This window comes from Haliotis rubra, unplaced genomic scaffold (genome assembly GCF_003918875.1).
Source record: "Haliotis rubra isolate DU_JTF1 unplaced genomic scaffold, ASM391887v1 Scf272, whole genome shotgun sequence".
NCBI classification, from domain to species: domain Eukaryota; kingdom Metazoa; phylum Mollusca; class Gastropoda; order Lepetellida; family Haliotidae; genus Haliotis; species Haliotis rubra.
This window is the reverse complement of record NW_025766803.1, coordinates 28,493-93,107: the sequence shown is the minus strand read 5'-3', so window position 1 is coordinate 93,107 and position 64,615 is coordinate 28,493. Positions and strand designations below refer to the sequence as shown.

Below are 64,615 nucleotides of genomic sequence, written 5' to 3'. Positions count from 1 at the left end.
GCCACTACTTTATACCTAAACCAATAATATGAGAGCATGTTCATGGAATCTTGCATCAAGAAATGCACATGTCTATGAACTAAAGGAACACCAGTAATTTTAGTACAACGTGTTGGAGCATGTCACATTCACGCGTCGATCAGATAAGAGCATGCCAACATGCAGTTGTACCGAGAGCAAAATGACAACTCTGAAGTGGGAGTGAGATTGCGGGAGACATGTTCAGAGGTCACGCAAGTTGTCCTGTGAGTTGATATCATCAACGAAGATTCCCAGCGGATCAATTATCGCCATTAGTCTTTGGAATCGTAACATCAAGTCATAGACGAATGCACATGTGTCATTCCACTGGCAAATGTCCAGATATCTTTATCTCGTTACAGGCAAGATTTGACATGACTACATCATGAAACTTAACCAATCTGCTAATGCATAGGTTAGTTGGGAATCCGAAGAAAATGATCTTGCCATTGAAACATTTATACGCGGTTTCCTTTTCAAATATTAAGTGCATAGTCATGATGCATTCATCGGTTCCCCAAGTACCTGATGAGTTGTACATTTGGTGTTATTATTTCAAAATTGTTTGGGGGGAATCTCGACACGGCGAACCACACCCGAAAGGTTCGCAAAACGAGTAAGAAGACCCTGCTAACGTAAGCATGTACAGATAGTTAAGCATGCCTATGACGTTTTGATGAATGAAACATATCCCGACTCCAGGCTCGGCAGTTGCATGTATCCAAATTAAGCCAGTGAAATTGCAGAAGGCTCGTTTGAGATAGGATGCTTACATATGTGTTTTCACCCTGTGATTTAAATATAAGACTGCGCATATTTCTGATTTACAAGTACGTGATATACATTTTCAAAAGCTGAAATCACGTCGGTACAACTTATAAAAGTCTTTGAATATAATGCTGAAATTGTGAACACATCTTTTAAAATAATAAAACGGTATTTGGTTATGAATTAAATTTATATTTATATTTATTCCAGTCTCCCCATACACAATGATTCAAGCACATTTTTGTTTTGCACTAACAGGATTCCAAATATAACTCAGCTTGCAACAATGAACACGAGAAACCACCTCTAACCAGGTGGGATCCAATATATGTATCAATAACACCCCTCCGATGCTCATGCATTCTCTCCAATATCGTTTTGTTTTTCTCACAATAGATACAGATTGCTAGATAAATTAAGAACACAATAAAGAACAATTCCATTTATCACGCAATTCTACACACCTCCTCCTTCCACCGCCCATTAAACGCGTTTGTTTTGCTTGAAAGAAGCCGTGATAAAAGAAGCAGTTTTTAAAAGTTTAAAGATTGGACTCGGCGAGGGCCAACTCTGAATGACCTGTCTCACAAAGATCTGCTTCTGCTTGTAATTCTGCTTGTAGATCAACGATTGCAAATGTATATTCCTTTTGTAACATTTGCTATATTTGGAATGGCATATGCACATTTTACCCACGAGTGTATTTTGCACACCTGAGTACAAATATACACGTGAGTAAATGTGTGCATATGCACAGGGCCTTAGTAATGACATTGTGTATTGATATATTTCCTTCCTGCACACATAAGCACAGTCTGTGGAGCGTTTGGGTAATTTGACTTCATGGAATACATAACAACTATGATGATGACGATGGTGATGATAGGATATTTATATAGCGCACATATCCACGCGACTAGTACATGCTCAAGGCGCTTGCGTGTTCCTTTGATCAACGGGTGTCTTTTTCTGGCATTGTTTCAACCAACTCCATTCCCTGGGGAGTATTCAACTCATGCAGCCTCTTAGGCGCAGCGAGTTATCACACAGCCTCATCCCTACAAGGTACTTGGACACATAGTCACCGTATTTTGTCCAATGATACTGCACGTTACTGTACCCGCAACTAGGTGCCTGCACGTGTTGGTGTGTCCACCATCTGGTCACCTACCATCGGTTGAGTGGGTTCTTTTAAGTGCACATGGTTGTGTACTGTACACTAGGGGTAGTGACAACACTGAAAGAGCCTTTAGGTGGTGTTAGCTCCAAGGTTTTTACAACCGGTCACAAGTGGGGATCGATCCAGGCACCTTTCCCTTTCCACTTTGTACCCAATTATGATACTTTCATACCTTAATCAGATAGTACCTGACTCTGGACAGCCTGTACGAACTGCTCATAGCATCGGCATGCAGTTGTTACCTATAAAGATTACTGAATTCTGGTTAATGTCATCCACTGCTACACTGTGGAATACATTACTCATTCAGCAAAGGAAAGTTAAAACATGCTGTCAATTGAAATCCTATATTCCCATATCCACACAGACAAATCTAAACAACTGGTCGCAGCACAATTTATATTGACCTTCAGTCTCATATAACAATAAGGCACGCATTTTAATGGTGAATCAAAACCAGATATTCATACAACATTAAACCATATTCCCAACAACCAAAGTTGCAGTTCATGCGAAATATTATACACATGTTTCAATGTACAATCTATGAATTAGCTTGAAACGAGTGACCATATTCATTATTTTATACAGTCATGTAGTTGTGGAAGTGGTTTTGTGATGCTATTACTGAATCGTTGTTGCATACAGTTGCCAGTGCAGAAGTACCTTACCATGCAATCAGACATATCGTTAAGTAAACACGTACATTTACGAACAAAATATCATAACTGAACAATGTTAATGGACATTCGCTTACACATTTCTGTCATTCATTTATTGTATCAGATGTAAATCTATGTCAGATACCGTTCGAAGTTGCAATGATCTATGCCCAAATGTAATAAGACATGGTTAAACTGAGATATCATTGTGAAGGGAAAACACACCGCTTTTGAAGTACAGTTTAGCATGTTTCTTCTCGAACAGGGTTATCACATTCAAGGATGACCTGTCCAGATATGACGCACATTGTCTTAAGTGATTGATAGTTGTTTAACGCCGCACCTAGCAATCTTCTAGTTAAATGGCGGCGGTCTGTAAATAATCGAATCTGAACCCATCAATCCAGTGATCAATATCATAAGCATCGATCTACGAAATCTGGATACGATGACATGTGTCAAACAAGTCAGTAAGTCTGACCACTCGACCCCATTACTCGACAAGCATGGGTTGGTGAAGACCAATTCTAATCCGGATCTTAACGGGTGCACAGTGACTTAAATAGTGTTCGGTAAAATTCGCCGTTGTAGTTATATGTTCCTTGTTTGTTTATGTGAACACTTGGCGAGCCCTTGCATATATGTTTGTGACGAGTGACATCCGTGGTACAGGTTATGCTCATCTATTAGCGAAAACCTTGTACCATCAGAAAGTAACACATGTTTGTAAACTTGATGTAGTCGTTTAAATATAAAATGAGCCTCCAAAACGCTGTATGAGACTTTCACTCAAATAGTAAAATGACAACAACAACCATCACGCCTATGTGAAGAGATATAATCGAATCTTCTTTGGGAGAGTGTGTGAGTTGAGAGTTATAATCACATTGGCTATATTTCAGTCATATTGTGACTAATAAATTAACAATAAATGCAATTGAATTATAAAAAGAACTGTCGACAAAGGACAGTATAATAACTAGATTATCACAGAGAATTAAAACTAGCAAGTAACTTGTAAAATTAGACAAATAGCAGAGACAATACACTATAGAAACAGGCTGGAGATCACCAGCAACTAAAGGTAGGTCTCCATTCTTTGGGAGAGGCTTCTCTAAGTTTCGAAAGGGTTTTATATACCTTGAAAGCATTCGGACAGAATCAGTTACGCAGTTTCATTTCGACTACTGAGCAGAAGTGAGCTGCGTGTGCACCTTAACATGTGCAGACAACTGTAACTACTCCGGCGACCTGTCCATTGTGATCTGGCGAATATGATAAGGGTAGGTAATGGTGTAGATGACACGTTTCGTGTACATAGTTCAAGATATTGTGCATTCAGTATTGTTGCAAAGACCATGCAGGGCTCGGTATATCTTAAAGGACCCTCGAAAATCTTAGCTTCTGCACAAAATCGATAACATAAAGCGGCAATCATGTATTTGTGTATTATTGCAGAATTATTATGTATTTATGGTACAACGAAACATAGACATAATTTCATTTTGAATATTTCATTATCGTGCGTCCCTACATATATTATCAAATAATGAACTGTACTAAAGTTACATTTGCAAATGGATTTGAATAGCATGAACCAGGATTTCAAATTAGACCAATCAACCTGTTCGAAATTGCAATTCACCAACTGACATCTACAGTAGAGCCAAACACCTTGTGCAATGGCTCACTATGTCGATTGTCTTCATTCAATGTGCCTACTTCTTGAGCAATGCTTGTGTGGAGTGAATTATGTTACTCTTCTCTCAGCTCCACAGTTTCTACTGCAGCAGTTTCCTGTTACTATACACATGTTGAAGAAACTGTTGCATTCCAGCAAGGAAGATTTTATTAAATATCTTGCATGTTCTAATTGCTGTGCCTTGCACTCTTTGATAATGTTTTTGATTGACATGTTACATGTAAAAATAAAGTGTTTGCATGTAGAGCTACATAAAGCAGTCGTAAAAGGGGTAAAGCAAAATGTAACACAAATTTAGCTCGGCATGGTGTTCTTAAAAACGGTCAAAGAATATTGTACCGCTACAAGGTTTTTTGTTTCAAAGGTATTATTGAAAATATCCAAAAGTTGTTACATTGTACTGATTTCGTTGACAGGTGTAATTTGTGGAGAGCTAGAAATGTTAACAATCTGTATGCTGATGTTCATGATGGTTGTGTGTGGAAGAGTCTTGTAAACCGTGATGATAGTGACTTTCTGACTGCATATTATTTGGGGGGAGGGGGGTGGGGGGTGGAGAATGGCGAAAGGAAATCTTTCTCAGATCATGCAACGAAAATTCACATCAAAATGTCTTGTGCAAGTCTTTGTTAAGGATGAAATTGCATATAATTTATTTGAACTTTTATTTATTTACAAAATGTGTAACTTCACTAATGATTCTTTGATGGGACAATTAACAAAACTGCACTCACAGACTTTCATTCTTACACTTGTTTGGAAGGGATGTGATGATTCATGTGTCTTAAAGGTTAAAATGTTACATACAATTTACAGTAATTTAGTAAGAAACATTTAATTATGAAATAAGATATAATTTTAATGGAATTTGCAGAAATCTCATCTTCGAAGACTGGGTGGCATCAATTTTGTGGATCACATAAAAGGAGCAATGCTAAGGTAACAAGTTTTTAACATTTCACTTGTTTCCAGTATATCCACCACAAAGGTTGATCCTGTAAGAGAATAATTTGACAATGATTTCTCCCGGAGATGTTTAGTTTAATGAGCACTCCCTTGCTTGGCGCCATATTGTTTTTCGCCGTAAAGAGTTGGATGCGAGAAAGCACGCGAGAGGACAGAAGTCATAAATTTATAGAGATATATAGATGTTTATTGCTGGGAGACACACTCTTCAGGTATTTGGTCAGCTGTAGAATTTGAATATGATGTTTCTTTATTATTGTCAAAGTGTAGGTTTTTCATTATTTTGCATTTAAATGTGTGTGCAGTGAAACATACTGAGATTTGGAAGAGTCCATTATTTAGAGTACAGGTATTGTTAGATATCAGCATTTTATGTACATGTTCCCTTGTCAAGATCATCTATCGAGTATATTAGAGAGAAGGTGTATATTTGTAGTGTTTTAGATGAGAGTTATTTTCAGTGTATGACTTACATTTCAATATGTTTTGGCCACCTGTCGCCCCTTTGGTCAAATAGAGTAAGACTTCTATTTTTTGGAATTGAGAGTCAGAGATACACTGTTTCCAAGAATTTGCGTGTGCCAGCGATGTTTGTTTACGAGTACATTTAAGTCTTTTTGAGTGTAGATTGGAGTTGTAAGAGATGTTATTCAGTGTCTTATTATTCAGGGTATGATAGATTATTTCTGGCAGTGTAGAGTTTAATCTCATTATTTTATTGTTCATGATTCAGAGAAGCATAGTTATGACGTCGCAGATATTATAGGCACACATAATTCATCATATGAGATTTTCTAAGCGTTCCTATAAGAGATTAAGTGTAAACATTTCTGAATTATGAAGAAGTTATTTATCTGAGTTTTATGAGTGTACAAATGACAAAGAGAGACAGAGTAGATAATAGGGAATATATTGTATACTTATGAGAGCTCATTATTGTTTTCAGAACTCCATGATCCATACTTCCTAGTGTTTGGGAATAAATGGTGTTGGAAGACCTCCCACAATAGACTTGTTCTTTGACCTGTGAACCACCACCCATTTTGTTTTCTTATCATTTAATGTAAAATGGCTTTTGTTACAATTTATGACTCCTGTTAGCAAAATTGCTACATCAGTACAACTCCTATTTAATTTGAAATAATCGTTTCCGAGAATCTCTAAAGAAAACTAAATCTGACAGAATAACAACAATCTTCCATTGTTTTGCAGGACAATGTCAATTTGATGTCAAGAATGAATGTTGATGGGCAAAACGGCAAGTTTTCTTTTAAGAATACAAGGTTGTTTTCAATCATCTCTGGTAATTTAATTACCAAATGCAGCATTTTCATCATGACCATAGCAAATAATATATGACAGTAAAGCATCGTCTAATTCATCCTAATTCATAGTCTAATTGAATAATCAACTTGCAATTGAGGATTTTCTTTGAAAATGTTTAAGAAAACTTCCATTCCTTCGGTTGAAAATATAAATTGTTTACACTTTTCGTCATATTTTGTATTGATGCTGTTCATATGTTCACATGGCAAGTAACAGCAGTGAAATGAACCTTTCAAGTGATTGATTAAACAGATACTTGAATCATTTAAGACAATATATCTTCCATATAAAATTATTCATGTATTTAAATATAAAATTTCAGAATGTGTCCTATCTCATGGGAATGAGATGGGAATGCATCCGAAGCAAATTTCAAGAAAGAGTTAGGAACGTTTCTGAAGTATCCACCTGACCGCCAGGCAGGGAGTGGCAGAAAGAAGAGAAGCTGTATGTCAGAAGCTGTATGTCAGTTTAATGCTATATGCAGATGATATTGTGTTATCACAACAGAGATCACCCACAGACGATGTCATGTGTGATGTTTTACATTATGCTTTAAACCACGTTTCTCTGTGTGCGTTTGTGTTCATAAAGATTTCATAAAAAGTGACTGGTTTTATGTGCTGTCTTCAGGTATAGTTCCTGTTCATCTTGGATCCCTTTCATGGTGAAAGTAATTGCATTGTGTTTATTCAGGGGTCTGTCTAATAGCTGAAATTCAGACAAAATGTCTTCTCGGGACAATGTCCACCTTTTCAAGATAACAATACAACAGTAAATAGTTTTTCTTAATTTGGAATACTCTTTCTTCTTACTGGAATTATACGTCCAACTGACATAAAACTTAAATGAACATTATATTGAATGTGGAATTTTAACCAAGTATTTTATCAGGTAAATATTTTTACTGCAAATTTTATGTTTGAACACTGTTTATTGCAGGTAGCTTTTTGGGTATTTTAGCTGGATGCAGGAGTTTGGTGCTACTTTAGTGTAGTTTAAAGATGAAGTGCGAGTCTATTTACAGGAAAGCGTAATACCTCCCAGACACAACCATGGAACAACCCATTTTCAACGTTAATAATATGTCAAACTTCAACGTTGATTACACGTCGGATATCTACGTCTAAAAAACTTTCATATACAACCCTTTTTCAACGTTGATAATATGTCGAACTTCAACGTTGATTCCACGTCGGACATCTACGTCTAAAAAACTTTCATATACAACCTATTTTCAATTTAATTTCAACGTTGAGGACCAACCTATTCTCAACGTTGAAACAAAGTTGATGTGCCTGTTGGGATGTTGATAATTATGTATTAGTATTTGAAATGATTACATTTTAGGATGTGTGACATCACACCAATGTCCTATTGCAACTTGTGACAGACCAATTGTTCCTCAAATTAAGATTTCATAAAATATATTTCATTATTAGCATAATGCATGGGGTCGTTTTATTACAATATATCGTTCTTACAACTGCCAAGTTTATCAAACGCGAGACCAATATGAAAATACACTTGTACATGGCTGAAATGTACGTTACTGTGTAATGTACGCTACCATCAGATACTAAACTACCATCAACGTTGATGAATTTGCGCGTGCCAAATCCAATGGTTTATTGAGTGAGTGAGCTTTGTTTAACGCCGGGTTTGTTTGTTTTTTGCAATATTTAAGCAATATCACGGCGAGGGACACCAGAAATGAATTTCACACATTGTACTCATGTGGCTACCCCGCCGCCCTAATGGTTTATTCAGAATGAGTGTACATTAAATTCACTCACGCGATATAAATGTGCAGTAATCTTGTTACAGTACTTGCCAGTACTTCCTTGTGCAAATGTTGTTGTTGTCAGAAACTTTATATGATAGTTTCTTAAGCAAAATCTTTAATAGTTGATATAAATTTTAGCAATCCAACACCCCATTAGGTCGTCTTATATCATTATTAACTGAGCGAATAAAAGTTGGATACCTTTTGTTGTTTCAACGTAACTTGGAAAATATCATGTTCCAAAAGTTAGGTTTACGGACTATAGTGGTTAACGTGTTCGTTCGTTACGCCGAAGATCGATCGATTGATTGATTGTTGTTTAACGCAGCACTCAGCAATATTCCAGTTATATGGCGGCGGTCTGTAAATCGGTCCTGGACCAGACAATCCAGTGGTCAACAGCATGAGCATCGATCTACACAACTGGGTTACATGTGTCGACCAAGTCAGCGAGTCTGACTACCCGATCCCGTTAGTCGCCTCTTACGAGAAGCATGGGCGCGGAAAGGAAATTCTTCATAAATTCAATGACATTGGCATATATTCCTTCGCTACATGTACTAAATGCGTCTGTAAATTAAGCATTGCCTCTAAGGTGACAATAATTGAGACAATCATTATATACATGCACATAGTTGTATATTTGTTCGAAAATTCGAACGCAAAGAAACATGTTTTGTAAATTCAAATGGCAAACTCCTGAAGCATGTGTCATAATTTCTCTGGAAAAAATGATGGATCAATTTACAGCACAGCTATGTCGTGTTCATGGAAGTGTGGACACGCTTATCGAGTTAACAATAGCCTACGGACCCACTCAGTATTTACGCAGCGGCTAAATTATCCGTAAATGTAACTTCACCGTCTTGTGTTACATCTATTATCACCATGAAGCTGACATCTTTGTTAATTTCACACACCCTAGCACCCCAGGAGTCTGTTTGTAGCTCAGGTGACGATTTACAGCCTTGGACCTACCACGGGTTCGGAAATGTTGTTAACGACGAATCCCCAAGTTTCTACACGTCCACAACAAAACGTAGTTGTTATTCCCCTTTTGTTACGCATGTCAATTGGGAACCAAGAGATAATGTATTTCTGTTCGATAGCTGTGAGGTCCTTCAGTGGAAAGAAAAAAACCCGGCGCAAGTATAAAGATCGATTAGGAGCGAAAACGATATGTCTCGAGTGACCAAGCCAGTAAATATTTTAAGTCTAGCAGGGTGTATGACACTGCTAACTTAAAAGCTTTTGCCGATATTCTTTCCAGATAGATTATATGTGTGTTTCGGATGACCACATTGTCCCATATCTATTCCATACCTCTGAAGGGCGATGGGGTAGCCTAATGGTTAAAGCGTTAGTTCGTCACGCTGGAGAATCGGGTTCGATTCCCCACATGGGTACAATGTGTGAAGCCAATTGCTGGTGTTCCCCGCCGTGATATTGCTGGAATAGTGCTAAAAGCGGCGTAAAACTAAACTCACTCACTCACCTTACCTCTGATATCTAAATTAATGTTTATTTTTAAAGCTACGAAAAAGTTATTCCATCAATAAACCTTAGCTGTGTCCCCTCGTGAGAAAACCTTAGCTGTGTCCACTCGTGAGAATCTGCTCAGGATTCTTAAGACGGTCTGGTGGCATGATGTAATAAGTGAACTGACCATTAACCACCCAAAACCTTAATGCTCTTTAGTGTTCTAACCACGTCCACGGTCAACAAAAAGAAATTGCTGTCGTACGAGATTTGACGTAATTCTTAATATTTGTGAGTGAGTGGTGAGTCTAGTTTTACGCCGCGCCCAGGAATATTCGAGCTATATGGCGACGGTCTGTACATAATCGAGTCTACTTGTTTTACTGTCCTTCGTCGACAGGTTTTAATATGGTACTTATATTCCATTTCATTGTCAAATATTCTCATTTCACCTTTTATTGTATAAATAGTTTTCGTCACGATATGGCTGAAATATTGCCGATGTGACGTTAAATAATAACTCACTCACTCACTCACATAATCGAGTCTGGACCAGACAATCCAGTGATCGACAGCATGTATGTATATGTAGGTCGTTGTCCCTTAATAGTCAGATCTGTAATTTACCGATTGATAAACGGAGGCCAACTATAAAATTTAAGAAATCATTTCAAAATGAAAATGATGAATACAATGAAAGTGTTTTGCCATTCTAAGAGATCTTTGCTACTGCTCGCACACATATTGAAAACAAGAAAAGAAAATGATTATATAAAATTTACATGAGTATGAGTAAGCTTCATACTGCACTTGAACCAACTCTCGTCACTGCTCCAGGAGCTAATAACATCTCTTATCAACTCCTGAAACACCAGAATCACCATTACAAAGTCTTTAATAGTTTGTGATGAAATTGTGACGTGAGAAAAGTCCCCTTCCTCTTGGCAAGATGCATAATTGTCCCAATAACTAAACCTGATGCCGATCCTTCAAATTACCAACACATGTATTCAACAAGCAGCGTTTGCAAAAGCATGTAATGCACGATAAATAATCGATTACTTGGGTACTGGGAAACCAATATTCTAATAAGAGATATACAATGTGGTTTCCGCAAGGCCATTATATAACAGACACTGTCTATCTTGTTCGATCTAGAAGAGAAGTGCATTTGTGAAATGCGTTCTAAATGTGACAATTGAGCATCAATGAAACGTTTAAATGTGACCTTTAATAGATGGATACTGAGATCATACAACGACGGCGGCATTGCAAGTTCAAAGCCCATTAAATTGACATTACGAGTCAAAATGCGGTTTGTTAAAATACGATTGTTCAGCACCATTGTCTGGAGGGTTATATATGTTACAGGGAATGTGTGAAACCAGGGATTTCATGCAATCTCAAAAAGAGTCCGTGATTTCGTGAAATCACTTTGACCCCCAGGGATTTCATGTATTCCCTAAAATGTCCAGTGGTTTCATGAAATTACTGATTTTCATTGTGTTCCATTACACACATTCCCTGTTAGGATATCAGTGAATGTGTGAAATTAATGTTTGTAGCTTAACACTTTACTGTTGAGTCTCATTTCATCCCTCAGTTCTTAGGAGTTGATAACTTTGACAATTTACTGATGACACTAAGTCAAGCTAAGAGAGGGAAATCACCGGGTTTCAATAATATTCCAGTTGATGTTTTGAAACATTATATCTGTATAGCTTATGTTCACATACTGTTTTCTACGTGTTCTGAGACTGGTCATGTACCCTCCTGCTGAACCCAGGGGATCCTTACCCCTACCCCTAAGTCTGGAGCTGACGACCTGAGAGACCCAATGTCTTATCACGGCATCACACTTGCTAGTGCATCGTATTGTAAACAATGATGGGTGTTGATATCAATGGTGGTAATGTTGATATATTAGCATATGCAGATGATATTGTTTTAATCGTTGCGTGTGAGAATGATCTTAATGTGATGCTTGAATGCCTGCATAACTGGGCTTTTTGTAACAAAATAACGGTTTATGTAATTAGAAGTTGTTGACAGTCATATACTAGGCACATAAAGAAACTGTGCATACACAAATTTAAAATCTAAATTTATCAAACCTGTGTAGACACATAAGGATTTAAACTCAGAGATTAGTGACATGTATCCAACATGCATGCACGTGCCACGTTCCGTGACGTCAGTGGGTTCGTCCTTGAGACGTGCAATACGTTGTTGCACGTGCATTCAGGGAAAGAGAAACAGAGCAAATGAATGCCACACAATACTGTCACTTTGGAAAACTCAACCCCTGCCCTTGCGATCGTTCAAAAAATTAAACGGCTATTGAAACGCATAACATGCCAAGGCTCACGTCTGCACAACGTCATGAGGCCATTTGGATGGTCCGTGGGGGAATGTCTCAACGACAAGTGGCTGCACAATTCCACTGCCACCGGAACACCATTTCTGCACTGGTGAGACGCTATCAGAAGACAAATGATGTCATCGATCGGCCACGTTCTGGACGTCCACGTGTAACAACGCCAAGACGCCACAGGTTTAAGACTGCAGTGATGACTGCCCAAACCATCCCAGGACTTCGCCGTATCCACCCCAACACAGTTCGACAACGTTTACGTCATCACGGGATCAGACCACGACGTCCCGCCATACGGCCTATCCTGACACAACGTCATCGACAAGCTCGCCGAATGTGGTGCCGAAATCATGTCCGCAGACCCTTGTTTTGGTGGAGAAATGTTGTTTTTACAGATGAGTCCAGGTTTAACATTTCCCATAGTGATGGACGTCAACGTCAACGCGTGGGAGAACGTTATGTACAGGCCTGTGTCTTGGAGAGGAATCGCTTTGGTGGTGGTTCCGTGATGATTTGGGGTGGAATAACAGCACGCCGAAGAACTTCTTTGGTGATTGTTCAGGGCAACTTAACTGGTGTGGGCTACAGGGATCAGATTCTTGGGTTAACATTCCAACAGGACAATGCCCGCCCTCATACGGCAAGGGTTGTATGGATTTCTTGCAACACCACAACGTTGACTTACTGCCTTGGCCTGCAAATTCACCGGATCTCTCCCCGATAGAGCATGTTTGGGACGAGATGGATCGACGTCTACGCCGTCTTCCTCATCCGCCAGATAACGTCCTTGACCTTGCAACAGAACTTGAGAGAATCTGGCGTGACATCCCACAAGCCTTCCTTGCACGTTTCATAGGCTCTATGCGTCGTCGATGCACTGCTGTTCTCAATGCCGATGGTGGACATACCCGTTATTGAGCTTGTGACATGGTCGTTTGACAATGCACAGTTTCTTTATATGGCTAGTATACATATTTAGATGTTCTTTTATCAGAGCATCTAGATTAGGGTCTCATATGACATGGCTAAAGCTGTAGCACGTTCAGCTAGCAGGGCTTTAGGTTTACTTGTAACCAATTATTAGATTTTAGGCGGTATGCAATTTCAAACTTACTCTAAGTTATATCAATCTATGGTATGTTCTAGTAGGTCTACTATTAATTATGGTTGTTCAATATGGGGTACTTATAGTTTCTCCTGTGTTAATACTGTTCATAACAGAACTGTGCGTTCTCTTTCTTGGTGTGCGCAAGTTTGCTCCTAATAATGCTGTTATCGGAGATATGGGCCGTTCCCCTCCATTTGTAAATCAGTGGAGGAGTGTGTCGAGGTTTTTTAGACGTCTCTGTCATTTAGAGCTCAATCGAGTTACAACTATATATACTGAAAAGCAAAAGAAACGTCGTAATATTAGAAATGACATTTGAGTATCAATGGAGTAGTTGAACCTTTTTTTTTAAATATACACCAGAAGTCAAGTTTGAGGAAACATGAATCGTGGTCGTATAGCCTACATTGCCCAATAAAGTATTGTTTGAGATTGAAGTTAGAAATGTTTTTGATTTTTGGAGAGGGAAAGTTCCCACAAACACAACATTGAAATCGAGATGCACGTGCATCATAAATGCATTCAGGCATAAATTGCCGGCTTGAATGGCAATCGTTCACTTGTTTTCTGAACACAGCAGCTATGACTAGGTTAACGAGAGATCAACCACAACAAGCTATTGGACGTCTGCACGCTGGTCAACATGCTCGAGTCTTTGCTAATGACTTCAGTTGCAGCGTACGAACGATAGAACGTCTTAGAGTGCGATACAACGCCACCAGCAGCACTGATGACCGTCCACGTAGTGGTCAACCCCGTGTAACAACACGTCGCCAGGACCGTCATATCGTCCATCAACACGTGCAAGACCTATTCGCAAGGGCCAGAGAAACAGCTTGGGTGACCATAGGAAACCACCAGCGACCAGTCAGTGACCTACCATTCGGCGACGTCTCCAAGCCAGGAACCTGTTTTGTCGATGTCCTGCCAGGAGACCCATATTCACCCAACGTCACCGCCGGGAACGTATCCAAGTGGACACAACGGCGGCAAAACTGTCGTGGGGGGACAATGGAGAGGGGTTATCTTCTCTGATGAAAGTCGGTACTGCATTTCAGTGGCGTATTATTAAAAAAAAAATAGGTTCAAATGTTCCATTGATACTTAAATGTCATTTCCAATATTACGACATTTCTTTTGCCTTTCAGTACCTGCCAAGTTTTACACATACCCTTCTTTGTCAAATTTCAATATATTGATGACCTCAAACAATACTTTTGTCATCAGAAATGTAGCAATGTTTATTTATTATGCTGTAAAGCACCGCCAATCATATCAGAAATTATCGTTTAACGGCAGGTCTTTGACGTGCTTGAAATGCAAGGCATTAGCAGGCTTCAATCCTCGTGTTCTTTACCTAGATGACATGTTGAGCTTCTGACTGATGCTAGTTGTTCCGTCGAAATAAACGGTTTAGTTCACGGCAACTCTGCGTTCGTAATCTTTATTTTAACATATACTATGTTCTGTATTTAGGACCCGTGAAGGTCCGAGTTGGAATGAACAAGAGGCGACTAACCGGATCGGGTGGTCAGGCTCGGTGGATATGTTGACACATGTTATCGGTTCCCAATTGCGCAGATTGATGCTCATGCTGTTCATCATCGGATTGTCTGGTCCAGACTCGATTATTTACAGAACGCCGCCACATAGTTGGAATATTGCTGAGTGCGCTGTAAAACTGAACTCACTCACTCACTCTGTATTTAGGGTTAACATGTACCGATTATTGAATGTCATGTAAATCCTTAATCTACATGCATGTACGTGAATTCCAAGGTGTCAGTTATTGTAATCTGAGACGATGTCATTTTGTTAGAATTAACAAATTTTAAGATTTTAGATGGCACGTGATAGTTGAATATTTACGGATTTAATCTAACAGTTTGGCTGTAAGAATGTTGCTGTGCAATTTATGACCAAAACACATATGACAAACAGATAAATATATTAATTCAGTCAATCTATTCTTATTTTGCTAAACGATATGCAAACCGCACCGTAACACCTCTATGGGTTCTGTTTTTACTTCAAAATAAGGGCGTTTGTTCATAGAAAATGGAAAAGTCCCGTCATGTGACATGCTTATATCCGCGGCGTGGTCCCAGGAGTCTTCCTGTCTTAATGTTTCAAGACCTTGCGATACTCATACATTTTGTCCTTGCATGATTGTCAGTAGTGTGAAAGTTTCCGTTACAGGATCTCACTACTACTTAAGAGCTATTTAGCCTGAGTAGAGGCAATTTGCGTGTGCCCTGTAACAGACAACTGGAAGCTGCAACGGGATCTGTTCATACTGATTTTGCGGAGATAACATGTGTGGTTAAGGTAATGGATTACTCGGTTCCTGTGACCAGTGCTCATTTATCGCACATACGAGACGGGAACGACGTGTCTTTAAACCATTCTAGACATCACAGTCATAGTTTCTGAACACGAACAACGATGCAAAATAGATAACATACAACGACTATCATGTATTCCAGCAATGCTATCACATCCGAGAAATCTCCCTCAGAATTCCAATATGCTGTATGTGTTTTGTGTTGTGTCAATCACATATTTTTGTTTTGAAAGTAGAGATATAGGTTATATGCAGCGAAAGACATTGTCGATGGACATATGAACAGTACATATTGGTATGACAGCGATATGATCATCAGGGAACCTTAAAAATGACAGGTTTATTCAGTTTCACTGCCTCCTGCAGAGTAGCAAGGTGTTATGGCGAGAGACATACTTCAACTTGATGCATGTAAGGCCGTGGATATTACAGTTGGTTAAATACGATCTTGGGTGTATGTTTACTTAATGCTAGATGTAGCAGATCGCGTCTTTGATCTTTGTCTCAAGTTGAACATGTCTGTCTGTTTCTTTCTGTCATTTCTATCAGTTCGTGTTACGTAAGTATCCAAATATCCTTGGTAAACGAGTTTCAAAAGACAAACACACATATATGTTTCTCTGTGCTGTATCTGTTGAATGGAAATTACATTGAATGATTAGTATGTGCCTGTACTGTTTGTGTTGTGCAGAGAACACGCAAATATATAACTGCAGGACCAACATCGTATTTCCTTTAGATGTTTCTTGTGAAAATAGCATGACTAGTAGGAGCATACCTGATGTGTTTGGTTTGTGTGAAGCGCCGGCCATCAGCAATATTCCAGACATATGGCTGATGTGTTCACCAGTGTTTACATACGTTTGTGTAAGACATCTGTGTGTATATGACTGTATGTGCTGCCGGTCTGCCTGTCTGTTATCTGTAAATACAGCTACATGGACCATTCAGTTTTATCAGAATCTCTCTGGCGTGACGGTGAAGCATTTATAACGGTGAGTGAGCGAGTAAGCATGTTTTTACCCTGCTTTAAGCAATATTTTAGCAATATCACGGCGGGGGACACCAGAAATGGGTTTCAAACATTGTAGGAGAATCGAACCCAGGTCTTCGTAGTGGCGAGCGATCGCTTTAACCATACGGCTAAATAAAGAAAACCTTGACAGCATAGTAACAATAAATGCTATATACATATAAGGTTCTCTCCGATGTCATATTCGAATTAATTAATAGAAACATACGTAAAGGGATTTCCCCTCCCCTACTCATGACGACGGGCGATGAGAGAAATCTGGGTTTTGACAATCACTAAACCCCTCACTGATCATACCTGGATCGGGTATAGCTCACCCGTTTTTGTTAAAGGTTGATGTGTCCTCACAAAAACGTGTACACAACTAAAACATGTGAACATATGTTCATTTTACTTCCTTGAATTACCAGCTGAAGGCATGCTAGGAGGTGATACAGTTTATCTTCTGGTAGGAAAGGACCTGCGCACTCTTTTCAAGAAGCTTCGATCATCACCGACTTTATTGATGACTATTGTAATTGTTTCTAGATATACATATATATGCAATATATATGCGATACATATATATATATATATATATATATATATATATATATATATATATATATATATATATATATACATATATATAGTGCAGATATAAAGGAGATTTGGCAAGGAGAAATATCTGGACTTATATTTTATATATTTATTGCTTATACACATGCGGAAATTACTTGTATATATACATTATTTATTTTGTTACCAAATTCTAGTTTGATATCTGTAGATAGTTACTGAAACATATTGTAACATTATTAACATTATTACCGTTGTGGTGCCCTTTCTACATTGCATTACGTAACTCAGGAGCTGAATACTCATCTGCATCTGATAATTCAACAATACCTCAAAGGGATGTTTGAAGGTCAGATGTTATTTGGTTTCTTTCATTGTTGCTAAACACTGCACATAGCAGGATTCCAGCTATATGGCGGCGTGATGTAAGTAATCGAGTAAGGACCAAACAATCCCGTGATCAACATCATGAGCATTGATCTACGCACTTGATATACAATGACAAGTGTCAAGCAAGTCGGCGAGTCTGACCAAAAAAAAACGACAGGCATGGGTTGCTCAAGACCAATTCTAACCGTAAGTCATAAGAGGCGACTAACGGCATCGGTGGCTCACTGACTTGGTTGACACATATCATCGTATATTATCTGCAGATCGAGTTACCTGGCAAAATGATAATATTCTGTATATCAGTGAAATAAGATTTGTTGTAAATCTTAGTAACATTTCAGTTATGTGGGAAACATCACAGGGCAATCTGGTGATGACAACTAAAACATATTTAGTGTTTACTGATGTATTTCATTCAAGAGTGTGAGAAAATGTCACCAGATGAGGAACCTCCCACAATGGTCTAGAAGCCAGACCACCCAAATGGTGAAAATGTGGTGCAGTTCTGGCGACCGAATGGAATGTGATTTTTCACAATCAGGAATGATTTGGTTTTGATTTAAAGCCGTTTGTCATCAGCTACCTTGCGTGACTACCGTACAGAGGCCCTTTTAAGGTGCAACATGTCATGTCAGTTATGGTAATATTTTAACCGATAACTGGGTGGTTTAATTTAATAACTCTGGTTTGGTTTGATCGATTTTCATAACAAAAATAGTTTTGGAATGCTCAGACCATGATTTAAAATTGTGGACAATAATATTACATATATGCTCATCGCAAAAATATTTTGGTAAGGTCAAAGGTCAGTTTTAATAGAAAGGGCATTTGATGAGAAAATGTGAGTTGAACTTTACAAATTAAAGGTAATTTTTCCAAAATTATGTGCTTCTGATTCAGCTATATCATTTGAAGATCAAATATACCTTTGGTTGGCATTGTATTCATGAAAACCATTACAAGGAAATAAAGGTTGGTACTTTGTATTTAGATCAGCAAAATATAAGATAATTTCAGCTCCATGCTTTACAAAGTATCAACAATACTAAATATGTCGAAGATACTGTTGAACTATCATACAAATTTGCGTTTATTAACATTCTAGCAGAAACAACAATTCAGCTGATGTCAGAACGAGGTATGTTTTGATAAGTGTCAGTATTGCACTGACATGCTGTGAAACCTTACAGCTGATGGATAATAATATGACATCTTAATGGAAGGTTTACAACTGACATTATGGTGTTCCATTTTTTCTGTTTACAGTGTGAAATATTACGACTTTGGTTTTCTTTACTTATTTTACACCGGCAATCATTGATACATTGTAAAAGATATGACACACTGATCAGAAAGGCGTAATGGTATCTTTCCACCAAATATACACACAGTCATGTCATCATAACACAAGCAACATTACCTTCATATCAATTCGTATTTATTGTTCTTAATAGTCATAGTGTATTCCCAGTTGACATGTCAGTCAATGTCAACATTGTCAAGATCACGGGAACATGTTTCATGTCCACATCCACATGCCGAAGCACACAACAGGTTCAACCCCTTGCAGTTACACCTTCCTGTACATTGGCGTTTACAAGCACAGATATGTTGAAGAAGGTCCACGGAAACGATTTAGTCTTAACTTATTTGCAACCTTATCACAGAGGAACAGGAATATTTGATGAAGATCTATTACGAAAAAACGTACTGCTTTAAATACAAAACATTAAGTGCCTAGTTTTGTGGACAACTCAAAAAGAAATTCCTAGAGAATATTCATATAAACATCTTGCTTCTACTGTAACGTTCATAAAAATATGCATACCTCGGTTTTAGTAATATGTAATGATATACACAAAACAGTTACACATAGCATGGTCATGACACTATGAGCATCGATCTTCGCAAGTGGGATACGATGGCATGCATCAAACAAGTAAGTGAGAACGACCACCCGATCACATTAGTTCGCTCTTACAACATGGGTTGCTGAAGATCAATTTAGACCCAATTAACATATTTGTGAACCTGCCAGAATGGTTAATGAATAAATGCATAGTCAGTCTCATGATATCTATTGTAGATCATTCCAAATGCTATTACTAAAAACAGAATGTATGTCGCCAATATCTTTTCTGGTCTCTGCATACGTCGTACCTCAGAGAGCCAATTGTCAAGCTGCATTTAATTAATATCAGCTGTTTCGTACACGCACAGAAGTTGGTATATACGTTGACAGACGCTTTAGAATTATATTTTGCGCGAAAAACCTTGAATCGTGTATACATATTGACAGTATTGAGTGACCTCGTCTAGATGGATACTAAAAGACGAACTGTGGTTCCATTCCCGATTTCAGTATGTCGCATGCATACGTTGTCCTTCAAGCAGAGAGTGAATGAACTGACAATAGTTATCGCATCATGGAATTGGCTCACGTGAATCACTATCTTCATCAGCTGATGCACGTCGACAGTACAACGTCAGCTCTAACATATTGACAGACCTCGCCTAGATGAACATTACCAAGTCAGCTGTAGTCAACTGCATTGTTCCAACAGATATAACGAAGCCATCAGCTGTGATCAGCAGAGTGTGTTTCAAATGAAGGACATCTTCTGCTTGCCCAGATCTATATATTTAGTTTCCGAAATACGAATACTAATATTACTAGGATTATGGTTTTTAAATGCGTTTCCCTCCTTGTAAGAACCACATTCGCTCTGTATCGCTGGGACCTTACACATGCCAGTAGCCTGTCGCATACTCCAAACTTTCGGCCCAACCCCTTCTGTAATCTCCGAACTCACTGGGGCTAATTCAGTATATACGGAGTTATATATTGCTATCAAAATTTCCTATTTTCAGACGCTTCCGCTTGGTATAACGTGCCAGGATCCTGTAATTATGGACCCAAACATGCTCCGGATATGCTTATTGTTTTTTCAAGACCATATCTATGTTTCTGAATTTCTCCCACATTAAACAACTGTTGTTAGATCCAACATTAAACTTGCATGCTGTGTAGCCTTTTTATGGCATTGGGTTTTGTGCGTGCGTTTGTTTATTATTATCTTTGTTGCATTTGTTGGGCTGGGGCTATTCAAGATGAAATCCACCTAAGCAGGATTAATTGATTATTTTCTCACTAACACAGTGAGTAGCGAATGAGGAGACATACTTTTTGTTTGTACCATAAGCTCCCGGTTTTTCTTTGTTACGTGTGTGTGTGTGTGTGTGTGTGTGTGTGTGTGTGTGTGTGTGTGTGTGTGTGTGTGTGTGTGTGTGTGTGTGTGTGTGTGTGTGTGTGTGTGTGTGTGTGTGTGTGTGTGTGTGTGTGTGTTCCTGATTGGTGAAATGCCACACAACTACATCGTAATCACTATATTTATTCATGGGTACATTTTCATCATGTTTGCATTGTAAACTGATCAACATGTAGATGCTTGATGGGCATTTAGAAGTTGGTAGATAACATAACAACGTATGGCATGTATTTACAACTTCTTTATTATTTACAACACAACGTTTCTAGGCTGCTTCTTAGTAGCCGAGAAACGTTGTGTATTTATGATAATGAATATTTGCTTGATATTTTATGGAATATGGAAAGGTTAATCCAAGTACATTGTATGTACGATTGCTTGTGCGATCTCTTAATCAGGATGATTATTTTCTTCAATTATCCATGGGGTGGTGGAAATAGAGGAAAGATGGGAGGTATATGTTCAAGGCGTTAATGCGTTGATACGTCCAGACATCCAGATAACCTGCAGTGTTGCTTGAAATACTAAATCAATACATTTGAAAACAAGCTTACCTAAAAGGACTTTGAAAAGTAAAACAACACTGTGTGAAAGTACCTATGAGTAATGCAGCTTTAAGCAGGTTCCCATCACAAGTATTGATTCATTGAATGCATGAATCATGAATCAAGAACAGCGCTGTATAATGCATGGATGCGAAACATGTTGCAAACTGTAATGTTGTTGTCAGTGAACTCCCAATAAACCAGGAGAGAGTAATAACATATTGCATAGCCTAAACAACTATCAAACCTCAATGTGAATAACACAATATGAACCCAGATTTTCTGTGACCATTTTGTTTTAGTACTGGTAACATGAGCATATAAAAAGTGTTCAAATACATACCCTTGATATCCGGAATGATGCACAAGGGTTTAAGCCATGAAAACATTTGAAAACTTGCAAATTTACAAATGTTTTCCATCCTAAGGAAATATTCGGACCCAAGTAAACTTAGAAAAGAGTCGGAAATTACATCACCTATATTACAATCAAAAGGAATGTATTGTGAATACTGTGTATTTCAGAGGTATATGACGGGTGTGTATATTTGGTGGTAAGATACCATAACGCCTTTCTGATCAGTGTGTCATATCTTTTGCCGGTGTAAAATAAAGAAAGAAAACCAAAGTCGTAATATTTCACATTGTAAACAGAAAAAATGGAACACCATAATGCCACTTGTAAACCTTTCATTAGGATGTCATATTATTATCCATCAACTTTAAGGGTTTCACAGCATGTCAGTGCAGCTGGAGCGTGAAGTGACACATATATGAACAATATTGACACTTATCAAAACATATCTCCTTCTGACATCAGTTGAATTGTTGTGTTTCATGCATGCAGTGCCAACCAAAGATATGTATGATCTTCAAATGATATAGCTGAATTATAAAAACATAATTTCGGTAAAATTACCTTAAATTTGTAAAATTGATAAAGTTGCAAAAAAGTTAAGGCTAAATGGTTTCCATGGACCTTCTTCAACTTCATAACTGTGCATGTAAAAGTCAATGTACAGGAAGGTGTCAAAGGGGTTGAACCTGTTGTGTACTTCGGCATGTGGATGTGGACTTGAAACATGTTCCCGTGATCTTGACATTGTTGACATTGGCTAACATGTCAACTAGGAATACACTATGACTATTAGGAACAATAGACACGAATTGATATGAAGGAAATGTTGCTTGTGTTATGATGACATGGCTGATTCATCATTCTTTGATGAGCAAAGAAAGACATCTGGAATAATAGAAGTTTACATTAAAGAGTTTTCTGTTATGTTGTGTGATTTTAAAGATAGTCCAACAGTATCATCGACATATTTGGTATCGTTGACTATGTAAAGCATGGAGCTCTTACTGTTGAACAGACATTTATAAAATATTTTGCTGATCTAAATACAAAGTACCAACTTTTGTTTCCTTGTAATGGTTTTTTCATGAATACAATGCCAACCAAAGGTATATATGATCTTCAAATGATATAGCTGAATTAGAAAAACATAATTTTGGAAACAATTACCAACTCATTATAATTTCTCATCAAATGCGCTTTCTATTAAAATTGACCTTTGACCTAACCAAAATATTTTTGCGATGAACATATATGTAATATTATTGTCCACAATTTTAAATCATGATCTGATCATTCCAAAACTACTATTTTGATGAAAATCGGTCACTCCAAACCAAAGTTATTAAATTAAACCACCCAGTTATCGGTTAAAATATTGCCGTAACTGACGTGACATGTTGCACCTTAAAAGGGCCCCTGTACGGTAGTCACGCAGGGTAGCTGATGACAACCGGCTTTAAATCAAAGCTAAATCATTTCTGATTGTGAAAAATCACATCCCGTTTGGTCGCCAGAACTGCACCACATTTTCACCATTTTGGGGGTCTGGCTTCTAGACCACAAGGAAACAACCACAGTGACCATCTATTTGTACCCACATAGTGGTTGGATATAGCCCTATATAAATTTGCATTATTACTATTAGTCAGTTCAATTCTTTTATTACAGAAGTGTAGGCCATCCGCCCATAACTACATAGGTTGCATTGTGCATGGCAAAACATGGTGTGTACAGTATAAATTGTTAATTTGCATGCATTGCATGATAGATAAAGCTAGCTAAGTTATTTATAAGTTTACAATCTGATGACATGAATTTGGCTTTACGTGGATTGATACAATAGGTTTTAGCTATAGGTAAATGGTTCAAGCGGAGGTGTTTGAATTTGGAACACACCAGAAGATGGTATTCATCCTCAATATAACCTTCATTGCACTGTAAATATAATCTATAATTTCTATCTATATTATAATACCTTCCAGTTTCAATACGTAACTGATGTGAAAAACATTTAAACTGAGAGAGTGCTACTCTAAACTCTAAATACAATTCCCTGGACAATGATATTTTGAAGTAAGAATACGACATAGATTTGCTGCCATTTTGAAGTGAACTATACCAGTTCTGTTCATGAATACATTTAAGCCGACTCACAAATTCAGATAAAAATGAGGTAGGAGAATTAACAGATTGCTGTTCCCAAACAAAACCAAAAAACATATCTCGACACTTCGACGCCCAATTAACTTTATTATGATCTAAAGCCATTAACATCATGTGATAAAAATTTTCGGGATGACGAGAATCAGACATACTTAATAATTTGAACCAATACTTTATTACCCTTTTATATGCTACGATATTTACGGGAAACCGCCCACATTCACCAGCAGCTATATTATTAGGTGTAGACTGACTGACTGACTGAGTTTAGTTTTACGCCGCTTTTAGCAATATTCCAGCAATATCACGACGGGGACACCAGAAATGGGCTTAACACATTGTGCCCATGTGGGGAATCGAACCCGGGTCTTCGGCGTGACGAGCCAACGCTTTAACCACTAGGCTACCCCACCGCCCCTATTAGGTGTAGAGATCTTAACGCCTAAAACAGTTTGCAAGCCAATGTCTGCACAGATTCAATGTTATCATTCTGACAGAATCTCCAGACCTCTGCACCATACAGAAGAATAGGAGCTATTTTTATATCAAATACCTTAAAGTATAATACATGAAATATATTAATTACCTTACTTAATTGTTTAAAGGTCACATGCAACCAAAAAATCAAACATAATTAAAACACAATTATCACTTATTCATGACATATAATATACATTGCTGGTTATGAAAAAACATATAAACAAAATTATAAGCGTACAATCGCAAATCAAAAGTGCAATATTGTGTACTTGGGTTTACTTCCCTAGAAACGAAGCAGCCGGGATACCGAACCCAGTCAGAGCGGGTGGGTGTGCACTCAAGTGTAACGGCTGGTTCATTTGCAGATGCCTTCACGGCTCATTGTGTGTGTATATATAGAGAGATGTTGGGTTTTGTAAATATATGCTCATTTTTTGTATTTAACATGTTGCAATCAACAGACATCATAACATGTCATGTGTTCAAGTATCACACCTGCCTGTCTGTGTAATTACATAATGTGACAGAGAACGAACTCGGGCCATAAATCAATGCGTTTTGTTTATGGTGTATAGCCTGATTGGTGTTAAGTTCAAATTGCATGTGGTCAGTGATAGCAGTTGTGTATTGAATATTGTCATTAGCAGACAGGCAGGCAGACACACAGGTGTCAATAAAACAAGACATTGAGTTTTGTCTGTGACAACGACATATCTATATCACAGCTAGAAATTGTGTCAACGCTAAATAATGACATTGCTTTTAAGTATCGAACTGAGAAAGTGACTCGGTAAGAAGAACGTGTGGTGAAATAGACAAATGAAATTATATAAACAGTTTATTTACTGTCATAACATATAAAAAGCTCGCGCCTGTGAGATATCAACAAAACATTAGAAAAATAGCTCATACCAAAGCCTTCACCGAGTATTCACCGGACAGCCCGCTTCCAAGTTGCGCGAACCTATTTCACTGCGCACGTGCTATGAGCGCAGCCCAGCTGTTGAAACCAGTTTTCCCCCGAAAAGTCGGGGGAAAATTAGTGACTCGTTTGAACTCCGATTTCGCGCGGGTTTTTTTCATCGCGTTATTTTTCAACTTTATAAGTTGAATTTGCATTTTTGATGATTTGTTTCGGTATGTCCATACCGAAAGGTATCAGAATCTGCAAAGTTGTGTTTTACGTTGCATGTGACCTTTAAGAACACAAAATAAAGCCTTTTTACAAAGCTGCATTAAAACAATGACAAGCCCAAGACAAGCCCCTAGTAAATGTTATACCTAGGTACTTATATGAAGTTACCACTTCCCATTTCCTACCATTATAAAACCAAGTTCCTCTTTTTGATAAGATACCACCTTTCTGTCTTATCCAAATTGACCTCAAGACCATATTCTATACAAAACTTTTCTTAAACATGGATGTGCTTCTGTAGCTTTCCAATAGTATCAGATATAAGTGCGATGTCATCCGCAAAAAGAAGAATAAATATCTGAATAACATCAGGATGTAATTGAATACCTGGACCTGAACTTCACTCTACCTCAACAGCCAACTCGTTGATAAAAATCGAAAAAAACAGAGGGCTTAGGACACAGCCCCGTAGAACACCACGAGTCAAACACATTATCAAATTTTACGCTCGCCTTAACGGATGAATAGATGGTCTGTATAGAGTTAACCATTTGGGGGGAAACACCTCTAGATTTCAAAACTGACCATAATTTCAAACTACTTGCACTGTCGAATGCCTTAGCATAATCCACGAACACACAATAAAGTTTAACCTTTTGCTTCCTAAGATACCTCTTGATAATAGACTGTAGGATAAAGATAGTATCAATGGTGGAGTAATCATGACGGAAACCAGCCTGTGACTCTGCAATGTTACCATATGCTTCACACCAATACGTTAACCTCCTGTTTAGTATAGACACATAAAGCTTGCTAAATACACTAATTAGAGAAATACCTCTATAGTAAGACGGAGAGTTTATCACCTTTCTTATATAAAGGAACAATGACTGCCTCCACCATGGTTCTGGAACGTAAGCAGTGAGTGAGTGAGTTGGGTTTTACGCCGCTTTTAGCAATATTCCAGCAATATCACGGCGGCGGAACGTAAGCATGTTCAAAAATGACATTGAAAAGTACTGTAAGATATGGTACCTGAATGTCTGTTGTATATTTGAAAAATTCTGGAATTAATAAATTATTACTATTTCAGTATTATTATCTCAGATACAGTAGGAATGACATATCATACATGTTAGTTTTGTCAACTGGCATGGTTCTCAATTATTGAATACGATTGAATTTTGAACACAGATTATTGAGTGTCAATATTATCTAAAACATTAAATTATTTTAGTTTCTATTAAAAAGTAGTTGTAGTTCCAGAGGTTTATTTGTTGTTGTATGTTTTTATTAACACGGTAAAACTGGACAAAGTTTTACCAATATTTATGACAGTATATATTATTGAAAACCGGACATGTACAGATTAACTGACCACGGTTCACAATCTTCAAGCTGCCAAGGGTCACATTGATAACGAACATCCGAAACCAGTATCTGGTCCGGGTCTGCAGATAGCAATAAGCTAATCAAATTCACTGTGAACTTCACCCATCAACACCGATGTCTTCAATACGTTTATGAAAATTATCATATAATCCGGTCAAGATAGAGTAGCTTAAGTGCGCAGTTGGCACCGTATCGTCAGTCGAGTTAGGCAATAGGATTTAGATATAGCAACTGAAGTTCACAACAACAACTTTATCGTCAGTGTATCAGTAAATGGGATTATCTATGATAACTGATGACTGGTGATGTACATGACTGGTTATTGCGTGTTGTCCCTGTTTTATACCTATTACAGAAGTAAAAGAGATGCTTCATTATGTGTATATTACAGTGGGGAAGAAGCCACTGACCCCGAGCCCTACACAGAACTCTATGAACACTTCATGAACGGAGAGGCAATGCAAGGAAAAGGATGCCATGATTCAAGAACTACACAGAATACTTGAACTTGAAAAATTTGGACTTCGTAAATTCATGTATAATGATAAATTGATTGAACATTTTACATTATTTTAAGCCTTTTTAGATTTCATCAAACCTGTAGAATCTAATGTCAGGGGGGCTGTGTTACAAAAGTGAATCCAGTATTTCATAACCAAACCATTCTCACTCTATTCCATTATTTGATGAGTTATACATGTTTCTTGTCAGAAGTAAGCTAGGTGCAAGTGAAGTAGATTTGTCTGTTAGGTTCAGTTGTCATGTCTCTACTATTAATAGAAGGGCTTTGACTAGAGCGAATATCTCTGTTTTGTTAAGGGTAGCATTAACATTTGCCCTCTGCTGATTTGCCATATGCATTAACACTTCCGACTGTTGTACTCCAGAACTTGAGTCAAAATAGACTGCACTGAAATTTAAGTGAGGTGAGGTGAAATTGGGTTTTACATCGTGCTTGAGAATATTTCGCTCATATGACGACGTGCATGCATGCGTGTGTATGTGTAGGTGTGGCTGCTTGTACTAGCCCAGACTTAAGCTGGTTTTATAGTGCTAGTCCATTGAGATACCATGCCGCAGTGAAGCATGAATACCCCACTCAGACACATTATACTGACTCCGAGCCGACCAGTCCTTGATGTACCCATTAATGTCGAGCGCCAGGCAGGGACCAACAAGTACACGGGGATCGGACCCTTGACCTTCCGCTCTCTGGGCGGACGCTCTAACCACTACACCACGGAGGACGTGCACAGAAATTTACACTGAAGGACCCCACTGTACATTTAGGTTCACAAATGTATTCTCATTACAAGAGTAGTAATACATGGAAAGGACTGGTGGGTATTGCTCCTCATGGGGAATAAACCTTTGTATCTGCCATGCTCTCAGGATATATGATATTGATATCACAAAACTAAGTGGACTCTTGGAATTGTTGGAGCCAAGGGATGTCATCATGAGTGACACGTGATTTCTTATAGGGAATGTTTTTGAAGAAAATGGTGTGTCTTGAGTTCTGCTGGTCAGTTTGAGCAAACTGAAATTGAAGAAAACCAACAAATATAATGTCGTAGGATCCACATTGAAAGGCATATCAAACGAGTGAAAGAGTAACATCTACTCAATGGCAAAGTCCCCTTGTCAATGGCAGGCTCAGTCAATCAGCTGTGGAGTGTAGAAAACTTACTAACTCTGTGTAGAAGGCCCCTTATAACCACATGAAATAAACATTATTCAGCACAATACAGTCCTGAACATCAAATCTGCAGAATATATCTGGGGGTGTGGGAGATGGGGTTTAATAGCAGTTTCAGCAACATTTCATTCATGTGACATTGATTACATGGTACTCTTTCATTCGCTGAAAATCATCCCAAGTTTGAGTAATATCTTGCCTAAATAGCTCAAAACTTGGCTGACATGAATGTGAATGAATTCATTTGGTACTATTGAGTTGGGTAAATGATCAGTAATGTATGAAGTAATAGACAATAGTATTGATGAAAACTTACATTTCATCCTATTTGAAAAGAATTCAATTGGTTGGGCATCATTTTCCTGTATGGGTAATAGAGTATAATGTGGTTAAAGGGAGACAACCTATGATAAATTATGCCTTGATCCATCTGTAATTTTTGCAATGTAAGTGATCATGACTGATGTAACAATATTTTCTATCAAATATATTTGCAATCTGTTTTTTCAGAAACTTGTTACGTTATTCATCACCATCAGTAATACAGTTTGAACCTATTGTGAGTGTCTCTGCTACACTTTTAATACACCATAATTCATAAAATGCAAAATAAATTTGAATTTCACTTCATGTTTGTTATTTATTTGGGTTGGTTGTTTTGCTGTAAGTTAATGATTCTGTTATGTTGATCTAATATTATGTTCTCCTTAAAAGGTTTTCAGTTACTGTGGTACATAATATATCAGGGATGGCAACAGGAAAATCTATTTTCAGCTGAAAACTTAATATTGTGTCATCCAATGGGAGGTTCAGAGGATTCACAGAATTGATCAACCTGAAATAAAATCGGCGGAAATCCCCAGTTCGGATAGGTGGAAAATTGCCATTCCTGAATAATAAATGAATTTTAAGGGTACAGTTGCACTGTATTGACACATGCATGAAGTCTAACCTTGACTATGGATTAGTTGGACATTGGACTTCCAGTAGGCTGGAGTGTGGGTTTCAACTGAGTTATCTGTCAGGTGATGCTCCAAGCCAGGAACCAGAAGGGCTGATAACAATACCACACCTGAACATATTCGCTGTTGTATCTTGCATCTGAAAAAGCAAAATAAAACATAATTAAACAATATAAATTACTTGTGAACTTTCAGTTTCGAATAGACGTTTATGGGACATTAGTATAACATTGTTATTGGAACTGAAAACAAGTTCCCTTGAGCATATGCTACTTTCATTTCTAGGATTACTAAACTACTTTCATATTGTTAATTTTTAAAAACTAATCGAACTATGAGACTTTATGGCTGCAGTGGGCTTGCATTCAAAACCATGACTGAGTTGTGCTGTTGTGATCTTTCCAGATTTCAAGCATAGTGTTCAAAGCCTGAAAGTAACAGAATATTTAGTAAGGCAATACTTTCATAAGATCGGGATGATGTATTGCTTGGCGGTTGTTCTAAAGACATGGACATGAAAACATACTAAACCTCACCAAAATACATTTGAATTTACCTCTTGTTTTCTATATAATTGCACCAGAAGCAGTTAATCTGGACTGTCCGACTTAGTGCTATTCTGTATCAGATGATTGTGTCTGGGTGGATTTCTCAATCTTTCGTCATAAGCCACACGGAGAGGGTTCGATCCCCGACCGCGTCATACCAAAAGACGTTAAAATACGGTACTTGTTGGTCCCTGCCTGGCGCTCGGCATTAATGGGTACAACAAGGACTGGTCGGCTTGGGAGTCAGTATAATGTGTCTGAGTGGGGTATTTTTATGCTTCACTGCGGCATGGTATCTCAGTGAGCTAGCACTATAAAACCAGCTTAAGTCTGGGCTAGTACAAGCAGCCGCACATACACATACACACGCATGCATGCACGTCGTCATATGAGCGAAATATTCTCAAGCACGATGTAAAACCCAATTTCACCTCACCTCACCTCATAAGCCACAACGAGAGCTTCCAGGAGGGAATCTGAGGGAATACTTGAGGGATCAGTACTGTTGTTGAGTGGGAGGTCAGGGACCAGTACTGTTGTTGAGTGGGAGGTCAGGGATCAGTACTGTTGTTGAGTGGGAGGTCAGGGACCAGTACTGTTGTTGAGTGGGAGGTCAGGGACCAGTACTGTTGTTGAGAGGGAGGTCAGGGACCAGTACTGTTGTTGAGTGGGAGGTCAGGGATCAGTACTGTTGTTGAGTGGGAGGTCAGGGATCAGTACTGTTGTTGAGTGGGAGGTCAGGGACCAGTACTGTTGTTGAGTGGGAGGTCAGGGATCAGTACTGTTGTTGAGTGGGAGGTCAGGGACCAGTACTGTTGTTGAGTGGGAGATCAGGGACCAGTACTGTTGTTGAGTGGGAGGTCAGGGACCAGTACTGTTGTTGAGAGGGAGGTCAGGGACCAGTACTGTTGTTGAGTGGGAGGTCAGGGACCAGTACTGTTGTTGAGTGGGAGGTCAGGGACCAGTACTGTTGTTGAGTGGGAGGTCAGGGACCAGTACTGTTGTTGAGTGGGAGGTCAGGGACCAGTACTGTTGTTGAGAGGGAGGTCAGGGACCAGTACTGTTGTTGAGAGGGAGGTCAGGTACCAGTACTGTTGTTGAGTGGGAGGTCAGGGATCAGTACTGTTGTTGAGAGGGAGGTCAGGGACCAGTACTGTTGTTGAGTGGGAGGTCAGGGACCAGTACTGTTGTTGAGTGGGAGGTCAGGGACCAGTACTGTTGTTGAGTGGGAGGTCAGGGACCAGTACTGTTGTTGAGTGGGAGGTCAGGGACCAGTACTGTTGTTGAGTGGGAGGTCAGGGACCAGTACTGTTGTTGAGTGGGAGGTCAGGGACCAGTACTATTGTTGAGTGGGAGGTCAGGGACCAGTACTGTTGTTGAGAGGGAGGTCAGGGATCAGTACTGTTGTTGAGTGGGAGGTCAGGGACCAGTACTGTTGTTGAGTGGGAGGTCAGGGACCAGTACTGTTGTTGAGTGGGAGGTCAGGAAAGGATGTGTTGCTATCATTATTAATAACCGTTCCTGTCCTTCCTGATATGATAACACACTCCCTGTTGAAAACATGCCAACTTAGTCAATACTTCAGACTTTGCATCTGGTACAGTAACTGTCAGAGGTAACAGATTCCTTCTTCATCCTTCAGTGAATCAAGTTTTAAATTGTTGGTAGGGCTGATGACAAAGGATTGTAGAGGTTAAGCTGAACACCTTCAGTAAGGTTGTCAGTGTTGTACCCTTGAACAATAACATCATCTGACACAGCTCCTGACTCAGTTCTCCTCTTGGAAGATGCCAGGTATTGGCAAGCGAAGTTTTGCAGACATCACCATGAATGGCAGAAACATCAAAAACCTGTAGTTTTCCACTACCTGAACATTACACCTGTGATGTGGCCACAACCTATGGCTCTGACCAAAGGCATTGGAACATGGGGCAGTTGCCACAGCAAGTGGATCACAACTGAAAAATCACTGGAAAACCAATGAAGAAATTATCACTAATAATTCTAATATTACCGTTTTATTCTTTTTTTACAGCCATTGGAAGATTCATTACACCACAGTAACCAGCAACAATTGAATCAACATGTTGAGTTTAAATTATTAACAATCAAGTGAAAAAACAAAACATACCTCAAGGCCCAATCATGATAAAAGTGACAGTGATGGATACGACTAATAACTTTTGGAACAATTAATATTAGTTGACTGATATTTATTATAAATACCTCACATTGATGTGGGTGTTCGTTTTTCCTCCGCGATTGGTAACACCTGCGCACATCGCAACCACCAGTTGGGGCCACTGAAAAAATACGCGAATAGATTTTCTAAATAGATCTAGCCTAGATATAATTTCATCTGGCAATGTAACATCTGAATGTAAAGAATCGATTCTAATTAGGGGATGCCAGTCACCCCGCAGGGATACAATGACACATGTTCAACCAGATCAAATTGTGTAACCACATGGTTCCCTTAGATAGTCGGCCCTAACGACAAACCTTGGGGGCCTTATATGCTCCTGGAATATACAGTCGAATGACATCACTACCGATGACCGATTTTCGCTTATATCGGCACACAGGATTTTGCGAGGGACCTTCCACTGATTGAGGGAGCGTTTGAACATAGATATGCGATGTAAGAAATCAGAAATATTTAGACTATCTGTGTATGGTTGTTTGTTTGCATTGTTTTCATTGTAAGAAGAAGTCTTGCGTCATCATGCCTCAGTAATGGCGTTACTTTGACAATTTCGTATGAATTTATCAAAACATTGCATTGTATCAATATAACTTTCCTAATTCTTCCTTCAAAACTCTTCCGATGATATTCTGAAAATATTGAGCTAATGTATGCAACGAATAGTCGAATGGATTTCTGGAAATTTGAGAAAATGCTTCGCAGTGTAAAATATGAATATTTTATTTGTTTACATTTCAAACAACCACAATCGTGTATTTGTCTTACCTTTATATATATCTCACATTATCCGGTATATACATATATAGTGTCTGAATATAGTCTGGACTTGCGACCAATCTCATCAGACGGCAAAAACACCAAACTATCCGAGAGCAGGCGACAATTTTAAAGGTCACATGCAACGTAAAACACAACTTTGCAGATTCTGATACCTTTCGGTATGGACTTACCGAAACAAATCATCAAAAATGCAAATTCAACTTATAAAGTTGAAAAATAACGCGATGAAAAAAACCCGCGCGAAATCGGAGTTCAAACGATTCACTAATTTTCCCCCAGCGTTTGGGGGAATTCAAGTGGTTCCAACAGCTGGGCTGCGCTCATAGCACGTGCGCAGTGAAATAGGTTCGCGCAACTTGGAAGCGTGTTGTCCGGTGAATACTCGGTGAAGGCTTTGGTGTGAGCTATTTTTCTAATGTTTTGTTGATATCTCACAGGCGCGAGCTTTTTATATGTTATGACAGTAAATTAACTGTTTATATAATTTCATTTGTCTATTTCACCACACGTTCTTTTTACCGAGTCACTTTCTCAGTTCGATACTTAAAAGCAATGTCATTATTTAGCGTTGACAGAATTTCTAACTGTGATATAGATATGTCGTTGTCACAGACAAAACTCAATGTCTTGTTTTATTGACACCTGTTAGTCTGCCTGCCTGTCTGCTAATGACAATATTCAATACACAACTTCGATCACTGACCACATGCAATTTGAACTTAACACCAATCAGGCTATACACCCTAAACAGACAGGCAGGTGTGATACTTGAACACATGACATGTTATGATGTCTGTTGATTGCAAAATGTTATACACACAAAATGAGCATGTATTTACAGGTGTCCTCCCATTTGTGAGAACTCCCAGTTGTGAGACACATTAATTAATGGTTCAGTGCACATAGGTGGTGTTTCCACATCCCTACAATGAAAGTAGGATCAGCCCAGCCCAGAAACCACAGGAGACATAGTTCATTGATAAGTTGATTAATGAAATAGATTATCAAAGATTATATTTACACAGAAGAAATGGTTCATTGAATATTTTATTTATTCAGAAGAATATGTAATTATGATAACACATTTTTATTGACTATTATGAAGTTTGAAAGTCAATTTTTGGTTTAAACATATTTTTTTATTATTTATAAAAATGAATTGGGATTGGTGAAGTATTACTGCTTATGTTAATACCGCTCCCATGCAACATAAAATATAAAATGAAATGGAGGATGAGACGTCATCGATATTGACTATTGCATAAATATATCGGCGTTTGGGGTCGCTAGATCCGAGCCTGAGGCAGCAATGAACGATTTGACAAAAACAAGAGCCATAATTAAGATCAATATAAATCTTGTTTTCGGCTTTTGTAATAAGGTTTTAAAATTCTTTGAGACTGCATGACTATTTGGTATTTGGTAGGGCATTCCATAAATTTATTGTGTCGGGTAGAAAGGGTTGGGCATAAGGGGCATTTCGACTGTAAATTTCAGAGTTATTTCAGAGTTATTTCTTAAACTATAGCTTGTAGTTTCGGAGACGGAGTAAATCTGAGTACTAGGTAAATTAATTTCTCTTTGATCACGAGGTTACCTACACAAAGTGTTTAATTATTAAAGACATTTACCTGAGTATGTTGATCAATTTATCTTATAACGTTTCATTAAGTTACCTCCACAAGATTCAGTTACATAGCAAATCAGTAATTAGGATGAATCCATTCCTTCAGACAGGGGAGTATGGTGTGTTTTCGTTGTTAATTACCTACTCCACTGTCTCATAGCTGGGAGTCTCACAACTGGGAGTTCACACAAATGGGAGTAGACCTATTTACAAAACCCAACATCTCTATATATACACATACAATGAGCCGTGAGGGCATCTGCAAATGAACCAGCCGTTACACTTGAGTGCACACCCACCCGCTCTGACTGGGTTCGGTATCCCGGCTTCTTCGTTTCTTGGGAGAAACCCAAGTACAAAATATTGCACTTTTGATTTGCGATTGTACGCTTATAATTTTGTTTTTATGTTTTTCCATAACCAGCAATGCATATTATATGTCATGAATAAGTGATAATTGTGTTTTAATTATGTTTGATTTTTTGGTTGCATGTGACCTTTAACTTTCAATGACCGCGACGATACTTTAGACACTAGTTCATGGAAATAATTATCTTTGAGAAATATTGTATTGTATAAAGGATCAATCCCACTACAGCAACATTATCCTGTTTCATGTACATAACTTGAAAGCGGAACTTTTTGCTCTAGGGAGCAAATATAACGAGCACCGGTTTTTCAGGTCAGCAGACGGCTCACATGACTTACCAGTTAGAAAGTAAACAATGGCTGCATCAGATGGGAGTGGGTTGCGTTACAAAGACAAAGTCACTATTGTCACCGGCGGCTCGAAGGGAATAGGCAAAGGATGTGTTGAAGTTTTCGGTGAGTACTGTTATTTCAATAATAGCAGTATTTTTTATATTTTGGAGGATTATCAAGGATCAAACATAACTGCTACACCGTATTCTTGAAGGCAATAGACTATTTGTACCAATGTTAACTTGGACCTTCGACTCCAGTCTTCTCATCGACCAACTGTTGTTCTGCAACTGTCAGGCTGCTGACCATCAGCTGATTTATCGGTCATGTGCCTTCGCTTTGATCAATACTAGATTCGCTTCATGTGGAAAATTTATTGTTACGTGACAGGTGTTCCAAGCAAAGACAGTGATTCAAAGTTATGTCTTTTCCCAAAATGAATGATCGAATGAATTAATGAATAAGTAAATGAATGAATAAATAAATGAATGAATAAATAAAATGGGACAGGACATGTTTTGGTGAACAATATACATGTATGTATGTTGATTTTGTTATTTCAAATAGTTGAAACCAGAAGTCACCCACTATGCTCCAAGCTTGTACTGAACGCTAAGCCCATTGATGCATAGTAATTTTACCCATTAAGGAGCCAAGTCCAGATAAGAGGACAGAAATGAAGCCAGGGAGGGATAATATGTTCTTTTTAATCATATTCTTTAGAGATTATCATTTAAGGTATTATTCATTACCATAGAGACTTGTGCAAGTCTAGTTACCCACCAAAATATTATATGGTATTGGATGGTTGACGGGGGAAAAGGGAGGGGTAGGAGACAGTAGTAGCATCCATGAAGATTTTGGAGGGGGTATGGGTATACTATACCCGATCTATTTTCAAGTATTGCCAATTGCCCAAAAGAAAAGGAGTTTACTGTCAGTGATATGTAACATTTCATGGTTGATTAAATGTTGAGTTTTTATTGTAAAACTGTTATTAGTGTTAATTATTTCATGTGCAAAGATGAAAGGTTGTCACATTTATTTCCATGTGATAATTATCACTTATATTCTATAACCTGGATGTCAGAATATTTCAAGAATCATGTCATTCAAATGCAAATGTACCTGTTTCTGAATATATTGTAAAATCACCGTAATTGTCTTCATTACTTAAATTCTGTCATCATGTTCTGAATCACTTACTCACATAGTGTCAAATTTAGTAATGAGTATAGATAATAGAAATCCTAACTGTAGTACTTCTCATATACCGAGTAAAAATGTTTGGCAGAGGTGCATCACTTGTACATGCCAGAAACATATGCTTGTGGGTCCCAGTCCTAATTATGTTTGTTTGTAAGCACCATAACCTTGAACAACGGGGAGAGTTCTATGGACATACAGCTTCTTTATTATTAATAAACATACATGTGCACTTAAAAGAACCCACGAATCCATTGGTATATGACCTGATGGTGGCCACATGAATACGTGCAAACACCTGGTTGTGGGTACAGCAACATGCAGTAAACTTGGACAAAGTACTGTCACTATGTGTCCCAGTTCACCCAGCTGTGATTGGGTACCTCATAAGGTCAATGATGGGAAAGCCACACTAACTCGGTGCGCTTAGTGGCTGCAAGAGTTGTATGATCCCCAGGGAGTGGAGATTAATAATATGACGTGCCGTTGAGATTGACATCCAGTGATCGAGGGAAAAACAAAGCGCCTTTGAGCAGCTGAGGTGGATATCGGCGCTAAACAAATGTTAGTATTATAGTGTGTATGTAGTGATGTGCAACTGCAAATTTGACGTCTTCACTGACAAAGTCATTTTCTCTTTTCGTTCCCACGAAACGAAACATTGTCATTTTCTTACTGGTCACCAGAAAAAAAGTTTGACGAAAATGTTACCTGTAGGTAAGCCAACCCCCTTCTGCAGGCTACTTTTTTTGTCTTCAAAATTCGGCTTATCTATGGTAATATATGGTATGTCATTGGTTGTCATGAACAGGTCATGCAGTGGTAGATAACATGAGCAAACAACTTGCACTGTTAGCAAACACTCTGTCACAAATATTGAGGCTTAAAAGTTTGATAGTTGGATAACAATATGCTCCTGACTTGGTACCAAAGTACTTTACTGTACAACAACACTGCATTTCAGTTAATCATGTTAATAGCTTTGTGGGGGTAATCTACAACTCCAAGCTTGTTGCTAAATGTATAAATTCAGTGATGGTAAAAATGAAAGCAGAATAATAGTTTTTCTTTTTTCAGCTGTTATTAATTAATGTTTTGTGTTCTGAGGTAGCCTAGTGGTTAAAGCGTTGGCTTGTCACAATGACGTGGGTTGGATTCCCCATATGAGTACAATATGTATTTCTGCTTTCTTTTGTTTCAGTGAAGAATGGATCGAAGGTTGTCTTCTGCTCCAGGGGAGGTATGTCATCAACCAGTCCTTAACTAGTGTTTCTTTGTATTTCTATTTCACTTCAATAGCCCAATTTTGCTTTAACAATCTTGTGTAAAGGCTTAATGCTATGGAAAGCTGCATGTTAAATGTCATTGGATGGTTGACTGAATTTGTGAAGTTAAAGCTGTAATTAATTATATCTCTATGGTTGACTGTGAAAGTAATCATCCAGAAAAAGTTGTATGTTAAATATCATTGGATGGTTGACTGTGAAGCTGTGAAGTTAAAGCTGTGATTATTTATATCTCTATGGTTGACTCATTCTCTTCCCACAGAGGTTACTTGTCATATCTTCCTACGAACCTCTGTTCTAATACGGCCATATTTTCCGGTTCTCGTAAAATCCCCTAGCGGCAAAAGATCGCAACACGAATTATCTCCCTTCTTTCTATCCAATCAGAACACGTGTTACATCGACTTAGATTCAACTTGACTAACGCAAGCAAATGTGGGGCCACAAATATCCCCCATCTGCCGGGGACTTGTGTTGATATTACACACAAGACGTTTAATGGCTAGCTTGTCCGTTGTCAACAAGGGCGATGGAGACGCCACTGATCCGCCATAGCATGACTGCGTTCTGTCCAGAAAAAACGTTTGCGCATTGCGCAGGGGAAGAGGTTTAGTTTTCTCGAAGCATACGGAAATTACCGAGGCCTTGCGAATGATCACTTTTGAAACAACGTCGCTGATTGCACAACTAAATCTGATTGCCTCCAATCACGAGTCTTGAAGGCTCACACCATGAAAAGGCCGTATTAGAACAGAGGTTACGTAGGAAGATATGACAGGAGTAACCTCTGTGGGAAGAGAATGTGGTTGACTGTGAACGTATAATCATCCAGGGAAAGCTGTATCTTAATTGGATAGTTGACTGTGAAGTTGTGAAGAGAAATGTGTAAACCATTTTATTTTGATGATAGACTGTGAACATGTGAAGGAAGACTGCAATTGTATTTGGATGGTTGACCGTGAACTTGTCAAGGGAAAACTGTAATTGTATGTGAATGGTTGACTGAAAACTGATGACTGGGAAACTGTGTACAAACAGTACAGAGGGGTTGACTACTGCAGAAAGCTATTATGAGCACTTGGACAGGGAAGCTGACCCTGAAGAATACTAAGTGGTTGACTGCAAAGGAAAACCACAAATATATACAGGGGTTCAAAAATCCCATCGCCCGACGCCTGGGTCAAGTCAGTTTTCATTTCGGGCAATCAAATAATGGTATCTTACTTGTCCGTGGGCTACTAGATAATTTCCACTTATGGTTTCAAACCGCAAATAAACTTGGATTTAATTTCATATCTGCTCAAAATGTAGCTATTAAATTTTGCAAATGTAGCTATTAAATTTCGCAATGATAATAAAGCTATTTATCACTTTTCAATAAATAGTCCAGTAAACATTAACATCAAATACCATGTTGATTTCTTCTTTCATAATAACATCATCATGATTATGTCATAAAATCAGGGCAAGTAGAAAATTAGTCAGGACAAGTTACTTTCTTAAAGTCACTTGCCCTGTGGCAAGTGGCTTTTTAAAAAAAAATTGAACCCCTGATATATAACCTTGGTAACATGGATTGTTGGCAGGTCTTGGTATGTTATGTTCTAGGTGTTCCACTGTTGGCATCTGCATTGACAAACATATCTCAGTCAATCAATGTGCTGTGGTGGTTTGTTTATTTGTTGTTTAATGCAGCACCCAGCAATATTCCAGGTGTATTGTGGCGGTCTGTAGATATAATTCTGTCATGGTGCCAGGTAGAACAAGAGACTACTACAATATACACAGATTTATTTACAAGGAAAACATGTATATAAGTAGCTAGCAAATATATATAATAATGGTGAGCATACACAGACTGTCCAAGGACTGAGCATGCTCCTCGGTAGGCAGGGGTGGGTATTGCAGAGAATTTTCATATTGCAATATATTGCGATGCAAAAGCATATATTGTGATATGTATTGCAATATATTGCAAGAACTTTTTTTTAACAATAAACTACATATAATCGAGTTAACGCTTTATTTATAAAGCAAAAACAACAAAATCACTAAGCTTTTAATAAAAACTTTTGATCTCAAATAACATTTGGCACAAATGAAACAAGGAAAAGAGTAATTTAACATCAACAGAGTGGTTACTAGTTTGAACTTTCTCCACTCTAAAAAAAAAGCCATGAGATTTTAATCAGCAACTTGACCTGGTCAGGACATATCAGGGATCATTGGTCATTTATGAGTAAATATTTAAAACATTCTGATCCAAAACATTGCGAAACACTTGTACAAAAATTAAGAACACAACTTCAAACCGAACTTTACAATCCAGTTAAATGTAAATCTTTGAAGGGCATGTAGAAGTGGAATGCATAAGAAAAGCAAGATTTATGTATGTCAACTTGATTCACAATAAAAATTAGACGCTGACATCCATAAATATTGCATTTCTCAGTTAAATGTGATTTTCACCACGATCATTCCCACCACCATTACCACAGTTGCCATGATCGTCAAGGTTTCCGAGTGTTACGAAGTTTTCCGAATGCATGTCAAAATACCGGTTTTCGATCAGCGTATCCCAATACGTATTGTTTTCATGTCTGAACCGGTTAATACCGGTAAACCAGTTATATTGCGCAGCCCTATCGGTAGGTGATTGTTGTTGCAATGGAGCACCTTCTAAACTGTAGCTAGCTGTAGCCAGCTTGTTCAGGATGGCTGACAGTCAGTGTATATAAAACAATGTGGCTTGACAGCTATAATTAGCATCTTATAAGTAATGGCATTTCACTGAGTCTAAGGGATGATTAATGAGATAAACATTATATATATTTATTCACAAAGTGAATACAGATTGGAAAATAAAACGTTTTGTTATCTCCCACAACGCGTTTTGCGGGGGGGGTATTAAAATGCACTCCGTGTGTGTGTGTGTGTGTGTGTGCGTGCGTAAGCGTATGTCGTGCGTATGCGTCTTGTAGCGTCGTCCTTCTGTCTGTCTGTGCGTGCGTGCGTCCGTGCACATTTGTCTTTTCCGGAGTAGAACTTTTAAAGCGTTCAATATTTCTTCACCAAACTTGGCAGATAGTTAGGTCTGGTGGTGAACTGGTGCCTTTTGGTAGTTTTGGATTTCTGATTATAATATGTTTTTGCTTTCCCATGGCAACAAGTTTGACTTTGATTGAAATTGGTGTTATTGCACTTTTCCGGAGTAGAACTTTTAAAACCGATCACAATTTCTTCACCAAACTTGGCAGATAGTTAGGTCTGGTGGTGAACTGGTGGCTTTTGGTAGTGTTGGATTTGCAAATAAAATATTTTTGCGTTTCCATGGCAACAAGTTTGACTTTGACTGAAATTGGTAGTAGTTCACTTTTCCGGAGCAGAACTTTAAAACCGTTCACTATTTCTTTACCAAGCTTGGCACATACATACATCTGGTGGTGTACTGGTGCCTTTTGGTAGTTTTGGAATTCTGAAAAAAATATTTTTGGCATTGCCATGGCAACAAGTTTGACTTAGATTGAAATTGGTGGTTGTGCTCTTTTCCATAGCAGAACTCTAAAATTGTTCACTATTTCTTCACCAAACTTGGCACATAGATTGGTCTGGTGGTGTACTGGTGCCTTTTGGTAGTTTGGGATTTCTGAATAAAATATCTTTGCATTTCCATGCCAACAAGTTTGACTTAGACTGAAACTGGTGGTAGTGCTCCTTTCTGGAGCAGAACTTTTAAAACCTTTCAATTCTCTCCTTCCACTTTTCTATATACAAACCAAAACATTTGACATAATCATAACTCGTAGACATATTCATGAAGAGTATTTTGCCATTGCGGGGGATATTGATGACTTTGTGTTCTTGTTGTATTTAAATACCTCTCCGTTACAATATACAGTAGTAAATAGTGATATGTACAACACAAAACACATTTGGAGAGCATTGTTTCATAAAACACTTTTGGAGAGCAAGTGATTTAACACTTTCAGAATTTTGCCTCATTGAAGCAAAAATAAGATCGTTGACTGAATTCAGTAGATTTACATCATTTGGATTTTTCTTTTAGAACAGAATTTAAATAACAGAGAAATCCTTATAAATTGAATTTGATTATGATTGGAGCAAATGAAGAAAAAATGAAGCAGATGTTTATTAAGAAGCCCACAGAGCATGATGGACTGTTCTAGATGAGATGATTACACTCAATGTTTGGCAAACATGAAACGGTAACTGGGTAATTAATGTATACATGCATTTTCAATAAAAACAAGTATTTATCGAACAACAAAACACGCATGTTGATACTTTACAAAATTGTGTGAAATATCATATAAATAGCAAAAGAATTACACATTTTAAAAATATATATCAATGTAATAGTGTTAAATAATTAATACACAGTGAATATGTATTAAACAACTGGTCTCTGCAAATATGATTTATTTTTCTTATTTTCCTCTAATGCATTCTACACAACTCTCTTGTAACCATCGCACATTTTGTTATATTTGGAATTTTACAAAAATGTCACCATTTGCATATTGAACAATGGCCCCTTGACAGCCATTGGCATATGATGCATTTATATGCTATGCTAAAAGGAAATATTATCATATTATCATGGAAATTATTTGTATTTCAGTAATTTCATAAAACATGAGTTGGTATTTCTCTGCTTGGAGTAAGAGGTGACTAATGGGGATCGGGTGGTGAGGCTCGCTGGCTTGGTTGTCACATGTTATCGGTTCCCAATTGTGCAGATCGATGTTCACGCTGTTGATCACTGGATTGCCTGGTTCAGACTTGATATTTACAGACCTGGAATATAGCTAATAAACTAAATAAAATAAAATAAATAGAATATAAACTAAACTCACTCACTCACTCTCTGTTTGCAATATCAAACTGATTGTTCCTAAATCAGAATCAATGTGAAAAGATAGGATATTCTATCATCCCAGTAATCGTTTTCTTCAAATAAAATTACCTGTGCAATTCTGTTTTGGAATTGGTCTTCAGCAACCCATGCTTGTCGTAAAAGGTGACTAATGGGATCGGGTGGTCAGGCTCGCTGACTTGGTTGACACAGTCACATCTTAAAACGCATCTCTTTTCACTGCACTATTAACTCTACTCAAACATTATTATTTTGTAGCTCTTTGAGCACCCACTTAGTGGTTGGATTTAGCGCTGTATAAATTTTATTATTATTGTTGTTGTATCCCAGTTACCTAGATGTTCATGCTGTTGATCACTGGATTTACAGACTGTCGCCATATAGTTTGAGTATTGCTGAGTGCAACATTAAACAACAAACCAATAAACCTTCAAATAACTGTGTTCTTTCTTTCAATCTGTTTGCACAACTATTTTATGATCGCTGGCCTTTTTGTTCATGGTATCATAAGGACTCTATACACCAATGCAATGTAGTTTGTGAAAAACTCAAGATACCCAGGTACGTATGCACTGGGAGGTTATTGTCAGCCGACATTTACAATTTTAACAGTGTGGCTGGTATCAGTCAGATGTTGACCCTGCATGATTAGAGATATATGTTATCAAACTGTAAAGTTCATGCCAGTGACGTAACACATTACAGAGAGAGATAACCTGATTGATCATTACCTGATAATACAGTGTTGAATATGTCGCGGGTTCTGGTCTTGAGATTGTCCCAAGGACAATAATTGATGAGACGGGGAACGTCGCTTAAGATATGCACCAGTTTATTGCCTGTGAAATATGAACAACATGAGAAAGATGTTGTATGCGTCCGACATGGTCGGATGGTGACATGAAAGTGTCTATATCTTATATGAATACATCGGCAATAAACAATACAATTATAGATATAAGATTGGTATATAATAGTTATGCTATAATTGTATAATTGATAAAATATATATGACGTCACGCATAAGCGTTTCGTCCGGGATATTTACAATTGATGTGACGTCACGCATTAGCGATCAGTCAAAATTATATACAACTGATGATTTAGTATACTGTAGATATAAAATCATAATTATTGATCATTCACACACTGTCTTACATGCAATGCTAGTGCTTTAAGTTAGTAAGTGATCCACATGAGAGAAAGTTTACATTCTGTGATTAGCGATTAATTACTAACTTAAGATATATGTTATTACTATGTTGATGATAATAATATGTATACTAGCAATGATATAGATGTAGAAAGAATATATGTAGAGAGGGTGCTTACCTGTGAAATATGAACAACATGAGAAAGATGTTGTATCGTCCGACATGGTCGGATGGTGACATGAAAGTGTCACCGTCACAGGCATGAAAGCATACGAGATTTGGCGGGTTAGCCAAATCACGGGTGGCACGCGATAAACTCTCTACATATAGCCAGTGGAGAAGCAGCCCTCTGTTGAAATAAAAGGGAAATAGAAGGCTGTCGGCACATATTCCCCTTTGGAAAATGGTGTCCTCAACATTTATAGAACAAAGGACATGGTCAACCATGAGAGAGGAAAATGACCAAACAGGGGTATTGATGAAAATATCCCCAACTGAATTAGTTAAGCTTTTAATGACATGTATGCTTTTGAAAGGAACACCAAATAGCGGAAAACAAAACACCTGGTACTCCTATGAAAGCTTCGTGGGTTTCAATGATCAGGAAATCATTGAAAGAAACTGACAAACCAACTGAACAAACCAACTAAACTATGTACAAGAACTTCAAACAAAAACTTCTTCCTCTTCGGCCGTTCTGAGCAGCGGCGGCCCGAAGTTTGTCACCCACTGATCACTCTGCATCCAGGCTGGGCGGGTTCTGAGTCGGGTAGGCCTCCCGACTCCAGAAGCGTCCATCTGGGCAGGTGATGCAGGTTGAGCACGCTGATGACAGGAGGGATTGCATCTTCTTGTTCCACAGAAGTACTTGAGGGCGTTGAAGTCGACCTTTCGAACGGAAATGCTGGCAGGGGGATAACTGTGTCAGCTGCTGGCTCTGTGGTCTCTGGCTGGCTTCCAGAAGATCCTGAGGGTTGGCCGAAGCATTAGCGGCACTTGGAATCAAATTACGTGGCTCTGGTTTGACTCCTCAGTCTGGGCAGCAGTATGATCTCCTCTTCATCCTGACTGTCTTCTTGGATCTGTCTGAAGCTTGAAACTCCTTCACTTTCAAGTGATACCGATTCTTTGCTTCTTCTAGATTGGCGTCGTTCTGTCCTGGGCGTGTCTTGTTGGAGGAAACAGATTCCAGTGGCAGGAGCATGTTGGGGTGGAGAGTCTTCATTGGCCCCTGGCCACTCTCTTGCTTCAAAGTGTAGGCGTGAATGTCCTTGTTGGGTTGTTTCACAATGACATAGGCGTTTTCCCCACTTGTTGGCAAGCTTGTTCCTTCCTGTAAGTCCGACAAGTCGCACCAGAACCACGATCATTTGGTTGTAGAAAGGACTCTCTCACTTTCTTGTCGTAATGTTGTTTGTAGCGTTGTCCTGCCTTCCTAGATTCCTTGGAGGCTATGTTGTATGCATAAACTGTAGCAGCTTCTTGAGGTTGTTAGCGTGCTGAGTACAGGTAGCTTGTCCTTGTCCAAGGTCGAATCCAAGAAAGTCCACTGGGAAGTCAGAGGGTGTCGTCCAAACATGAGGTAGAAGGGAGTGAATCCTGTAGTCTCATGACTTGTTGCATTGTAGGAATGGGCGAGAGCAGGTACATAAGTTTTCCAGTCACTCTTCTTCTCTTCATCCAGGGTACCCATCATGTTCATCAGAGTCTGGTTGAAGCGTTCCGTCATACCATTACCTTGAGGGTGATATGGCGTCGTTCTTGTCTTCTTTATCCCAGTAAGTTGGCAGCGTTCTCTGATGATGTTGCCCTCGAAGTTCCTCCCTTGGTCACTGTGGAGTTTAGCCGGGAATCCATAATGTACTAGAAAATTGTCAAACAGTACTCTCGCTTTGGTCTTGGCTGATTGGTTACGAGTTGGGATGGCAATAGCATAGCGAGTAAAATGATCCGTGATCACAAGGATATTCTCGTAGCCTCCTTTGGATTCTTCGAGCTTGAGATAGTCCAAACAGACAAGTTCCATGGGCTGTGAAGTGTGGATGCTTATAAGTGATCTGGCTTTCACAGTGGTTTTGCACTTGCGTCGGGACACAATTACCACAGTTCTTAACGTACTTCTCGACATCCTCAGACATTCCAGTCCAGAAAAACCTTGATCTCACAAGATGGAGAGTTCTGTCGCGTCCCTGGTGTCCTGAGTTGTCATGGAGAGACTGAAGTATTTCCTGTATCTTGTTCCTTGGTAGAACTAGCTGATGTTCAATACCTTCCGATGTTGTTGATTCATCTGAACAAGATCCCATCCTTGAGAAACAACTTGTCCCTGTCCTGAAGTAATCTTCTCACTGTAGGATCCTCAAGTGACCGCTGGCGTGCTGTGAGCTTAACTCCTTTCTTGATGAGATGGATTACCGTCCAAGATGTTGATCACTGAGTTGTTCCTTCTTCCATGACAGAGATGTAGGGGTCAATGGAATTATGTCATCTGGGCAAACAACTTTTCATCACAAGAAAAGCTTTCAGCAGCAATGCAGGAGGTGCAATGAACTTGGCAGATGGCCTTGATAGATTGGGGTTCGATATGAGACTCCTTGCTGTCGAGTAATCTGGCCTTCTTGACAATCCATCGGCGTCCATGTTGGTGTTGCCTGCGATAGGTAATGATGAAGTGGTATGCTGAGAGGGCAGCGAGCCACCTGTGTCCAGTGGCATCAAGTTTGGCTGATGTCAGGGCGTAGGTAAGAGGGTTGTTATCTGTCTTGACCTCGAACTTGTTTCCATACAGGTACTCATGAAACTTATCCGTTGGCCCATTTGAGTGCTAAAACTCCAGCTTGTGTGCAGGATAGTTCCTCTCGCTCTTCCTGAGTCCTCTACTTGCATCTGCGATTACTCTCATCTTGTCATCCTGCTTCTGGTAGAGAACTGCTCCCAGTCCATCAGCTGGCATCAGTGTGGACCTCGAAGGGAGGAGTGTAATCAGCATCACGCTAAGATAGGCGGTGGCGTGAGGTGCTGGATCAGGACATCAAAAGCTTTTGTTGCTCATCATTCCACTTCCATTTAGGGTCAGGTTTAGAGCTTCGTCTCTTCTTCTTTGGTTGGTCTGTCAAGAGAGATCGTTGAGGGGTCTTGCAATCTGAGAGAAATCCTTCACAAAGCGGTAATACCCAGTGAAGCCTAGAAATCTTCTAACGTCATGCCCATTGGTTGAGTGCGGGCCAATTCTTGAGTGCTGATACCTTCTCTGGATCCGTCTCTATCCCGTTGCAAGATACAACATGCCCAAGGTATGTCACGCGATCCCTGAATAACTCACACTTGGAAGGCTTTAGCTTGAGGCCATTGTCTTTCAGTCGTTGGAATACTGCTTCAAGGCGGCTCCAAGTGTTCCTCAAATGTAGTTGAGAAGATAATGATGTCATCCAGGTAAATTAGACACTCCTTGAGGTTGAGATCTCCCATACATTTCTCCATTAGGCGGCTGGAAGGTGGCAGGTGCATTGGTCAGTCGAGCGGCATTCGATTGCATTCATAAAATCCGAGTGGACCGGCTGAAAAGGCAGTCTTGTGCTTGTCCTCTTCTTTTAGCTCCACTTGCCAGTATCCTGGCGTAAGTCCAACTAAGAAAACATGGATGCTCCTGACAGACAATCTAAGGTTTCATCGATCCTAGGGATGGAATAAAGCGTCCTTAACTGTCTGTTGGTTAATCCGGCGAAAATCAGACATAGGCGCAGAGACTTGTCTTTCTTCCTCACCAGAACTATGTTAGGCGAGTAGGGACTATGAGACTCACGAATGGCTCCACATGTCAACATCTCATGAAGGTGTTCCCTGACTTCCTCAAACATTCCAGGTGGAATTAGGTCGGTGAGGTTCCTTGAAAGGAGTATCCTCAATGAGGTTGATTTCATGTTGCACAGCTGTGGTGTGTCCCAAATCAATGAGGCTCTTGGACATGATGCAGTTCCATCTTGGAAGCATAGTCAAGGCTTCGTCCCTCTGTCCATCGGTGATACAACTTTCGAGAGGTCAAAGTCCACTGGTGAGGTATGAGTTTCCTGGATGGTGTTGGTCTTTGTTGGCAGAGCATCGACAGGTACTTCACTGAGCACTTTCGAACCTCATTGAAGCTGACAGAGTCTGGTCTTGGCGGGTATAGTGATGGTCCTGGCTGACATGTTGCAAATGCTGAACAGGAACCCTGGAGGAGTTACCTCGCTTACCTATTTCAACGAGTCTTGGGCAAACTGAGAGTCCTGTCGAAGGTCAGAGTCCAAGTCATGGTGTTCGGTGATAGCTGTGGCTCTTCCAGGCGGATGGCCTTACAAGTCCATCGATGGTCATCATCTGGTTTGGTTGAAGGTGGATCGGTGTCTTGTTAGTAGATCTTACTTGTCCAATGATTCCATTAGCTTGCGAACGTAATGCAGTAAGCCAAGAGGCTGGTATGGTGTTATCTACAGGTACCAAAAATCTCTTCATAAGATCTATGGCGTTGGTTCCGATCACTAGTGGTACTTTCGCCTGTTGTACTCTGTGTCTCTGGTGACTAGTAGAACAATGTCCAACTCCTTGTCAATGAAGGGATGTAGATCTTGGCCTCCAAATATCCTGAGTATGGAAGGATGTTATCGCCTGCACCCATTACTTCCGATCTCAAAGTCCTTGAGCTGCCGTAGTGGAAGATGAGTAAGGCATGACGCGTGGTATCCCTCAGATACAGTTGAAACCATAGATCCTGGATCAATCAAGGCTGGACAGTTGATTCTCTCTATGTCGATAACTGCCTCGTTGGCTTTGCCAACCATCCGTCGATGTAAATCTGATATGGGGCTAGTAGTTCCCTCAGCCTCAGCATGCCCCGCAGCAGTAGGCTGGCTTAGTTTAAAGAATCCTTGTCTTCCTTCTTCGAGTATACTTGACCTCGACCACGTCCTCTTCTTCCTCTACCATTGAGTCCGTTGTGGCTGAAGGGAGTACTGTTGTTGCTGGGTCTCCTGGGTTTCCAATGCCTTCAGTCTGTCCAGAATCTGCTGGAGAAGATGACTGTCTGTTGACGGTTTCTTGGATGCCAATTCCAACTTCTCAAGCCTCTTTGTAATGTCGGACAGCTGTCGAGCACTTTGATCCTGAGGAGAGGAAGTAGATCCTTCTAGTGGTTGTGAGAATCCTAATGTCTGAGGTTGGTGCTGACTACGACTGGGTCTTGGCTTGACAGGCTGGCTGTTGTTGATTTCCTGTTCAATCAGTCGAATGGTCTGTAGTAGTGTGTGGAAATCCATCGACGAGTAAAAAGATTGACGTGTTGCATCCTTCAATGCCAGATTCCTCAACCCTGTCCAGAACCGATTCCGTAGCATGGCCTGTCTTGCTTGTGTATCCAAGTAGGACCCTCTATCATGCACACTCTGTAGGATGTCCTCAAGCCTGATTCCCCATGAAGCCACTGTCTCCGAATCCTTCTGAGTTGCCTGATGAAACTGTTGAAGAAGCTGTTTGGCCGTGATAATGGTTCCGTAGGGGCCCTCAAACGCTGTAGAATATCTGTGACTGTAGCATATTCTCCTAGAGTAACTAACACACGGCGGCATCTCCTCTGAGTGACTTCCTCACAGCTTGCATAAGAGTTGAAGATGTAATGCTGTCATCCCTCATCAAGCAACGAATCTCAAACTTCCAGTTCTCGAAAGTTGTCTCCCCTTTCTGCACTGGCTCTTCACCTGAGAAGGCTGAAATCCTGAGTAGCGGCTGGAGTGTAGGCCATGGTGCAGGTGGATAGGTTGAAGGAGGAAAAGGAAACGATCCTGGTGTTGGGACATAAGATGGAAAACTAGGTGTGGAGAAGTTTCTTGAGTGTGGTGTAGAAGAAGTGGGTATGGAGCGAATGGTGTATTTCCCAGTCCCTGAAGATAGGTCAACATCCTGGCTTCGTCCTCTTGGAAATACCCTCGGACTTGATCTCCCAATCTTCACCACCTTGAGCCATGTTGTCCTCGATCCGTGGTATAACGAGTGAAAGGTAAACACCAATGACCAGCAAAGAAAAGCATGAAGTGTTTACTGGTTTATACAACCACGAGTAGACCCAGCAGGGTAACTACGGTGGTAACATATAAACGATGCTGATACTATTACGCTAGGTAAAGTATCTACTGTGCACAAACAGTAAACAAGGAATAGCAAACATGGAGGGAAGCATGAATGTATCTGTGATAGAATATGCTCTGATATTGCAGAGTGTATGATACTGTGCGTGGTATACCAAGGTGTGAAGCAAGAGCTAAGCATAAGCGCAACTCTAAGAGTTACTACGGTAATAAATGCTAAGGGTGTGCAGAGAGTATAAAACTTGCACAAGTGTGCAAATGCAAACTTGAGCACCCAACAGCAACAAACTTACCCAAGGCAAAAAGCAAACAACACCATGAGAAAGAAACACAACGCCAGTTGATCTGTGTGAAACAAGGGAGGCAATGCGCCTATAGGATAGGGCGAGGGAAGCACTATAGGATAGGGGAAAATGGAAAAGACCCTAAGTATATTATCCTAACAGTTTATAACGATTAACAAGCGCTGACGCCTTGACCCAGCCGGTGAGCGGACGCGAAATGTTAACGCGAGTGCATGGCTGTATAATTAGTGCAAATGAAAATGACTGACGCATACACACAAGCAAACATAAAATGTAAACAATCAACTATTGCACTAAGTCAACACACTAATATAATACTTAAGTATGCATTGTCGTTTTTACAGACAATATAGGTAGCTTGTTTATTTATAAATATAACTAAACTTGTCTAAACTAATCTAAATTAATCTAACTAAACTAATCTAACTAATTGAACTAATCTAACTAATTACACTAATCTAACTAATATGATGAAGTCAAGTTATGTCAATATTGCACAGTTATGCGAAATTCAATGCATTCATGCAATATTATGGCATGGTGACAAATGTCAATAGTATGAATACAACTGATCCATGAAATCAATGCAGATATCAATGTTATGAATATAGCAAATTCATGGATATAAATGGAATGTCACATATAAAATGCACTTTAGCAGCTGAATGTCTCCCAATGTCTCACTGATGATCACAGATATCACACGTTTATCACAGTCTTGTTTAGAGTGTCACATGTATATATGGATATCACAGATAAGGTCTAGAATATATAAGATGTAAAGTGTCTTATCACAGTCAAATAGAAGTTGACATATACACACCACGAAATCACTGGCGCAAATCTCACGTATATGACGATCCTTGAAGATGGCGTCCAGGTGAGCTGTACCGTGACGGTGTCGTGATGATATCGTGGGGTTGTTCTTGGTTCGTTGGCACTGGTTGACGCGATGTTATGATGAACCCGTCCCTGTTCGAGCCAATTGTCGCGGGTTCTGGTCTTGAGATTGTCCCAAGGACAATAATTGATGAGACGGGAATGTCGCTTAAGATATGCACCAGTTTATTGCCTGTGAAATATGAACAACATGAGAAAGATGTTGTATCGTCCGACATGGTCGGATGGTGACATGAAAGTGTCTATATCTTATATGAATACATCGGCAATAAACAATACAATTATAGATATAAGATTGGTATATAATAGTTATGCTATAATTGTATAATTGATAAAATATATATGACGTCACGCATAAGCGTTTAGTCCGGGATATTTACAATTGATGTGACGTCACGCATTAGCGATCAGTCAAAATTATATACAACTGATGATTTAGTATACTGTAGATATAAAATCATAATTATTGATCATTCACACACTGTCTTACATGCAATGCTAGTGCTTTAAGTTAGTAAGTGATCCACGCGAGAGAAAGTTTACATTACGCGGTCGCGATTAATTACTAACTTAAGATATATGTTATTACTATGTTGATGATAATAATATGTATACTAGCAATGATATAGATGTAGAAAGAATATATGTAGAGAGGGTGCTTACCTGTGAAATATGAACAACATGAGAAAGATGTTGTATGCGTCCGACATGGTCGGATGGTGACATGAAAGTGTCACACGTCACAGGCATGAAACGCACGAGATTTGGCGGGTTAGCCAAATACGGGTGGCACGTACAACTCTCTACATATAGCCAGTGGAGAAGCAGCCCTCTGTTGAAATAAAAGGGGAAATAGAAGGCTGTCGGCGACAAATATTTGACATAACATACCTGTTTATCATGTGAAAAGTTCAATGCCTTGTCCAGGCTGTAGAGTGTGATGTGAGTTTGCTGTGCAGAGTTACTTCCCTTAGCTAATTGGTTTGATTCTGCCTCATTCATGATCCTTAGTCTGGCAACATGCAGCTTGTATGTTTCACTGGAGTGACACATGTTTATGATTTAATAATTGAATGTTCACATTAATATTGGACTGCCTCCGTTGTGCAGTGGTTAGAGCGTCCGCCCGGAGAGCGGAAGTTCGCGGGTTCGATCCCCAACCGCGTCATACCAAAAGACATTAAAATATGGTACTTGTTGGTCCCTGCCTGGCGCTGGGCATTAATGGGTACAACAAGGACTGGTCGGCTCGGAGTCAGTATAATGTGTCTGAGTGTGGTATGGTATCTCAGTGGGCTAGCACTATAAAACCAGCTTCAGTCTGGGGTAGTACAAGCAGCCGCACCATACACATACACATGCATGCACGTTGTCATATGAGCATACTATTCTCAAGTACGACGTTAAACCCAATTTCACCTCACCTCACCCCACATTAATATTGATGTACAATAAAATCTATTAAGGCCAAATTAATTCAGATGTGTCAATGCCGGAAGGAAATACTAGTATGTTACACTGATTTATAGTAAGATACTGGATGTTAAGCTTATAGCCAGAATTTTGTCTTTCATCCCTGTTTGTTTAGAGTCTGAAGGGAAACAACTGGAGCAGGAGCTGAATGCTGTGGGTCCCGGAGAGGCGTATTTCGTCCCTTGTGATGTGTCCAATGAAGATGACATTAAGGTGGATACTTAGGGGTGGCATGCCAGAATCATTCATTAGTACAAAAATATCAATATTGTTTAACTTTATGTTTGATAAAGTACCCAGGTTAGAAAAATTGGTCTCACTAAACCATGCATGTCGTAATCCGGTGGTCAGGCTCGCTGACTTGGTTGACACATGTCATTGTATTCTAACTGCTTAGATTGATGCTCATGTTGTTGATCACTGGATTGTGTGGTCCAGACTCAATCATTTTATTGCTGAATCCGGCGTTAAACAACAAGCAACAACAATGTTTGATAAAAAAACAAGCTGAACCAGAAAGATGGTAATATGTATACTCACCCAGTTCTATTTCAGAACCTCATTGACAAGACTGTAGAAAAATATGGTCAGATAGACTGTCTCATCAACAATGCTGGAAGCCGTGAGTAATGGTTGCTGTTAAATATGGGGAAACATGGTAGTGAAATTGAAACATGATGGGACGGCCTGGATGCAGTCCCTGGTTTCCTATATAAATTTAAATAATAATCATGTTTCCAACAATCAAACAATATTGTTTTTACCCGTCCCAGGTATATTCTGAACGTATGAAAACTTCTTTTAACATTTGGAATGGTAACTGAAGTCTTATTTCTTTTGTTGTATTTTGTTTGTAGTACATATTATAATGGATTGAGACTGTTAATCATAAACACGATTGAGATGAATTATGTTGTACACAACACAGAGAAGTATTAAGCAACTTTTAGTTTCTTTCAGATCCACCATTCCACACAATAGATGAGTTCAGTGCTGATGACTTCCGAAGTCTGCTCAATCTTAATCTTGTCAGCTACTTCCTTGCTGCAAAGGTGAGCTCCAGTACCTTTTTTATCACCAGTAGACAGAAACTGTACATTATCAGACCAGTTCATTTGAGTTATTACATAGGGCTGCCCTTTGTTTTAATTTACGATTTATGAATTTGTTTTTAACGAATCGGGGTAATGGGGTAGCCAAGTGTAATTAGAGCCTTTGCTTTCCCCCCCACACACACACACACTGTGGCCGTGAATGAAGACCACTTGTAGTGTCCACTCACAGTCTCACAGTTTACATGTATGATGTAAACATTTCAGTATGCTCTGCCCTATCTACGGAAAACGGAAGGAAATATCATCAACGACTCAAGCCTGGTTGGGCAGATCGGACAAACGGGAGCGGTCACTTATGTCGCTACGAAGGTGAGGGTCTATAGCTGCATGCTTTATTAACGAATCAATGTCTTGGGTTAAATTCAGTTTTGTTGGCACACATGAGGCAACACACAGACTCAGTTAAGGAATTGAGGGAAGTTAGGGCAATATTGTGAAGGCGAAAATGGGATGTGGATAAAATTTGGTAATGGTTTCTTTTGTTAAGAATTATGGAATTGGATAACACTGATGTAAGGATGGGTGGATATAGTTTGATAATGGGTTTGTTAGGTTATGGATTACGAAAGTGGATAACACTGTAATAAGGGTGGGTGGATATAATCTGATAATCGATTATCAAATTGGATAAAACTGTATTAAGGGTGGGTGGATATAATCTAATAATGGATTACGAAATTGGATAACACTGTAATAAGGGTGGGTGGATATAATCTAATAATGGATTATCAAATTGGATAACACTGTAATAAGGGTGGGTGGATATAATCTAATAATGGATTGTCAAATTGGATAACACTGTAATAAAGGTGGGTGGATATAATCTAATAATGGATTACGAAATTGGATAACACTGTAATAAGGGTTGGTGGATATAATCTAATAATGGATTACGAAATTGGATAACACTGTAATAAGGGTGGGTGAATATAATCTGATAATGGATTACGAAATTGGATAACACTGTAATAAGGGTGGGTGGATATAATCTGATAATGGTTGGTTGTCTGTTCTTCACACTGAGTGTTCAGGCGCAATGTCTAGCTGATTGCATATCACTATCACAACTGCTAGGTTACATCCTGTTGCTGCTTACATCGCAGACACAGTGGTCTCCCTGAGGTGTGTCTGACTCTATTCATACTATTATGACTAGCTTCGTTATAGCTGACTGTTCACAGGCAAAGAGGGCTGGTGGGGTAGCCTAGTGGTTAAAGTGTTTGCTCGTCACACTAAAGGCCCGTGTTCTATTCCCCACATGGGTACAATGTGTGAAGCCCATTTCTGGCGTCCCCTGCCGTGCTATTGCTGGACAATTGCTAAAAGTGGTGTAACAACCAACTCACTCACAGGCAAAGAGAAATTGTTTTTCAGTAAGATGCAATATTTGTGTATTTTTGAGGGATGACTATTTTGTGACAAGGTGTGTTTGTTCCAGGGTGGGATCACAGCGATGACCAAGGCACTTGCGGTGGATGAATCCAAGTACAATGTAAGAGTCAATTCGTAAGTATAGCATTTTCATTAATTGTTTTTGTAAGATTAGCAGAAAGAAAGACCCAGCATTCTTCATCCTGTGCTTTAATATAATTTCATTGAATATCGTTGTCACAATATGAAAATGGAAAGTCCAGTAATGGTTTGTGGCAACTTGAATAATGAAAGTGTCAGAGTCATATTTCAATGTCAGTTGGTTAAAAAATCATTTCCATGACTTTGGCAAGTTAATATAACATTTGTCTATGAAAGAATTCATGACTGAAACTATGTAGGCTATATTCTGTTGGCAATCAAGGGAGGCAGCCACAATGACTGCTGAGAAAAATTTGACCAGGTACTAATGGGGGGAGCTAGTGCTGTACCCTGTCCACAACGCCACGTGATGTCCAGTGAAATACAGTCTCTTCATGCTGTACAAATGGGTTATAAGACCGAAAGAAATTTGAAATGTCCAAGAGCACTCCAAGCTATCATCCAACATTAACATAAATCTGTTTCCATTTCAGGTTTTCACCGGGCAATGTGTGGACCCCGCTGTGGGAAAATGCTGCCAACAATGAGAAGGATACACAGGGCTGTATAAAGGGGGGTGCTGATGCACAGGTGAGGGGGACACACAGGGCTGTATAAAGGGGGGTGCTGATGCACAGGTGAGGGGACACACAGGGCTGTATAAAGGGGGATGCTGATGCACAGGTGAGGGGACACACAGGGCTGTATAAAGGGGGGATGCTGATGCACAGGTGAGGGGACACACAGGGCTGTATAAAGGGGGTGCTGATGCACAGGTGAGGGGACACACAGGGCTGTATAAAGGGGTGCTGATGCACAGGTGAGGGGACACACAGGGCTGTATAAAGGGGGTGCTGATGCACAGGTGAGGGGACACACAGGGCTGTATAAAGGGGGTTGCTGATGCACAGGTGAGGGGACACACAGGGCTGTATAAAGGGGGGTGCTGATGCACAGGTGAGGGGACACACAGGGCTGTATAAAGGGGTGCTGATGCACAGGTGAGGGGACACACAGGGCTGTATAAAGGGGGTGCTGATGCACAGGTGAGGGAGCACACACAGGGCTGTATAAAGGGGGTGCTGATGCACAGGTGAGGGACACACAGGGCTGTATAAAGGGGGTGCTGATGCACAGGTGAGGGGACACACACAGGGGCTGTATAAAGGGGGTGCTGATGCACAGGTGAGGGGACACACAGGGCTGTATAAAGGGGGTGCTGATGCACAGGTGAGGGACACACAGGGCTGTATAAAGAGGGATGCTGATGCACAGGTGAGGGGACACACAGGGGCTGTATAAAGGGGTGCTGATGCACAGGTGAGGGACACACAGGGCTGTATAAAGGGGTGCTGATGCACAGGTGAGGGGGGACACACAGGGCTGTATAGAGGGGGGGGTGCTGATGCACAGGTGAGGGGACACACAGGGCTGTATAAAGGGGGGTGCTGATGCACAGGTGAGGGGACACACAGGGCTGTATAAAGGGGGGTGCTGATGCACAGGTGAGGGGACACACAGGGCTGTATAAAGGGGGTGCTGATGCACAGGTGAGGGGGACACACAGGGCTGTATAAAGGGGGTGCTGATGCACAGGTGAGGGGACACACAGGGCTGTATAAAGGGGGTGCATGATGCACAGGTGAGGGACACACAGGGCTGTATAAAGGGGGGTGCTGATGCACAGGTGAGGGGACACAGGGGCTGTATAAAGGGGGTTGCACTGAAGGAGGAAACACAGGGCTGAGGGGGACACAGGAAGAGGGGGACACAGCCGTACGGATGCTGTATAAAGGGGAGTGCTGATGCACAGGTGAGGGGACACACAGGGCTGTATAAAGGGGGATGCTGATGCACAGGTGAGGGGGACACACAGGGCTGTATAAAGGGGGGTGCTGATGCACAGGTGAGGGGACACACAGGGCTGTATAAAGGGGGGTGCTGATGCACAGGTGAGGGGACACACAGGGCTGTATAAAGGGGGTGCTGATGCACAGGTGAGGGGACACACAGGGGGCTGTATAAAGGGGGTGCTGATGCACAGGTGAGGGGAACACACAGGGCTGTATAAAGGGGGTGCTGATGCACAGGTGAGGGGACACACAGGGCTGTATAAAAGGGGGTGCTTGATGCACAGGTGAGGGAGGACACACAGGGCTGTATAAAGGGGGTTGCCGAGGCACAGGTGGAGGGACACACAGGGCTGCATAAGGGGTTGGATGCACAGATGAGGAGGACACACAGGGGCTGTATAAGGGGGTTGCACAGAAGGTGCACAGGTGAGGAGGACACACAGGGCTGTATATAAGAGGGTGCCAATGCACAGGTGAGGGAGGATACACAGGACTGTATAAGAGGGTTGCAGATGCACAGGTGAGGGAGGACACAGGGCTGTATAAAGGGGTTGCCAGTGTACAGGTGGGGAGGACACACAGGGACTGTATAAAAGGGGTTGCCGATGAACAGGTGAGGGGACACACAGGGCTGTATAAAGGGGCCGTCGCTGATGCACAGGTGAGGAAGCATGGGGCTGTATAAAGGGGGGTGCAGATGCACAGGTGAGGAGGGAAAGGAGAGAACAGGAGGGCTGTTTAAAGGGGTGCAGATGCACAGGTGAGGGGGACAAACAGGGCTGCATAAAGGGGGTGCTGATGCACAGGTGAGGGACACACAGGGCTGTATAAAGGGGGTGCTGATGGACAGGTGAGGGGACACACAGGGGCTGTATAAAGGGGTGCTGATGCACAGGTGAGGGGGACACACAGGGCTGTATAAGGGGGGTTGCCGATGCACAGGTGAGGAGGACACACAGGGCTGTATAAAGGGGGTGCCAAAGCACAGGTGAGGTGGGACACACAGGGCTGTATAAAGGAGGTTGCTGATGCACAGGTGAGGGGATACACAGGGCTGTATAAAGGGGGATGCTGATGCACAGGTGAGGGGACACACAGGGGCTTTATAAAGGGGGGTGCTGATGCACAGGTGAGGGGACACACAGGGCTGTATAAAGGGGGGTGCTGATGCACAGGTGAGGGGGAACAAGAGGGCTGTTTAAAGGGGGGTGCTGATGCACAGGTTAGGGGACAAACAGGGCTGCATAAAGGGGGGTGCTGATGCACAGGTGAGGGGACACACTGGGCTGTATAAGGGGTGTTGCCGATGCACAGGTGAGGAGGACACACAGGGCTGTATAAGCGGGGTTGCCAATGCACAGGTGAGGAGGAAACACACGGCTGTATAAGGGGGGTTGCAGATGCACAGGTGAGGAAGACACACAGGGCTGTATAAAGGGGGGGTGCTGATGCACAGGTGAGGGGATACACAGGGCTGTATAAAGGGGGGTGCTGATGCACAGGTGAGGGGACACAGAGGGCTGTATAAAGGGGGTGCTGATGCACAGGTGAGGGGACACACAGGGCTGTATAAAGGGGGGTGCTGAAGCACAGGTGAGGGAGAACAAGAGGGCTGTTTAAAGGGGGGTGCAGATGCACAGGTGAGGGGACAAACAGGGCTGCATAAAGGGTGTTGCTGATGCACAGGTGAGAGGGACAAACAGGGCTGTATAAAGGGGGGTGCTGATGCACAGGTGAGGGGACACACAGGGCTGTATAAAGGCAGTTGCTGATGCACAGGTGAGGGGGACACACAGTGCTGTATAAAGGGGGGTGCCAATGCACAGGTGAGGGGATACACAGGGCTGTATAAAGGGTGATGATGCACAGGTGAGGGTACACACAGAGCTGTATAAAGGGTGCTGATGCACAGGTGAGGGTTCACACAGAGCTGTATAAAGAGGGTGCCGATGCAAATGTGAGTGGGACACACAGGGCTTATAAAGGGGGTTGCCGATGCACAGATGAGGGGACACACAGGGCGGTATAAAAGGGTTGCTGATGCACAGGTAAGGGAGACCACAGGGCTGTATAAAGGGGGGTGCTGATGCACAGGTGAGGGGGACACACAGGGCTGTATAAAGGGTGGTGCTGATACACAGGTGAGGGGAACCACGGGTCTGTATAAAGGGGTGCTGATGCACAGGTGAGGGGGACACACAGGGCTGTATAAAGGGGGTTTTGATGCACAGGTGAGGGGACACACAGGGCTGTATAAAAGGGTTGCTGATGCACAGGTGAGGGGACACACAGGGCTGTATAAAGGGTGGTGCTGATACACAGGTGAGGGGGAACCACGGGTCTGTATAAAGGGGGGTGCTGATGCACAGGAAAGGGGACACACAGGAATGTAAAAAGGGGGGTGCTGATGCCCAGGTGAGGGGAACCATGGGTCTGTATAAAGGGGGGTGCTGATGCACAGGAAAGGGGACACACAGGACTGTATAAAGGGGGTTTTGATGCACAGGTGAGGGTGAACCACAGGGCTGTATAAAGGGGGGTTCTGATGCACAGGTGAGGGGGACACATGTGGTCTTGTAAAGGGGTAAAGGTGAGGGCTAACTGCATTGCTGTATAAGAGGATCACCATGTTTGTATTGAGCATCAAATCAAGAGCACGGGTAAGATGGACATGTGGGCATGTATGGGTCAGTCTGAACCCTCTTGTGTCAGTCTGAACCCTCTTGTAAGGGGGCCCCACAGGATTGTATAAGTAAAGATAACCCAAAGGGCTGTATAAAGAGGGTATGAGAACCCACAGACCTGTATAAAGGAGTGATAAGCCCTCATGAGAAGAATCCCGGGATGTATAAAATCTTGTACATAGAGGAATCATTTTAATCCCATGTCGTTCTGGTTTGAGAACATAGAATCAGCGTCCATAAAATTTCCGAGTTCCATGCTGGTATTCGAACCCATGGACCTTCTGATTTGAAGTCTGATGCCTTGTCCACATGACCAAAGAGCTAACCCCCTACACAGACAGAACAAGAAGTTAAATGGGAAATCCCTCAACAATCAAAAAGGGGATATATCTAAGAATTTATTGCTTACTTTCTCCCTTTTGTTTCAGCTTCTGGGGAGGTTTGGCACTATCGAGGAGTGTGGCCAGGCCTGCTTGTTTCTGGCAGCAGAGGGCACCTTCTGTACCGGCATCGATCTCAACCTGTCCGGTGGCGCTGAGCTCAACTATGGCTTCAAGAACATGAGAGAAAGAACAGGCATCTACCAATAAGAGTGTTGCTCTTCAAGGAAGCTTTTCTTGCCACCTGTATTTCATATGGCCAACACGTATTTAGCTTTAAATCTTTCCATGATTGCATCATATCCTTCAACTAATATAGCATGTGTAGGGGCAGTGGGGTAGCCCAGTGGTTAACACATTTGCTCGTCACGCTGTAGGCCTGCGTTCGATTCCCCATATGGGCACAATGTGTGAAGCCCATTTCTGGTGTCCCCGTCATGATATTGCTGGAATATTGCTAAAAGCGGCGTAAAACCAAACTCACTAGCTCAGTATACACATGTTATTTGCCTTTTCATTATACTTTACTTGAAATATTTGAATTTGAAGTCAAAAAGAAAATATGTTTGGTTATGTATGTAAAAAGATATTTTTATATACATGAGTTTAATGCATAGATTTGATAATGGTATATTTTGATGGTAGGCATTTCATCAAATTCCACAGAACATTATGCAGAGTACAGCAAAACATTGAAATCAGATCCAATATGTTTCCTCTCTTCAAGAAGATCTGACGACAACTCCTCAGAATGTTTTTTTATGGAGAACTTTCTTTTTGGACAGTGAGCATCAAAATGTCTGTATTCTTGGTCCTGATAAATGAAACATTCATACCAGAATATATGGGTTTTTTCCTATGTAAGAAAGGGCGATGAGGTAGCCTAATGGTTAAAGTGTTTGCTCATCACACCAAAGACCCAGGTTCGATTCCCCACATGGATACAATGTGTGAATGGGTACAATTTCTGGTGTCCCCTGCCATGATATTGCTGGAATAATGCTAAAAGCGGCTTAAAACTAAACTCACTCACTCACTCACCCAGAACTAACACATCAGATTCTGAATGTAGATAAAAAAGGCTGAAATACTGAAACAGAAATTGCTACATTTTGACTCCTGTAGGGCCCTAGTCACTAGTTGGGGGGTGACACAAGTGGTGAAGTCGGTCATATGTGCCTTACTGTTGTTCAGAGTTGCCTCCCTTGTGCCTACACAAAGTCAATGATCATGTTCAAATCCCTGTTCTGCCTGATTGTGTTTCAGGGTTTATTTGCACCATACCTGAGCTTGTGGAATTCACAAATGTGGTTTATGTCAAGGGCCTGCACTGACTGAAACCGACTTACACTATGTTTTAGGTGCGGCAGCTTTTGTAAATTATATTTCCTTTCAAAAGTTTAGACTCACTTAAAACACTCACTATATGCTATGGCTATATAAATGTATACATCTGAGATTGATTTCTCCACTATAGTCCGTCAACTGAACTTTTGGCACCCTGTTTTTCCCAATTTACCTTTTAACCAAAAATGCCTTTAAAATGTTTCTGTGCATACGCTCTTTATATCTTATGACCTATCTAAGGTTTACATTTAATAATTTTATGTCAATTATTAAAGCTTCTTCTTAAGAAGCCATCTTATAAAAATATGAAAAATAGAAGTAGTTATACAAGGGAGTAAAATGATACGATGGAACAGCCAACAACATGGTGTGACACCCGTGCATCTTGTTTACATTGTTACGCCTGCAAGCAAATCTACAGGGACTCTATAATCATCATAAATCCATTTTAAACAAGTAGATTCATTGAAGTCTTTAAAGACTGGTTGCTTGATCTCTTGTATCTATATCCAAATTTGAGCAACAGCTTGCATATGGTATGCTTTGATACATTGATGTCATGGTCTTCTTTTGAACAATATTTTCTTCAGTTTGCTTGACAATATGGATCGATGTAACCGACGCATGAAGTCCCTCACAACCCTTCTATCGAATTCATCAAGCTTTGTTTTCTTTGCATTTTTTGAGACGGTCCCCGAGTTAACAGCCATGTCATCGTCAGGCTCTGAAATAGTGTCATGGGAGATAACTCTTTGCAATATTGTTTTGCAGATCTTAGAGGCATTAAATGTCTTTTGGAGAAACATTCAATTGAAATGTTTTAAAAAGAATTTCGCTTTGCCTCGTGCTTGAAAAAGTTGTAAACTCTTTTGATTATTTGACGGTCATCTTTGTGCAACATCATTTTTCCTACAACCTGTGCTTGTTGACGATCTTTGACATCACTTAAGCATGCTAATGTAAATACCCGTGCCTGTACATATCATGCTGACACACATTTTACAGTGTTGTTGGCTTTTCCATCACGTGCATTAACCCCTTGTAAAACTCTCCACAGTTTTACAATTATTATATGACAGGTTTAAAGGCAAAATCTTTAATAATCGTTTTAAAATTACTAAAATTGATATCTTGTTAGGTCACAGTATACAATTACCATATGAACAGAGTAGTGTTTTAAAATATTCAGGAGTGTTGTATAACTTGTGAAAAACAGGGTGCCAAAAGTTAAGTTTACGGACTATAACTTGGGGGAACAAACTGCAAACCTTATGCAGATGAATTGCACGAGGATCATGCATCAAATTGCTGAAAAGCATGTGCTTGTGAACAGCTGCGTCTTGGTGTAAAGTTTTGTAAAGAATTTGCCAATTTTCACTGATTTTTATCCCCCAGGCATGTAATGCGGGGGGATATAGTCATCGCCTCGTCCGTCTGTCCGTCTGTCCGTCCATCCGTCAGTAATAATACTTAATCTCAAAAGGGTGGGGTAGGTTTCGTTTCCGGAGCACAACTCAAAATCTTCTTAATATCTTTCGGTAAAACTTAGCAGATATGTGAGGCAGATCTTGAAGTGGTGCCTTTTGCTATTTGCAGATTTTTGTCATTTATTTTTTTCATGATTTCCATGGAAACGATTTGCACTTAGTCTAAAATCAAGCTGGACTTTAAGTAACTGTCAGATGATTTGTTCTTTCAAAGATGTGGGGGCTGGGGGGATATGACATCTTCTGATGAGTCTTGTTAATAGTGTTTCTGTTTGAGAACCATATAAGTGGGGTCAAGAGAAAGATTTTAGGCTCCACAACTTGCTGTGCATAGTTGTGTCCCTTTGATATGACAGGAACTGCTGGTTACTGATTTTTTAACAAACTTCCATCATGTAGGTGATATACTGCTGAGTGCACTGTTAAACAACAAACAAACGAAAATGTCAAACAAATCATTTCAGAAGTGACTGAAAGACCTTTGGATGGTTGCTTTTCTTGATGATATACATTTTGTGTCATTATACTCATATCGAATATTTTTCAACCTCTTTTTCGCCCAGCCAAAATGTGCCTGTCCACAATGTGACTACTACAATGCATGCTTAACGAACTATTTCTGGAACTTCCAAGTGTCCACCATATAATATTGGTAAAAACAGTCAAGTTATGTTTTTACAACTGTAGTAAAGATGAAGATGTCTTTAGTATTGTCTGATTATGATGATGGTTTGGGGTTTAACGTCGGCTTCTGATTACATATCAACTCCTATATTTAAATGTCAGGATATTCCATGCCCATATTCAAATGAAAAAGCAAATCTACACTATTTGGTGACTGGACAAAATCCACCCCAAATTTGCCACCCCGGACAAAATCCACCTCTTCTTAACAATAAAATGGACAAAATCCACTCTTCTCAAATTGCTATTGTTAAAGGTTTTAGTGTGTCCTGATCTTTGATCAAGTTGTTTTTCTCAAGCATTGCAAGCATTGTTTTGATAGCATTTATGTTTTCCTAATTGGCTGTTGTTCCTAGATGTTGTTCTCTATTTGTCACATTTTGATCACTACTTAATCCTCTTTCATGTATCATTAAGTAGTCTCACACTTTGATCATTACGTAATCCCCTTAAAGAATTAAGATGTTTTTGTAAGCCTGATTGGAGCCCTTTATACTCATGTTTTGATAGAACATACTTTTTAATGAGTTTGAGATCATCCTGTTTATTTTAAACTAATGCAGCTTAACTGAATCTACATTCTATGCCCCACTATGCTATATATGGTGTTTATAACTTACCCCTACACACACCCCTCACATCCTAGGCCCCTC

At 40.1% G+C, this 64,615-nt stretch overlaps 1 protein-coding gene across 2 annotated transcripts; it reads left to right on the top strand.

Moving 5' to 3' along the window:
- Nucleotides 1-35,559: 35,559 nt before the first annotated feature.
- LOC124280717 (17-beta-hydroxysteroid dehydrogenase 14-like) lies at nucleotides 35,560-61,131 on the top strand. 2 transcript variants are annotated; one of them, XM_046716701.1, is made up of 10 exons: nucleotides 35,560-35,686; nucleotides 37,971-38,009; nucleotides 53,016-53,113; nucleotides 53,456-53,522; nucleotides 53,861-53,952; nucleotides 54,220-54,324; nucleotides 55,454-55,521; nucleotides 56,022-56,092; nucleotides 59,181-59,206; nucleotides 60,493-61,131. In XM_046716701.1, exons 1-10 carry the CDS (start codon nucleotides 35,587-35,589, stop codon nucleotides 60,652-60,654), a joined length of 828 nt encoding a protein of 275 aa, XP_046572657.1. In that variant the 5' UTR covers nucleotides 35,560-35,586; the 3' UTR covers nucleotides 60,655-61,131. The 2 variants fall into 2 exon arrangements, with proteins under 2 accessions (XP_046572657.1, XP_046572656.1); XM_046716700.1 differs by lacking the exon at nucleotides 59,181-59,206 and having other exon boundaries at nucleotides 56,022-56,118.
- The last annotated feature ends 3,484 nt before the right edge of the window (nucleotides 61,132-64,615 follow it).

Excerpts from the sequence above, each read along its gene's own strand:
- LOC124280717 (XM_046716701.1), top strand. The coding sequence starts at position 35,587 with ATGGCTGCATCAGATGGGAGTGGGTTGCGTTACAAAGACAAAGTCACT. Across the intron at positions 53,953-54,219 it reads GCTACTTCCTTGCTGCAAAG|TATGCTCTGCCCTATCTACG; the intron begins GTGAGCTCCAGT and ends TAAACATTTCAG. Across the intron at positions 59,207-60,492 it reads AGGGGGGTGCCAATGCACAG|CTTCTGGGGAGGTTTGGCAC; the intron begins GTGAGGGGATAC and ends CTTTTGTTTCAG.